The 64,793-nt window shown below is 44.7% G+C and overlaps 3 protein-coding genes across 6 annotated transcripts in view; 2 read left to right on the forward strand and 1 right to left on the reverse strand.

The window, feature by feature from the left end:
- Nucleotides 1-495: 495 nt before the first annotated feature.
- On the forward strand, nt 496-27,902 carry LOC117966296 (one cut domain family member 2-like). Of its 4 annotated transcripts, XR_009319846.1 has the most exons (3): nt 11,024-11,536; nt 23,622-23,708; nt 26,617-26,707. XR_009319846.1 is itself a non-coding variant. In XM_059014213.1 (2 exons), exons 1-2 carry the CDS (start codon nt 869-871, stop codon nt 26,907-26,909), a joined length of 1,332 nt encoding a protein of 443 aa, XP_058870196.1. In that variant the 5' UTR covers nt 496-868; the 3' UTR covers nt 26,910-27,902. The 4 variants fall into 4 exon arrangements, 2 of the variants coding, with proteins under 2 accessions (XP_058870196.1, XP_058870197.1); XM_059014213.1 differs by lacking the exons at nt 11,024-11,536; nt 23,622-23,708 and adding an exon at nt 496-1,907 and having other exon boundaries at nt 26,617-27,902; XM_059014214.1 differs by lacking the exons at nt 11,024-11,536; nt 23,622-23,708; nt 26,617-26,707 and adding exons at nt 496-1,907; nt 7,862-9,280.
- Nucleotides 27,903-33,066: 5,164 nt separating this feature from the next.
- LOC117968484 (phospholipid-transporting ATPase IC-like) lies at nt 33,067-46,776 on the reverse strand. Its single transcript, XM_059013936.1, has 28 exons — nt 46,671-46,776; nt 45,302-45,553; nt 44,773-44,864; nt 44,446-44,559; nt 43,988-44,086; nt 43,508-43,569; nt 43,191-43,263; nt 42,706-42,776; nt 42,520-42,602; nt 41,890-42,048; nt 41,419-41,507; nt 40,957-41,150; nt 40,281-40,489; nt 39,965-39,996; nt 39,576-39,705; nt 39,160-39,348; nt 38,922-39,034; nt 38,385-38,549; nt 37,787-37,898; nt 37,438-37,513; nt 36,755-36,908; nt 36,332-36,551; nt 35,610-35,833; nt 35,077-35,160; nt 34,656-34,880; nt 33,662-33,800; nt 33,417-33,547; nt 33,067-33,270 (listed from the first exon to the last, which is right to left on the reverse strand). Exons 2-28 carry the CDS (start codon nt 45,363-45,365, stop codon nt 33,067-33,069), a joined length of 3,507 nt encoding a protein of 1,168 aa, XP_058869919.1. The 5' UTR covers nt 45,366-45,553; nt 46,671-46,776.
- Nucleotides 46,777-61,402: 14,626 nt separating this feature from the next.
- Nucleotides 61,403-64,793, forward strand: part of LOC117401524 (uncharacterized) — a 5,107-nt gene continuing 1,716 nt past the window's right edge. The window contains exons 1-2 of the mRNA XM_034002296.3: nt 61,403-61,501; nt 64,598-64,793. The exon at nt 64,598-64,793 is cut by the window's right edge and continues 1,716 nt beyond it. Of these exons, the coding sequence (XP_033858187.3) occupies nt 64,634-64,793 (160 nt within the window). The 5' untranslated portion in view covers nt 61,403-61,501; nt 64,598-64,633. The remainder of the gene's footprint in view (nt 61,502-64,597) is intronic.

The raw sequence follows: 64,793 nt of genomic DNA on the forward strand, positions 1-64,793 counted from the left end.
AGAATAGTTCAGATAAAGAGAATCACAACCCGGCTACCATGTTTGCATTCAATACAGATAGCAAAGCGCCGAGATACATAGAGACACTAAGACAGGCATGTATACACACACACACACCCACCCACCCACCCACACACACGCACACACCCACACACACACCCACACACACTCACACACAGACACACACTCACCCCCCCCCCCCCCCCACACACACACGGGTTCAGTTTAACCAATCTTAAGGCGGTGTTCTAGTGTGTGCGCGTGTGAGGAACATTAAAAAAACGTGCCTTTGTTCTGCTCCTTATTGCTCCTTACAATTCGGGCTGCACGAGTCGGCCGAACGTGTGAGAAGTGCATTGATGAGCTACCGAGTGGTGACGTCAGGAGCCGAGACTCTCTCTCTCTCTCTCTCTCTCTCTCTCTCTCTCTCTCTCTCTCTCTCTCTCTCTCTCAGCCTTTCGACACCAGAACATATAGCCGACACACACACACACGCACACACACGCACACACACAGGGCTACAGCACACTAGAGAGAGAGAGGCGCGATCTGGTAGCACTCATACACACCCGCACACAGGCACGCTCTCTCACAGCGCTGGCTCCACTGCTGCTCCCCGGCTGTTTGCAGACAGGACGACACAGACACCGGCACCGATATCCACTCGGAGAGACAGAGAGAGAGAGAGAGAGAGAGAGAGAGAGAGAGAGAACCTCATCACATCATGCTGGATTGACTGAGGAGCTGGAATAGAAATCAATGGCTGAGCTTTGAAATCGTTTAAATTTATCTGTTAGTAAAAGAGGGGGAGAGGGGGAGAGTGAGAGAGGGGAAAACAAAACAAATAAATAAATAAATAATTTCAGCTATGGAACTTACAATGGACAATCTTGGGAATCTGCACAGCGTGTCTCACTCGCAGTCTGGGGAGCTCATGAGCGCTTCCCACGGCCGGCAGCCCTCTCACCGGAACCTGGTGTCGCACAGCCGGCCCGCTATGGTCTCCAGCATGGCTTCTATCCTGGAAGGAGCGGGGGATTACCGGTCGGATCACAGCCTGGCAGGGTCCTTGCACCCGGCCATGAGCATGTCTGCCTGCGAATCCCAGTCCGGCATGAGCCTCAGCAACACCTACACCACGCTGACCCCCCTGCAGCACCTGCCGCCCATCTCCACGGTCTCTGACAAGTTTCACCATCATCCCCACCACCACCATCACCACCACCACGCACACCAGCGGCTCGCCGCCAGCAACGTCAGCGGCAGCTTCACCTTGATGCGGGACGACCGGAGCCTGGCTTCCATGGGCAACCTGTACAGCCATTACCCGAAGGACATGTCCAGCATGGGCCAGTCGCTTTCTCCGCTCTCCAACGGCCTCGGTTCTTTGCACAACTCCCAGCAGACCCTCAGCGCCTACGGCCCAGGGGGTCACCTGTCCAACGAGAAGATGCTTTCGCCCAACGGGTACGAGTCGCACGCTGCCATGCTGTCCCGGAGCGAGGACCACTTGGCTCGGGGGCTCGGGGGGCCGGGAGCCGGCATGATGCCAGCGCTGAACGGCATGCACTCGCACGGGCACCACCATGCCCAGTCCAGTGGCTCCATACTGTCCGAGAGGGACAGACAAGCGGCAGGCGGATCTCAGGGCGTGGGGCCCGGGCAAGTGGAGGAGATCAACACGAAAGAGGTGGCTCAGAGGATCACGGCGGAGCTAAAGCGCTACAGCATCCCGCAGGCGATTTTCGCGCAGCGGATCCTGTGCAGGTCCCAGGGCACACTATCGGACCTGCTGCGGAACCCCAAACCGTGGAGTAAACTCAAGTCGGGCCGGGAGACCTTCAGAAGGATGTGGAAGTGGCTCCAGGAACCGGAGTTCCAGAGGATGTCTGCGCTCAGACTGGCGGGTAAGTGAGGAGGGAGAGGCGGGCTGAACCGGCGAGCTATCCCGGGTCCAGCTTACTCAGTGCGTGCATGGGTAGGGTACACACAAATACAGGACGGGTTTGCTAGGATATGGAAGCACAATCAAACACACTGTGCAGCCCAGAGAAGGAAATGCGTTCTGTATTTAGATACACGAAACAGCATGCAACAGAAACACTGCTGTGCAGAGCAGACCGCACAGCTGTGTCAATACACGCATGGGCTCATGAACCCCATTCCAGGTACGATCCACGTGTGACGGGGTGATCAAGCCGGGTTACTGCGGAGAACTGGATCTACAATAACACTGACTGCGACAGGAAAGATACAAATCACTATAGCTCTCGGTTTATGTTCTGTTAGCCAATAAGAAAGCACTGAATTTGCGAACGCCTTTGTAAACGTATTTTCGGCAGGTATCGTGTGTATATATATATATATATATATATATATATATATATATATATATATATATATATATATAATTACAGGCTATCTCTCCGCTGTGTCGGACACTTGACTAAAGGTCATATTCGTGTATTCCAACATGCCTTCTCTCTCTGCCCCCCCCCCCTAACGAGCTCCAGTGTCACCCGGGAGCAAACACACACACCAAGCCCGCCTATCGCTGCCCCTCAGCGGGTCAGAATGAGATGACCTCTCGGTGATCGATACCGCGCTTCCCAGCGTTCATTTTAAAAAATGTCAAACTGATCAAGGATCGATTCCGTTCTCTAAAAAAAAAAAAACTACAAACAAACACACAGCTATCCACACAATTCTATATTTAATTCTCTGTAGGAGTGAGAGGGTGTAACATTCTATTTAATATTTTACAGTACAAGACAGCGTGCATGTATATAGTGTACACACACACAGGTATAAACTGCTATTAAAAACGCAATGCATTTCTGTTTTCATATCTCTAGTAATCTCCCCAGCATGGCTGCGGACTATTATTATTATTATTATTATTATTATTATTATTATTATTATTATTATTATTATTTATTTCTTAGCTGACGCTCTTATCCAGGGCGACTTACAATTGTTACAAGATATCACATTATTTTGACATACAATTACCCATTTATACAGTTGGGTTTTTTCACTGGAGCAATCTAGGTAAAGTACCTTGCTCAAGGGTACAGCAGCAGTGTCCCCACCTGGGATTGAACCCACGACCCTCTGGTCAAGAGTCCAGAGCCCCTGACCGCTACTCCACACTGCTGCCCCTACTGCTTATTAGTAGTGTGTATATATATGTATATATATATATATCTCTCACTTTATATTCTGTTTATCTCTGATTGTTTTCCATAATTTGCAAATCACACAAGCAGAGAGGATCAGATTTCAGACAGTGGCAGGAATGTTTAAAATATACATAAAAACCCATCGAGAGGAGACACGCAGGACTTCAAACGCTGTACTGAAGAGAGAATCTATTGAGACATGGAGACCGAGAAGCTCCTTCTGCTTCCTGGAGGGAGTTTCTATGACATACAGCTTGCATTGTGCGGAGCGTATCACCTCAATGCACAGATTACCCGCTCTCTTTCTGTTTGTGTATATATATATATATATATATATATATATATATATATATATATATATATATATATATATATATATATATATATATATTCTGTAGCCTTCTCTAGCAGTCTTGAGCTGTGCAACATGCTTTGTGCTTCACGCCCAGCTCCTGTGTGCAAGGTTAGTGTAACGCTATTTTACCTACAATCCCGTATTTCACCGCCTCTTCAATTAGCCGTGCACTTCCAGTCGATTTACGATTGAAAAGCAGTTAATGGGATGCAAATGGTCCCCGTTCTTTTACAGGGTTCTGGTAAATAAAGGTTTAAACACTGGCCCCATCGTCTCTTTAAGTACCTCTGTTGTTAAACCTAATTGAGCAGCAGGTTTTTATATCTTACACCGACACAATAAAATAAACAGGAGCGAGCTCAGCGGCACAGGGGCCGAGTCTGCAGCACGGCGTCTCCTACACCAAGAGAGCCGAACAACCTGGAGAACAACAATAATATTACAGTAGAAATGAACAACAAATATATATATATACCCTTGAAACACACACACAGACACACACACACACGCACACACACGCACACAGACACACACACACACACTCGCACACACACCCCGGAATGTATATTTTATATGTAGGGTTGCATCCTTTATTCGTTATAGAATAACCAGCGGGATTACACAGACCAAAACAGAAGCAGCAAAAAAGCTCTTTATTTCTTTAAGTATTAGGAGAGTCGTATTTTTATTTGCTGTTGTCTGTAAATTGATATTTTATATGTTTTATATAGAGGCGTAATAAAAAATAAAAATTAAAAAATAGTAATGCGAGCAAGTTATATTTTAAAAAATAAAGCAAGTACAGGCTGAACCAACAGCAACGACAAAAACAATAATATATATATATATATATGTGTGTGTGTGTACATATATTTATATTTTTTTTTTACCAAATACATAAATATCTGTAAAAGGAAATCGATAATCGGTTGCATAACGGCGGTAAATGAATGGCACAAAATGAGTCTTTTAAGAGTTTTAAATATTCAAAACATTGAAATGTATTTTCCCCCTAAGTCCTAAATAACACGGTGTTTCGGTGTGTAGTGCTGCATTTGATGGATAATTGTATTGTACAGAAAGAGTAGCTTGTGAGGTTACAATACACGAAGCCCCTAATGATAAACTCTCGACAGCTTCTCGGTCCACACGTTAAACACAATTACAAAGAGCAGATTCGACCCCCCACGCATGACTGTCACCCTTTACAGGCATTCTGTTTCGTGGTTGCGACAGTAATCTGCTCCAGTGCAAGTCCGGTCATTTCCGACACGATGACAAATGGCTGGCATACAGACAGTCGGAATACATTGTAATTATTGCATTTAAATGCGCAATTATGCGGAATGCGCGTGTGTGCTTGAGGGGGTAGAGGGGCTCTCCTCCAGCCACTGAAATCAATACATTCAAATTACTATTCTGAATTCATCAGTCACGGCAATCGATTTCAAACACCACGTACATATACATACATACATACATACATACATACATACATACATACATACATTATATATATATAAAGACATGGAAAACAAGTGAGTGAGAGAGAGAGAGAGAGAGAGAGAGAGAGAGAGAGAGAGAGAGAGAGAGAGAGAGAGAGAGAGAGAGAGAATGGCTGGGATCTGCTGTATGTTAGTGACCCCGGTTCGCTGTTATATACAAACAGATGTATTTCTCCAAATATCCCAAATACTGGCGGAGGAGAGCGCGAAAAGACATATGAGCGTTTGTTAATGCACTTATCAGTGTAATGCTGTTGAGCGCCGTCAATATGATGGATTGGTAACTGTTCAGTCTGAAAACGCGTGTGGAGGAAACTCTTCCGAGAACACGCGGGTGCAGTTTTAGATTCCCGCAGTGGCTTACGCGGGGGTCGGGGTATATCATTCTGTACCCATTTGCATTGTACCCACATATGACAGAGAGGCCACTCCGCTTCTCTGAACGCTGCGGTGCACTGTCTGCTCCTGCCCGTTCGGCACAGTTAATACAAACCCTGCGCTCGCATGAGATCTACACCGTGGTGTGTGCTGCAGCCAGAGTGAATGTACACTGGGATCCCACGGGCTTTTCAAACAGCCGACCCCAGATCATACACCCTGCTAGTGTTCCTCTGACTTGTATTGAGGATACGAGGCTACCAGGAGAAATACGCGTGATCTGAAAAACACCAACACAGCTCTCACCATTCAAAATACTCAGATGTGTTTATAAGACGCGCCTTTCCTGCTCAAGTTGCTATTTAAGATCCGGTTTCTGTTTGTATCTCGAGTCACACAATATGAATCTTGAGGTTTCCGAAACCCAATTGTAACAGAACGCGGATTCTCGGGACACCAGGAAGCACAAATGAAATGAAAATATATCAATGACATCGCGTATGAGAACCCCCTCCCCGTGTGGCTGCGGTGCGAGGGAGGAGGACACGGCTGCGCTGCGAGGGAGGAGGACACGGCTGCGATGCGAGGGAGGGGTGACACGGCTGCGCTGCGAGGGAGGAGGACACGGCTGCGCTGCGAGGGAGGAGGACACGGCTGCGGTGCGAGGGAGGAGGACACGGCTGCGCTGCGAGGGAGGAGGACACGGCTGCGGTGCGAGGGAGGAGGACACGGCTGCGCTGCGAGGGAGGAGGACACGGCTGCGCTGCGAGGGAGGGGGACACGGCTGCGCTGCGAGGGAGGGGGACACGGCTGCGGTGCGAGGGAGGAGGACACGGCTGCGCTGCGAGGGAGGAGGACACGGCTGCGCTGCGAGGGAGGGGGACACGGCTGCGGTGCGAGGGAGGAGGACACGGCTGCGGTGTGAGGGAGGAGGACACGGCTGCGATGTCGCTCTCAGGCTCTGTCTGGGACACGCTTTGGTGGACTAATCCCAGTTAAAGATTGCATTAAATGTGGAAAATCATTCGTCTCTGCATTCGTGCTGAATTCAACACTCCATCTCAATGTATTTGGTCGGGTCAGTAAAGAACTGATCGATACGGATAGCCACTGCATCGATCAATTCTTTCGACTCAATTCACTCCCGCAGGGCAGCCGGCTCTCTGCGTGCTGGGGTGAAGAGAGGGAGGGAGAGAGAGAGTGAAGAGAGACAGACAGACAGAGTGAGTGAGAGGGAGAGAGAGACAGAGTGAGTGTGAGAGAATGGTGTGTGTGTGTGTGAGTGTGTGTGTGTGCTCTGTGGTGTCTGTGTGTGAGTGTGTGTGTTCTGTGGTGTGTGTGTGAGTGTGTGTGTGTGTGTGTGTGTGTGTGTGTGTGTGTGTGTGTGAGTGTGTGTGTGTGAGTGTGTGTGTGTTCTGTAGTGTGTGTGTGTGTGTACAGCCTAGCTCTCTGTGAAGTCTTTTGCCTGTGTTGGTGGCAGGGAATGTAGGTTTGTCAAGGCTGTCAAATAATAATTGCATTATTTTTTCTACAGTACCAGAGACAGCTATATAAAGAGAAATACGACTACTAATACATTTCACGCCCAAGTATATAAACCGGCAGCATAAAATTACATGGATATTGCAGTACATTTATTTCATCATATTAAATATCACTTACAGCAATTATACTTTATACAAAAATAAAAAGACTCTTGGGCTCCCTCCCTTATTTGCATCGCGGGGCCATAATGTGCCCGTGAAGCGCTACAGACTCAATGTGAAACAGGTGCGATTTTCATTTGGTTTAGCACGGAGAGGGGCAGAGGGGGTGGACTGGGCAGCTCCCCCATCCCGCTCCCTTCCATTCCCCGCAGCCCGCTGTAGCGGTGCTGCTGCTGCTGCTGCTGCTGCTGCACTCAATCGTGATGTATTAGTTTGGCTCAGTAAATAGGAGATCGATAAACAAGCCGGACCTCTGAAATTGCCCTCGCAGCTTTCCTCTTCACCACACTCCTATAGCCAGCCAGCCGACCGGACAGACGCTTCTCTGCAATGCATTATTCATGGAGGGGTTCTAACGTGGCTTTGTGGCCAGCTCGGAGGCGGCCGTGGCGGGCTCGGTTATAAGCTGGCTACCCATACCCCCTCTCCATTCACAAGAAACAGGCCACTATGGACATTATATAACAGAGAGAGAGAGAGAGAGAGAGAGAGAGAGAGAGAGAGAGAGAGAGAGAGAGAGAGAGAGAGAGAGAGAGAGAGAGAGAGAGAGAGAGAGAGAGAGAGACACACACACACACACACACACACAGAGTCCATTGCGGTGTGTTGTTTTCTTTTGGGAATACAATGGCACCAAGCAGGAGTAGTTTGTACTGTAATATATAATATAATATCATATAATATCATATAATATACATGTAGCCTCAATTTCTAATCGATTGTTTCGTTTTCCAGAAAAAAACAAGCAAAAAAAGAGAGAAGGTAGAAAAACAGAATCAGAAAAGAGAGACAACAAACACACGCGCGGTCGCGGAGGGGCTGCCAGGCGGAGGGACGGGTCTGACAGCGCAGCGATATTACAATCCCCGTGAACCTGTCAAACCGAACACGACCGCGGGCTCCACGGCCTCGGCACACTCTGGCATTCGTACTGTGAGCGAGACACCTTCATGTGCTTCAGTTTCCATCATCAGTCTGAGGAAAAGACACCCGGATGTACTCGGGCCCAGTTTCAAACCCAGCTGGGACCCCTTTCCACCGGATCGGGAGATTCCAACCGAACAGGAACTCGCGAAGGTTGCAAAGCAAAAGGAACTGACTTTGTGCGTTTTTTTTTGTTTGATTTTGATTGTAGCTTTTGGAATCTTCTTTGTAACTGGAATGGCGTCGATTGTGAATTCAACAGCCACACACACACACACGCACACATTTCCCACAGTGCTTCTGACATTTAAAGTTCCGATTGATTTTCACCTTTGAACACGAGTAAGAGCCCCGGGTTCTTGTATCGAAGCCTTTTAGTTTTAACACGGGAAAGCCAGAAACCTCACTGAAGCCTTAAAATAAAATCAATCAGTTTGCAAACTAAATCTATAGCGATGCATAGAGATTCATGTCAGGACACTTGAATTGCACAGTATTGCGCTATATATACAGCCACCTGACACACAGCTATAGTATATTGTAGGAGCTGCACTGAGAATTCGTTGTTGGGTTCTGCAGCCGTGTAACCCATTATAGAAACGTGTATTTTTTAGCCAGAGAAAGTCCGACCACACATTATTTGGCATGTGCTGTATTATCTAACGAGTCTGGGGGCGGGGGGAGTTGCAATCAACGTGCAATGCCAATTCTATCTTGAAGCAAACTTCTACACTGAAGAACAGAAACGAGAAGGCACGGGTATTGTGTGTATTGTGCAAGAAACCTTCTCTTGTTCTGACTGTGCACAGAAGCTTGTGCGATGCTGGCTGTATTGCTGTTGTGCTTCAGTTCCATTAAAGGTATTTCAATACAATGGATTGTGGATTGCTGTGATTACCACACTGTGACGCGAAGCTCCCCCACAGAACACATCCGAGACGAAGCGTTCTTCACCCGTGTGGAGTCCATTATGGGTATAGCACCTATGTAATAGCAGCGCATTTCCTTAGACATCGCCGGTGCGTCATCAGTACACACTCCAGACAGTGCGATCCGCGGAGGGCTGGGATCATGGGGCGGTAGAGAGGGAGGCAGGCATGCAGACAGGTACTACTGCGAGCAGATCGATGGACACTTTAATAATTGATAGGCGAGTCGGTGAGGAGTGCGCTATAGCCGGGGTAATTGGATATACAGCGAGCCAGGCAGGTGTATGAACGATATAGTGACAGTGTAACTCAGCGGTGTTATCAGGGTTATTGGTTATCCGGAAGATGCTGTCGTTGTGCACAGATCACATGGAGATCTGCTTGAGAGCGCGCTCAGTACAGATCCACACTGTACTGGATGCGCTCCAGAGACGCTGCAGGCTAGATCATTGCAAGCCAGTCCCGGTCAAGGTGAAATATTCAGCGCTGAGAGTTTCGAGTGCACAGCGGCTACAGCTGGAGGTGACATATCTCTGCGATTAGGGTACTGTCTATGGAGGGAGGGAGGCAGGCAGGGAGAGCGCTGTGTGTGTGTGTGTGTGTGTGTGTGTGCGTGTGCGTGTGTGTGTGTGCGTGTGTGTGTGCGAGAGAGAGAGAGAGAGAGAGAGAGAGAGAGAGAGAGAGAGAGAGAGAGCAGTGTGCGGAGGGTATAGAGGGGGGCTGTGCTGTACATTGTAAAGGCTGATCCAGCGCCAACTGAATCTGTATTGATTTCCATCCAAGCGCTCCTTTCCATTTATACAGCAGCCCCCATCCCCCAAAACACACGCACATGCATTCGCACCCCTCCTCTCTCTCTCTCTCTCTCTCACACACACACACGCACACACACAAATACATTATGCATAACACACACACAAACAGTGGAAGAAACACAGCAGTAAGATTGCTGGATCAGAATCACAGAGAGCTGTATAGAGCTGGATCAGAATCACAGAGAGCTGTATAGGACTGGATCAGAATCACAGAGAGCAGTATAGAGCTGGATCAGAATCACAGAGAGCTGTATAGAGCTGGATCAGAATCACAGAGAGCGGTATAGAGCTGGATCAGAATCACAGAGAGCGGTATAGAGCTGGATCAGAATCACAGAGAGCTGTATAGAGCTGGATCAGAATCACAGAGAGCGGTATAGAGCTGGATCAGAATCACAGAGAGCTGTATAGAGATGGATCAGAATCACAGAGAGCGGTATAGGACTGGATCAGAATCACAGAGAGCTGTATAGAGCTGGATCAGAATCACAGAGAGCTGTATAGAGCTGGATCAGAATCACAGAGAGCTGTATAGAGCTGGATCAGAATCACAGAGAGCTGTATAGAGCTGGATCAGAATCACAGAGAGCGGTATAGAGCTGGATCAGAATCACAGAGAGCGGTATAGAGCTGGATCAGAATCACAGAGAGCTGTATAGAGCTGGATCAGAATCACAGAGAGCGGTATAGGACTGGATCAGAATCACAGAGAGCTGTATAGAGCTGGATCAGAATCACAGGGAGCTGTATAGAGCTGGATCAGAATCACAGAGAGCTGTATAGGACTGGATCAGAATCACAGAGAGCTGTATAGAGCTGGATCAGAATCACAGAGAGCTGTATAGAGCTGGATCAGAATCACAGAGAGCTGTATAGGACTGGATCAGAATCACAGAGAGCTGTATAGAGCTGGATCAGAATCACAGAGAGCGGTATAGAGCTGGATCAGAATCACAGAGAGCTGTATAGGACTGGATCAGAATCACAGAGAGCTGTATAGAGCTGGATCAGAATCACAGAGAGCGGTATAGAGCTGGATCAGAATCACAGAGAGCAGTATAGAGCTGGATCAGAATCACAGAGAGCTGTATAGAGCTGGATCAGAATCACAGAGAGCTGTATAGAGCTGGATCAGAATCACAGAGAGCTGTATAGAGCTGGATCAGAATCACAGAGAGCTGTATAGGACTGGATCAGAATCACAGAGAGCGGTATAGAGCTGGATCAGAATCACAGAGAGCTGTATAGAGCTGGATCAGAATCACAGAGAGCTGTATAGAGCTGGATCAGAATCACAGAGAGCGGTATAGAGCTGGATCAGAATCACAGAGAGCGGTATAGGGCTGGATCAGCGCTCAGAACGGGTGGGTTCATTTCGAGTCTTTCTTCACCAGATTTAAAAACAAGAAAGAATGCAGTTATAAATAAAACTAAAAATGTATTTCACAAAGCACCCCTGAAACATCACAATTCGTGCGAGTGGGTGTCATATTCTCGGCGCGGTCTGTATCATATTCATATCTCGGTGCCATGTTGCCACAGCTGTACCAAACCACCTTCTTGTATTGTTTAATTGTGCTATTGTTTAATTTAATTGTTTTATTGTGTAATTATCCCATGCACCTGGGTGGTAATTGGGAACTGGGACCAGGTGCAGGGTATAAAAGAAAAGCAGTTAGTTTGCTCAAGGCTGCGGAGGAGAAGGAGGCAGAAGAGGGGCTCTGCATCCTGGCAGTCGTGAGGTAAAAACGTGTGCCGTGTTAAACCTGTGTGGGTTTTGTTTATTGTTTGGTGGGGAAACGGCCTCGCTGTCCCTCTTGTAGTCAGGGTGTTCCTGTGTGTTAGCTGGCGCTCGTACAGAGCCAGGTGTTTATTTGGTTTATTGTGTTATTTTTGTTTTGTGAATTAAATATACAGCGCAACCGCGCTTGGAAAAACCGAAGTTCCTGTGTTGGGTCGTATTTTTAAAGGGGCAACGAACCCGTGTGGGTGCAATCTTTTACAATTATATAAATAGCATAGCTGTGCATTAATTCATGTTACAGTGTAAATCAACCCAGAGTCAGTACTGACACACGTTCCTCCCCCTGGTGCGACTATAAAGAGAGCCACATTTCAGTGCGTTGTAACAGGTTGCATTGTAGCGCTCAGGTTTTCGATGTGGATTCGTGGCTCTGCCCCACCTCGCCCGAACTGGTCTCTAATCCCGCTGGTCTCTTTGCACTATGCGGATCACACCTAACGGGACAGCGTGTTCATTGCGTCACGGACAGCGTGTTCATTGGGTCACGGACAGCGTGTTCATTGGGTCACGGACAGCGTGTTCATTGGGTCACGGACAGCGTGTTCATTGGGTCACGGTTTGAAAAGCATTCAGCTCTGTACAGCCGGAGTCACGTGACACAAAGCGTGCAGTTTGGAAGCACCTTTTTAATACGACTTTTTCAATCCCCGTGGCCTATATATTAAAATCGATTTGAAATGACATAAAAACAGTGCGAGGGCCCGTTACATTGAATTAAAAATAATAAGCATGTTATATATTTGTATTGGCCCTACCTATATTATATTTCAAATATAGAAACCATTGGTAAAACACCTTTTTAAGAACTAAATATGCCTTAAAAAAAAAAAAAAAAAAAAAAAAAGATTGTTGTCGACTTTCACCCTGTGTGGAGTTTTGTCTGACTCGAGATAGAAATAGTAAATGCAATAAAATGAGAGTCAATGGCAAGTCCCCACAAACACAGAAACGCAAAAGTGTGTGCGTGTGTGTGTGCGTGTGTGTCTGTGTGTGTGTGTGTGTGTGTGTGTGTGTGTCTGTGTGTGTGCGTGTGTCTCTCTGTGTGTGTGTCTCTGTGTGTGTGTGTCTGTGTGTGTATCTCTCTGTGTGTGTCTGTGTGTGTGTGTGTCTGTGTGTGTATCTCTCTGTGTGTGTGCGTGTTTTAACAGACACGTGAGGGTGCAATACGTCTTCGTTTGTTCATCAATGATGCATGGGAATAGAAGATCGATGATATATTTGAATTGATAATAGAATCGCTTTTATATTTAGACACACTGAGAAAACAAAAACTGCTTCTGTCTTTAGGACTCTATAAAACCGGGAAATATTTTCAAAAGACCAGTCTACCTCTGCAATGAGCTCCCCAAGTCGACTGGTCGCGGTTTCATCATAGATAGATAGATAGATAGACAGACAGACATGAAATACAATCTATAAGCGAGAATTTTAAAGAATGCAAACACATAGGCCTGTCCGGACAGTGCATTGATTCCAGATAGATCGACAGCCAGTGGAGACTGTAAGAACTAGCCGACAGAAATCTAGTTGCAATATTGACTCTGAAAATATCCGCTAACCCTTTTAAAGCACAGCCTTCTGAAGTGCAACAGAACGGTGTTGAAAGTACGGGCAGAGTTTCGATCCGGCTGCGAGAGATTGCGTTTCCTCACCTGACGAGTAAACCTGAGAGGGTTAGCCGTGAAACAGGCACTGTGTCCGGACGCGGCTTATCTCCGCCGCGCCGACAGCCCATCGCTCCACACACACAACAGCAGCAACAGTGAGTCCTCTATAAACAAAAGGCAATTCGTAATAATAATAATAATAATAATAGTATATATGTTTTCAGCATTAAGCCATATATACATTACTAATATACATGTGTGTAATGCAGGATACAAGGGCTGTGCGTGCTATTATAGCGAAACATTGTGTAATGTTAAAATAGACTAATACAGTACTGCATTTTAATAATAATAATAATCATAATAATAATAATAATAATAATAATAATAAAGCCCACGGCTTGGATTGTGTTTATTTATGTATGTATTTATTTAACTAGAACGCATGTGTCGTTTTTAACACTAACTTGTGTTGTATTTTTTTTACGAGATATTTAATGCGTCCTATCAAGGGATATGCGAACACTTAATACATTTACTGAAGCATTTACAATCCTACACACCGTTTACATGCGCAAGACTATACAATATACGACACTCTGTCAATGCATTTATAACGCAATGTTAATAGGACACCCTGTCAGTGCATTTATAACGCAATGTTAATAGGACCTGAAGCAATGAAGTATCGAGTTGCATACTGGGAAATCATAAACCGACTCGAGCGGCGCTATTACCGCCGTGCTTGGTCTGCATGGATCAGATTAATCCGAGGTTAATGACGGGAAAGGGTTAACAGACCGCCACAGACACCACAGAACAAGTGAATACCTGGAGAGAAAACAACGCTAGTGGAGATGGAGAGTGTGGTTTAAATGTGCGTGCGATGGAAATGACCGGAGTGGCGGTCTGGCATGAGAGAGACGGTCATACAGGCCGGACACAGCCAGGCGGACTGCTCGCCCTGCTGAGAATGAACATCACCTGCATCAGGCGTGGTTTAATACCGCATATTAATATTACCCGGGCATTCTCTAACACAGGGAGACGCCGCGCGCGTTCGCAGTATTGCACGATATCGATCCTTGGATATGTCATCGATTCTGTATCTGCTGCACCGACACACACGAAACGGACATTCCATTCACAGCCATAAAAAGAACTTACTTATAGAAAGCGGGTATAGATTTCTTAAAGGCGCCACACAGCCATTCAAACCGGTAAAAATCAGACAAAAAACATTCGAGTTAGAATTGTGTTGAGAGGAACTGTATATTTAGAATCTGTATTTCCTTCCTTCGCAATTCATCAACCCTCTAAAACGGGTCTGTGTGAAACAATAATTGTGTTGTCCTTAACAATTATCCAAAACATTGTTTTAAATTATATTTTCAAAATAATAATAATAATAATAATAATAATAATAATAATAATAATGTGGAGTAGTGGTTAGGGCTCTGGACTCTTGACCGGAGGGTCGTGGGTTCAATCCCTGATGGGGACACTGCTGCTGTACCCTTGAGCAAGGTACTTTACCTAGATTGCTCCAGTAAAAACCCAGCAGTATAAATGGGTAATTGTATGTAAAAATAATGTGATATCTTGTAACAATTGTAAGTCGCCCTGGATAAGGGCGTCAGCTAAGAAATAAATAAATAAATAAATAAATAAATAAATAATAATAATAATAATAATAATAATACAGGGATAGTGATTGTATTGAATATTGAATGGCATGTCTTCTACTAGGGGAAATGTCCCCGCGTTTCATTTTAAAATCATTTGTATAATTGCACAAACGCCGTTTTAAAAGTACAGTAGATTAGCTATCGATACACCAAATTAAAAAAGAAAAGAGAAACAGATTCTCCCTTGTTCAGATCATTTGCAATTCTGAACCTCCAGAATCAGTTCAGACACACTGCACATATTTAAACTCGAGTCCCTAGTCTGAGCAGAAGCGCGCCGCTTGATATCGGACTGTCCTAATCAATAATAGCCAGCCGTTTCTTACAATGCGCACTCCATCGTGTAACAGGACAGGGGCTGTATGTATCCCGAACCACAGATTACTGCGATTAAAAGAGGCTTCAGGTATTATTTCACCATTCATCCTGCAATGTTGTGTATATATGTGTGTATATCGCATAACTGAAATTGTACAGCCTATTCACAATACATTTAATATGGGACAGTGATGTGAAAACACATTTGTATTATATAGCCTATTATAATACAATTAGAGATGAATCCAATATTGCATATATAAAATAGTGGGCATAATACAAATATTATTATTATTATTATTATTATTATTATTATTGTTATTATTATTATTATTATTATTATTATTATAATAATAATAGGTATGTCATCAAGATGTGACGCAATAATACGTTTGCTGTCCATTTTAAGTATTGTGGAGTTTCACATTTTACATTTTAAAATACAATTCTTTTTTTTTTTTGGATGAATGCGCGGTGTTTTCTCCTCCGCGTGTAAACCTCGCTATGCGTGTTCACTGTCAGCGACATTACATTCTGTGCAGGAGAACAGAGCACGCACACCGAATTGTTTTAGTACCGGAACCACGCTTGCACGAGTATCAGCGGGTTTTGCAGATGTATGGCACGCGTGATTCCCTTCATAGTTAGTAATCGACCGATCAATAAGAAATCGATAATCCTGGATTCATGTTATGAGCCAAATCAAATAATTGTGTAAAAGAGAGAACGAAAAAAAAAACAGAAAAAAGCCCATTGGATTTCAAAGAGCTTACATGTGTTGAGTGGCTTAATATACACTTTTAATGAAAGGGACGCTGCTCAGTATTATTATTATTATTATTATTATTATTATTATTATTATTATTATTATTTATTTCTTAGCAGACGCCCTTATCCAGGGCGACTTACAATCGTAAGCAAATACATTTCAAGTGTTACAATACAAGTAATACAATAAGAGCAAGAAATACAGTAAATGCAAGGACATTAAAACAAATATAATATTTCTTCAAAAATTATAACAAATAAAAACACTTTATTAATATATCCTTATTCTGTATATTGATCTATTGAAAATGGTATACAATAATTAAGATCACATTCTGAGCAGGTGCTTCAATTCTGCCGCGTCTACAATATAGGTATAGGGTTCAGCAAACCAGTCAAAAGTGGCTGTTTTCATTGTTACTATTACTATGTGAAGTAATTACATTTCGAGAAGCTGGAGCCCGATTGTGATGGAGGCATGTTTATTTACGCCTACGCGTTTTCTTTTTTTCCCGGATCTCCTGGTATTGGTACCGAGTCGGCGCGTTCGGGCTGCGGGCCCCGGGTGTCTGCTCTCCGGCTCAATACTCCAGCCTCTGCCCTTTGCCCCTTGGTAATCACAAGCCCGAGTTGTGTCCTTAATGGTGGAGGCGCCAGACAGATTCCAGGATCGGCCGTTTTCTGTTAATATTAAATCTGTTTTGTCTCGATTTCTAATAATACGAGTAGGAAGTATCTTCTAAGCCGCGGCACCCCTCCTCCTCCAAAAAATTAATAAAATAAAATCGAATTAAAAAACAAAAGAGATGCAAACTGCAGAAAACCGCTGCCATTTCACAGAGTAACGAACAGCACTCGCCAGTGTTTATTTCAATGCGTGTTTTTAGATGGCACAAAACCAAATAATGAAATAGATAGACAACGCCCTTGATGATTCAGAGCTATTTCCACTCCAAGTGAATACGCAGAAGTGCACAGAACCACTGGTAGGTATAATAATAATAATAATAATAATAATAATAATAATCCATATGTTTTTCTATTGTATGCGCAGTGTCAGTGTTATGCTGCGCCAGCCTCGTGTTTTTCAATACAGCTCAGCTGAACCCGGCCGCTTGACCTTTGAAACGATTAGCAAAACTCGTCCGGCTGATAAAACTTTTGTTCAACTCATAAATCTCATCGAATAATAAACCATTCGACATTTATTAGCAAAGGATATAGGCCGTATGTCACAGCGGCGGGAGGGGCAAAAACTTACCAAATGTATAGGCCGGTGTAATAATAATAATAATAATAATAATAATAATTAACGCGTCTGCAGTGTGAAAAGGCCGCCTGTACTGCAGTAAGAAACACACCCATGTTAAAATGAATGAAGCGACGCGTTTAAGGCTACAGCACAGTTTGTTACATTAAAATTAATTTGATGTTATCCTTCAGCACACACGTGTGTGAATAATCGATTGGAACAAGCTATTAATATAGTTATTATTTAGTAGCAGTCGTAGCAGTTGTTGAATCTAGTTCAGCTACACCCACTCGCCCTGTACTGTAGGCATCTATAATGTAATCCTATACAACGCATATGTAACGCAACGGCACGAACGCAATGCACTGCTAAATAAGACTCCCGCTGCTGAGCACTTTGAACCGAGTTTCATTACGAGTTTAACAAGACACTCCTGAGCTTGTTACCAGTACACTAGGTGACTAACTCCTACAGTAAAACCTGGAACGGGTGACTCTGCTATGCAATACGAATCTTATTTTCACCCCTGCTGAAGGCTACAGAGACGCATTCAATCCTCGACTAGAACCTCAAAGCGATGTTTTGCAGAGCGCTTGTGTTCTGGGTAATGCTTGCGGTTGGAGACGCGATGTCTGCTTGCATGGAATTTAAACTTTTTGCTTCTTTAAAAAGTAAAAGTGGAACATTTGCACACGATCCCTTAGCTCCCCTCTCCCTGCCCAGCCCGTATCGATGAAGCTGGCTGACACAAGCAGCATTGATCCGCTGCACCGCTCTGCAGTCCGCGCGCCGCGGTAACCAGGGCTGCGCGAGGGAGAGGGGGACACTGCGAGCCTGTTGCTAAGGCTAAGGTTGCGGGGTTTCTGTGTGTGTAATTATATATCTCCAGCCTACAATATTCATTTATATGGGACTCCCTCCCCCCTTTCTTTCATGCATGCTTTATCCTATAGATATTTTATATCAGGTTTAAATGCAACATACAGCGGTCTCCTCCAGTACGCCATGCACTGCAACGCATCCTCCAGTTCCTTATTAGACACACAGGCCGCACGGTTGCAATAGCCGTGCAGAAGTTTCTAGGGGCTGTTGTTTTTTCAGGGAGAGTTAGGGTTAGTGCTAGGGTTAGGGTTAGGGTTGTCATTGTTACCTCGCTGCTGCGTGTCGTTCTGTGTGCAGCCAGCAGGCGCCTCTTCTCTACCTCGTCGGCTGCCTGTTTGTTTTTAAGCGAGTCATACACGGCGTCTGCTTAATGATTTCCTGCATTGGCGAGTTACAGCCCCTTAATATCTGCGAATAAACAAAGACTATTTATTCTGCATTAAACCAACGCCCCGGTGCGGCGTGTATAGCGGGAACCCTCTCAGCGGTGTTATCACACAGTAAATGTGTAAACTGATTGGCTTTCTTCAGAATAATTAGCCCGCACGGGCAGGTCTCGGGTCGGGAGGTTACACTGAGTACACATCACCGCGCTGCGGGTCACAGCCGAGCAGAGCACCGCGGACTGTGTTAATACACACTGAGCCTCCGCACTGCTCCCAGGTACAGCTTAGCTGCTGTCTGTAGCCAATCGCCTCCTGACATTTATTGAATTGATTTGTTTAAAGGTGGATAAGCAGGACTGATCTAAAAGAAGCGCTGCTTTTATGGGAATGCAGGTCATGCGCGCTCCTATCCTGTCTCTCCAAAATATTCCAAAGGAATCCACTTATTTAACCCACAGGCTGATAGAGCGCCCTGCTTGACTCTACAGATACCTTCTTATCAGCACAATAACAGTCCTTCATAGAACGGAAAACAACAACATGACATCCCAGATAAGCCACGCTGCGGGTAATCATGCCCTCCAATAGCGTACAAGGCAACTCGAATAGGGTTACCCGCCTAGCCCACTCGTTCCACGCGTGGAGAGCCTTCTTTAATAGATTGATTTCCATTGTTTCTGTAGATTCGTGTTCCATTGCGATGCCAATAATTTATTTAGTACTGTTTATATAATGCACGATTTCAGTGACTCGATTACTATCAGACTTCATATTAATGTGATATCGTGTAACAATTGTGTAAGTCGCCCTGGATAAGGGCGTTTGCTAATAAATAAATAAATAAATAAATAAATAAATAAATAAATAAATAATAATAACAACCCCGGTGCATTGCATATAGAACAGTGTACCTTTAAATCACGTGGTTCAAGATAGTTATTCCTTTTTAAATGAATGAATGATTGTGTGTTTTTGCAGACCCTGTATATCGCCGCGCTGGTTGTTATTCCTTTCTTTTTGTAAATGAATGAATGATTGTGTGTTTTTGCAGACCCTGTATATCGCCGCGCTGGTTGTTATTCCTTTTTAAATGAATGAATGATTGTGTGTTTTTGCAGACCCTGTATATCGCCGCGCTGGTTGTTATTCCTTTGTAAATGAATGAATGATTGTGTGTTTTTGCAGACCCTGTATATCGCCGCGCTGGTTGTTATTCCTTTCTTTTTGTAAATGAATGAGTGATTGTGTGTTTTTGCAGACCCTGTATATCGCCGCGCTGGTTGTTATTCCTTTCCTTTTTAAATGAATGAGTGATTGTGTGTTTTTGCAGACCCTGTATATCGCCGCGCTGGTTGTTATTCCTTTCTTTTTGTAAATGAATGAGTGATTGTGTGTTTTTGCAGACCCTGTATATCGCCGCGCTGGTTGTCTCCTGGTTTTTAGTTTGCTGTTTGTTTTATGCGACGTGGGGACAGTACTGCGCATTCTGAAAAGGTACAGATGCTAGATATCTCTGTTCAAAGACTCGGTGTATTCGCAGGCTGGAAATAATACAATTATTTCTGTATATTTTGCAGATGTTCCTGAATACAGGACCTCTGTTTTGCATCTGATAAGCTGTGAGTGCAGTTCAGTCAGCGCTTAAATAATGTTACTAAAGCATTAGTAAAACATGTAAACAGCGTTATAAACAAATGTGCTGAGAGTCTCCATACTCGAGACAGTTAGCACTTATCCATGTCGTATCTGTTTGAAATCTAGCAGCCTCGCTTTGCACTAGTCTTGCTCTTATATAATGTGGGATTGATGCGTTTATATTTCATAACAAACAAGTGTCGTGTGCAAAAAAACTAAGAAATAAAGAAACAGAAAATTCAGAAAGGTGACCTTTGTCCCCCACCTGTCCCTCCCCAGCTTGTTTCCGTGATTTTTGTTTTAGATGTGTATGCACTTGCTTTTGATATCCGATAATCCCTTGAGCTCCCTGCAAACTCCGTCTCGATATCTTGCACTCTATCTCCACCTCAGAAGTTACAAGCAGACAAACGGAACCGCAGCGGCTGCTGTGGAAACGCGAGCCCGGGCATCTGGGGGGGGGGGGGCAGAGGAGGCTCTGGGGGGGCAATCCACATGAAGCCCGTTTTACTGCTTCTGGAAAACCGGATGCATGTGAAACACGGATTAGGACCCTTCATTTTTAATTTTAAAAGCAAAGTTTTAAGTTTAAAAGCAAAAACAGTCCGGGTCTTTCACATTCACACAACGCAGATGCTAAATAAGGAAACATTAGGAATCTCATTTCCCAGAGGCACTGTTCATCCAGTTTATAAATACAGCGCCGCGTCAGTGTGTTTGAAATCACTCTGCTGTACAGTTTATTATGTGTTCTGTTTTAAAACCGAATACAAAACAAAAACAAAAATCATATTTATGAATAGATCCATTTTACAATACATTCCCATTCTATGTAGACATATTGTACTTTACACAGTGAATATCAATACAGCTTATATCGTATATTCGGTCTGCACTGGCGACGAAACTATTGAAGCCAGAAGAGATTCTCAAATGCCCCTTTTCAATAAAAAAAGTGACTGCGAATCAAACGCAACACAAAACGTATTCTGGCGACTGCAAAAAACCCAAACAAACAAACACAACTTGCTGCCACTTCTGACTTAAAACAAATAATCGTAAATTGTATAATATTGTATAGCTTTTACACAATTACACGCGCATTACCGAGACTAGCGGTGAAGCAGCTAAACAAACTAAACAACCTGGTTAATAATCAAATCAAATAACCCGGGCTAGGCACACGGATCTGTAATACTGTGCGTGCGATATAAAGATGTGCTGCCTGGTTAATAATCAAATCAAATAACCCGGGCTAGGCACACAGATCTGTAATACTGTACGTGCGATATAAAGATGTGCTGCCTGGTTAATAATCAAATCAAATAAACCGGGCTAGGCACACGGATCTGTAATACTGTACGTGCGATATAAAGATGTGCTGCCTGGTTAATAATCAAATCAAATAAACCGGGCTAGGCACACGGATCTGTAATACTGTGCGTGCGATATAAAGCACTCGCGGAATACAGTCTACCCTTTTACAAGCCGCTCAGTTTCTAGCGTTGCTTACCTGTACGCTGCAGGTAGAAGGGGTCGCTTCCAGATTCCACGTGTCGTTCAATAATATACACAGATGTTTTACAATCAGTGCTCTGCGGTCGAAGAGAAGCTGCGAGCCGGTTTAACCACAGGCTCGTGTTACTTGTTCATTGACAGCCATGGTGTGAAATAACCCACCACTGGACTCGGACCCTGGCGCGTTATTGGAAGAGCTGTACACCCCGAGGCGGGCAGGCAGGGGGACCTGGGAAAGCCACCGGCATTATGTACTAAATTAGCAGTTTATTAGCACCAATTTCCCCCTCATTACATTGAGTAACATTGACTGGGGGAAGAGTACTTTACAGCGGCGCGCTGGCACGGCACGACACTACCACCGCTACATAATAAATGCTCCACGGAATGGGTTTTAAACGCGGGTCAGTCGGTATCGCGATGATCAATCTATAAACAAATGAAAAGAAAACAAAACAGAGTGAAACCGGTAAACCTACCAGAGGATACACCGGGCTGGACTGCCGAACAGTGTGAGTCCCATGCCCGCCTGACCAGTCCCTCGGGTGCCCTACCTGTACGCACCCCTCTCGGAGCAAGGCGCTGTACTAAACTACAGGTGCGCAGAGACACCGGCGAGATTCAGGCGCCCTATTCTTCTTATATATATATATATATATATATATATATATATATATATATATATATATATATATATATATATATATATATATATATATATATATGCAAATTAGAACCACATAGAAACTAAACTGTTCAGTAACCAAACGCACAGATGTAATTATAAGAAACGTGTTTAACGATGGGTAGTTATGCATTTATTTATTTTTGCTTTTAAATCTTTATAACATTGACTTTGCAGCAGTCATCTTCAAGGCGTATATAAAAGAATTCTGAAAACATTAACATATATTATTCATGGAGCGGGTAACAATAGCATTCGCTCTCTCCCTCCCCCTGTGAGTTTAATAAGCGTCACCTGAGCATGTTACCGATGCACTGGGGCTAACCGACAGGAGTAAAACCTGGAATGGGGAGACTGCTTTGCAATAGGAGTCTTATTTCCATCCTTGAAACGACTGCGTTACAGTAGGTTTTTTATTCTCTAAATGTACAGAATGGATGTCTGTTATTGGTAGAGTGTGCCGGACGCGGCAGACTGAGAAGTGATCAAATCAACTCAACACATTCTCATCACACTACTGCCCTGCACTGTCCCTGTAGACCAGCGCCAGCACCAGGATGCTTGCAAGGAAACTGTGCGGCCGTACTGTTACTCTGCTTCGTGTGGCAAATGGTATATTCCACACAAACAAATAAGCCATCGACCCATTTGTATTTTACAAAAAAACAAAAAACAAAAAAAAACAACAAACAGTGTAAACATGGTCCCGTCAACAGCGCCTGTTACAAACACGGTTATAACGGGACCAGGCACAACAGTAAACAAGGCGTTGCAATGGAAAAGTTCAGACTCATCATTATTATAATAATAATTATTATTATCACAGCTAGGCTCGTGTGCGTGTTAACAGCTGAGTAGCCGCGGCATCCAGCCTTGTTGTCATGGGAACAACAGCCCAAACCTTTGACCCGAATCAGTCCTCTCTCCTGACGCCCCTCAGAGAGAGTGTGTGTGCGCGTTGCTTTTTGCCGTAGGACTAAAAGCTGCAATGATCGATTTTCCTTTCTTTCCGCAGCGCAGTTGGTTCAGTAATCATCCCCAGTAATCGATTGCCATAGTATCGATCAATAAGCACAGGCCCGTTAGCGGTGGAGGGTTGGAGAGGTTCTTCATGCCGTGGTTATTAGTGGAGCGCTCATCTAGGGCGCCACCCAGCGGCGGGCTCGGGGATTGTGTGATGCGTGCGGAGCGCTGGCGGAGCCGAGTCCAGCTGTAACGCGGTCGTGTTCCGCCGCCTGCTGGCAGTATTGACTCACACCGCGGGGGTTGTGTTCCCTTTTATAGAGAAAAGACAGGACGGCAGTGCTTTCAGGACTAGAGACCCACCCGGAGCGCTCCCTCCTCCCGACTTCATAGGAACGTACCAAAGAGGTACAGTAAATAATAATAATAATAATAATAATAATAATAATAATAATAATAATAATAGTTCATTTAATGGAGGATACAAAAATCATTGGTGGCATACATAGTTATACTCTTCCATAGAAACATACACACATACACACACACACACACACACACATCTTAAGGTCACACAGTAGAATCTGTCTGCAGCTTGTGCATTGGATGGTTTGTACTGAGTGCATGACAACCAGTCACAAGAAAGGAAGGAGAAAGTGAGAGGGGTGAGGGAGGGGGGAGAGCGGTGTTGGATGGGGAGAGGGTGTGGGGTTGGGGTTGGGTGTGGGGTTGGGGTGTGGGGTGTGGTGTGGGGTGGGGGAGGGGGGAGAGCGGTATGGGATGGGGGTGTGGGGTGTGGTGTGGGGTGGGGGAGAGGGGTGTGGGGAGGGGGGAGAGGGGGGAGAGCGGTATGGGATGGGGAGAGGGGTGTGGGGAGGGGAGAGGGGGGAGAGCGGTATGGGATGGGGAGAGGGGTGTGGGGAGGGGAGAGGGGGGGAGAGCGGTATGGGATGGGGAGAGGGGTGTGGGGTTGGGGAGAGGGGTGTGGGGTTGGGGAGAGCGGTATGGGATGGGGAGAGGGGTGTGGGGTGGGGGAGAGGGGTGTGGGATGGAGGGGGGTGTGGGAGAGGGGAGAGCTGTGTGGGCTAAGGGAGGGTGGGAAAGGGGAGAGAAAGGGGAGACTGGGGGTGGACAGTATGCAGGCACACACTGTCACTCTTCCTCTCCCTCACTCTCACTCTCTCGCTGCTGAAAGGTGGATTTAGGAGAGGATTGACAGGGATCAGTCAATAACCAGGACCCGCTGAGAGTTTAGTCAAATGATACAAAGAGAGGCGGCTAAATACTCAATGCAGCCTTTAATTAAGGGAAGTAGCCTGTTCACAGGAGCGGAACCTTCTCCAGCACTAGCCCAGCACTGACAGTGAGCATGGCTAGCTGTATGGCCTGCTTCAGGAATGAATGGAGGCATTTTACTGTATAACTGTTACTCTCGTTCCCTGTTTTTGTGCCGTTTGATACATAGATTGCATTGCAAATTCCTTTTACATTTTAGAATAAGCAGTAGATCGAATTTGTCATGCATTCCAACTTCAAAGGAATCAGTGGCCAAATCTGAGGATCGAAGCATCTGAGAGAGCTGAGATTCCAGCACTGGAAATACTGCAGGAGCCCTTTAACAAACCCACCACCTCCCCCCTGTAACACAGGGGCTCTGTGTCTGAGCATGGCCATTGATCGGAGCTGGGAGGGGTGGCTGCAGTGTCCAGGCAGCGCTGCAGGCTGAAGCCAGGTGATGTAAAATATGAAAATGATGGATCTGAGCTGAGGGCTTAGACAGCACTAGTAAATAGATTGGACTCAGTCTCCTATCGATTGCTCCCTCGAAGCTGTAATTAGACTGAGCAGAGAGGAGAGGGGCACGTTAAGCTGTTTCAGCAAAATTAGAGAAAAAAAACTAAGAAAGGAAAAGAAACAGGTTTACGATGCAATCGGAGGCTTATCTTTATCTCAGCTGCTCCTCCCGTTGAGTGCCTCGTTTACAAGGAGGCTCCGGCTTTAACCCCTTCTCTTCCAGGCATCTTCTCTGACACGCAGGGTCTGCTACACTGATCTTCTGACACGCAGGGTCTAATGTATCAGCGTCCTGCTCTTCACTAGAACCCTTTGATTCCGTGATGAAACAGCGAGCTTTGAAACCCAGTAACACACACACACACACACACACACATACTCACACACACACACACACACACACTCACACACACACTCATAACGCTCTGCCTCTCCAGCAGTCTGCAATAGCAGCATGCAGGGGATCACTCCTGAGCTGAACAGGCAGGCTGGCCTCTCCAAACCCTGGGAATATTCCTGCCCTTGCATCGTCCTTCAGGCAGTGAAATCAGCTTCAATAAACATGCAGTGGCCCCCTCCCCTCTCCCACGGGCCCCCCCAGTGCCAGGGGCTCACAGCATGTAGATCCACCCCCTGCTACAGGCTCCCGTACAGCTGGGACTATCCTGTTTACAAGCTGCATGTCCTCCCGGGCGCTCGATACACACTGCCCAGTCTAAACAGCATTAATATTGAATCAAACAGCAACGCCGGCTGCTGTGTGAGTTCAGCACAGCAACGCTGTCTCCACACTGCGGTAAAAAGGATAACAAAAAAGAAAAGTGCTGACTTCACTGCAATGCAAGTGCTGTAGCAGTGCTCTACCAGCATTGTGAAACAACAACAACAGCAACAATAATAATTATTATAATAAACAAACACGTCAAATCATTATTGCATGCAAAGTGTATTTTACAGAACTTGTATATGTAATATTGCATCGCTGGGTCTATCTGGCTCTGGTGGTACGATATGGTATGCAATAATATACCTGTTTGGACACAATTTTTTGTTTTGATTTTTTAGAAATTTGTTATGTTTCTGTGAACTCTATGGGGTAGAAGAAGTTGCCCTGGCAACAAAAAACCCGTATGCGTTATCCACCACGAGGAAAGTGCATGTGGCACAATTCCACACACACAGACACGCAAGGGTAAATGACAGCACCTGTGTTGTATGGCAGTCATTATAAAGTGATTACTGTTACTCTCGTTAACTGCGTACATGCATCAGCTTTCACAGTCCAACTGATTGAGCAATAGAACTCCTATTAGAGGGCTTTACTAGTGCTTCACTGTGTCAGCAAGGTGATTTGCAGACAATGTCAGCCACCAAGTTATTTGCCTTGTCCATGTCTTGCTCTCCTTGCGTTCCTGTGCTGTGTCTACGGCCTGCAGTGCAGCTTCCTGACGGGTGAATGATGGAAATTCTTCTGATCTCCGCTCTCTTGTTTTGTGTTTTATTTATTTGTTCTCCTCGGCAGCCTGCAAGCGCAAGGAGCAGGAGCAGCACAAGGACCGCAACCTGGTGCCCAAGAAGCAGCGGCTGGTGTTCACAGATCTGCAGCGACGGACCCTCATTGCCATCTTCAAGGAAAACAAGCGGCCCTCCAAGGAGATGCAGATGACCATCTCCCAGCAGCTGGGCCTGGAGCTCAACACCGTCAGCAACTTCTTCATGAACGCCCGGCGCCGCTGCGTGGACCGCTGGCACGAGGAGCACAGCGGGAGCCCGGGGCAGCCAGGGACCTCCACCAGCACCTTCTCCAAGGCATGAGGAGGGACCCCCTCCCTCCCTCCCTCCCACCCCCGACCCGACCCGACCCGACCCAAACCAAACCAACCGCCAAGGGGCCGCAGTGCAGCCAGACACACACCCTTCCGCGCGGTGCCTCACAGACATGAAACATGCACAAGGAACACTCCAGCACCTTCGATCAGCATTGAAGCCTGCATGGGAACATGCACACACAACTCAATCAGCACGGGGAGAGCGACGAGAAACTCAATCAGCAAGGGTAGAGCGATGAGAGGTCAAGGGGACTGACGTTCTTCAGCTACATCAGTGTATGGAAAGAAGATGCAGGAATTCTCCGGGGGTGTGTGCTCCGGTGATGCATCTTCTGAGTTTCCATGGAAGTTTATAAGGATCGACAGCCGTTGCGCTGGGTAAAAGGAAATGCACACCAGCGCCACCTGCTGCTGTAAAGCGGAACTGCACAGGGGTTCCCATAAATTCGTTTTATTGTTTTCGAAAGACAAGGACTGTACATGTTACAAGTCTGGGAGAACACCACTAGCCAGTAGGAATAAAATAAATAAATAAAATAAGGGACTACTGCACAAAACACAAAACTTACTTAAAAAAAAATACAGAAACCAGGATAAAAAAAATAACAATCAAAAATAATAATAATATGAGAAATGTGAAGAGGCCTCCCTCAGCAGGGTCTGGGTGCTGTGTGCAAGGAGACCAGGCTGCACTGCGTCCTGAACAAGATATCTGCAGGTCTGCCGGAAGCACACTCACTTAACACATGGGAAAAAAACAAAAAAACAAATACTGGATTTTTATTTTTAACCAAACCTTTCTTTCGCACTATACAAGGTCAATGTAGAATAACCCTATAGTAGTGGTTGACCTGAAGTTGTTTATTAATATATTGTTAACTATGGTAAATGTTATGTATTGTATATGCTCGAATGGAAAACGGTTCAATGCATCGTCTCTGTTACCAAAGAAAAAAGAAAAGACTCGGGGGGGGGGGGGGGGGGGGAAACATGGAGCGAGAAAAATGAAATGCAGACCTCTCCCCCGAGCAGGGGCGCTGCATTCAAATGGCTACTCTCAGAAAGAGACTTAATAATAGTGCCAATGACAACTGCCTTAATGATAATCATTGAAGATGGTACTGCTTTAACACAGAGACAGCGCTTACTAGTGGGGGACCTGTGCCATAACACACCAAAAACAGCAACAACAAGCAAGTACAAAACGTCTCCTTTTAAATGATAGAAACCTCACAACAGAGCATCACCCGAGCTCCACCACGACCAAACAGCCTGGAAATAACTTTACCTTTCTCTGTCTCTTTCTATCTCTCTACTATATTGATGCGGGTATATAGTACCATCTAACACAAAGAACCTTCTTATTCACTTTACTACATGCCCTGTTGTGCAGATATGTAAGGCACCTTGCTGACAATACAAAAAAAAAAAAAAAAAAATACAAATATTTCCATGTGGAAGAAGTGCACAGACTTTTGGATTACTTGTGAATACTGTGATGAATATAACAATTATTAAAAAAAAAGGATTAAATGAAAGAAGAATATTAAGAGGAGGAACGAGACCCAACGACCCAACGGAGATCTGGAGCTGAACACTAATCACACAGGACTACTGTGTTGCCAAAAAAACGTTCCTCCGAAGTTCTCTCCTTGTCTTGCGGTGATGTAGTGATGCTTGATTCTTCAAATCTGCCTACACCTCGTGTTGGGGGGGGGGGGGGGGGGGGGGGGATTGTTGCACTCCGTTCCTGGGGTGGTACAGTTTTAGACGAGGGCAAAAAAAAAAAAAGAAAAGGAAAAAAACCCTTTTCCAGTGAGAACCACAGTGGCTACCTCACTTGAGCTTTCAATCTGTGGTTTTTTAAAAGCCACGTCTGATACCAAAGATTTTTCAACCTTGCCTGGTCTGTGTTTGTTACCCCGGGGGTCCTCTTCTTACCTGCCCCCTCCCCCTTTTCCTCTCTCCTATCCCTTGGCAGGATACGGAGAAGTCCCTGTCGATTCTAGATAACGATACAAACCACGAGACGATAGAATTATCCCAGTCCCACCTCGCAGGAGATACCGAGTGGAGAATGATGAGAGTGAAGAGATGAGTGCCTTTTTCCTTCATCCAAAGGTGTGACTGCTTTTACAAAACACACACACACACAGGACACAGCTAGCTGTGCAGCAAATACCTCAATCCTTTTAGAAGCCTTCCTTTCCTCCGGGTGTTACGACACAATGAGTATGGAACAGCCCCCCCCCCCCCCCCCCCCCCCCCCCGTGCTGAGAGCCCAGACCCCCCTGTTATTTTACACCAGCGAGTCTCTATTCACAAGGTATCCAAGTGGTTTTGCTGCTTTTTTTTATTTTATAAATTGCTATGTATTTTGCGGGAAGTGACTGCAAAATCTTAATATAACTTGTTTAAACTAAAACACACAGAAGCACTTTATCGTGTTTAAAAAACCTGCATGCCTTATTTACTAATTTATTTTGCTATTTATTATTTATTAAAACTGTTATTTAATGTGGGGGGAAAAAAAAACGTATTGTAAACCTTTTTCTGTTTTGTTTTGGGTGTACAGTCCGCACTTGCTATATCTGCACACCAGGTGGCACTAGTTCCTTTAGATTTCAGTGAAGTGAGTCTCATTGTAACGTAAATCAGTAGTGGCTGTTACCAAAGAGAATACCAAAGACCCCCCCAGCCCCAACCCCAACCCCAACCCCAGACAGAGAGACGGGACCCCCCTCCCACACACTCTCCAGCACAGACCAGGCAAGCCTTTTGACAATTTTCTCTGAAATACCTCAAATGTTTAATGTAAGTTTATGTGATAAAAAAGTAGTTAGTTTTGGAACTTGTGACTTGAAGCTTTATACTGTTCTCATTATAATTTCGCAGAGTTGGCATGTATTCTTCTGGGACGTGTTCAAACGGAAAGACCTATTGAATGTTACAGTGAGGACGAGACTCACATTGCTCATTGGTTCAGAAGGGAAGACGAAGCCCGGGGTAGTTTACACATTTTCATATTAAAATAAAATAATAAATAAACATCCCTTTTAAAGTCTGAAAAAAAGAAAACTATGAAAATAATAACAATAATAATAATAATAATAATAATAAGACAGCCTTTTTCTAGACGTGTTTTGGTTTTACAGCCATGTCCTAACTGCAGTGTTTCTATGTGTTTTGTGTTCAAGATGTAATTTAAAAAAAAAAAAAAAAAAAAAAAGGGATGATGTTTTTTGCATGGATATGTAACTCTGTAATAATAATGCTGATTAGTATTTTGGGGAAAAAAAACAAACAACAAAAGTAAATCGATATTAATTTAAAAACTACAACAGCAGCAGCAACAACAACAACAGGTTTGGAATGGTATGCATGGGGGTTATAGGAAACTCTTATGGTTTTTTTTCCTGTTGTATATAAATGTGTTGAAACAACACTCAGTCTAAACCAAACCGCTGCTGTGAGCCAGCTCATACCTAGGGGCGGGGTCACAGACAGAACCCCTGCCCAATCACAACGAGACAGGACTGACCCCACTGCCCAATCACAATGCGACAGGACTGGGGGGTGGGGGCAGTGACAGTGATTTAAAAAAGTCTGCCGATATCGATTTATATTAACATGGCCTGACCAGCCGGACCCAAAACAAAACGCGTCATTGTTTCTCTTTTATATTACTGTGTATTTCAATCATAGCAAAGTGTCTTTGTTTTAGAAAAAAGACAATCAGTTACTGAGACGGCTCGGGCAACGCTTCTCCAAGACCGGCTGCTGACTGCCTAGAGTGAGCTGCCCTCCAACCTGCCACTGCAACCCAACCCTCCCCTCCCCGGGGCTGCCTTCCCACTGCTCACACCCAGGCATGGAGAGGCAGGCAGAGAGAGCGCTGTGTGTGCTGAGCCCTCCTTCACAGGCCAGTGTGTGCAGGCACAGCCCTCGTGAGAATGCGTTACTTGAACACGCCTCTTGCAGAGGGAGACAATCATTGGAACAGCGCAGCACAGCGCTCGTTGATACCGCTCTCCAGACTTGAGACAGCAGAGCAAACGCAGCTTAACTGTATCCAAACCAGAACCCCGACCCCAGCCCTGAAACTCAGCATGTGAATCAAAGTCTAAAAGCTCTTTATTACCTCACTCCCGAAGCCACACAGATAACTGCTGCTTTATATCGCTACCGTGACGGACGGCTCCACCTGGTGTTTCGACAGGGGAGCTCCGACAGCCCCACGCCTGTAGTTTAGTCTAGCTGAGTCGAGCTGGCTGCTGGCTGGCTGTATATTTTTGCACAGAAAGCTATGCAAACACCTGCCCCCACTCCCGAGCCTGGCTGTGGGGGCTAGAGTGTACAATCCGCCCTCCCAGGCACGGCAACACCGCCCGGCACAAAAGGGTACAATATTGAGTGTCTAGGAGAGGACTGCTATCTGGGAGGCTGCAGTTATATATGGTTTATATATTATTTATATAAGAAAACAACAGTTAGACCTGTAAGTTAATGTAAGGCAACTGTTCTGAATTCCCCAGCAATGTTAGACAGTTAACACACATCCGCAGCACCCTCTAGTGGTTTGCTACTGCACTGCTGGATGTCTTTTATGGCTGCTCTCACTCACAATGCTGTGAGGTCATAATGCTGTGAGGATAACTGAAGAGAACCAACCCGCAGTGATTGTATTGGATTGTCTAGCTGGTAGATGCAGACTGCTTTTCATAGATGCTAACCTTGTTTGACGTGCAAGGTTTGAGAATCCCTGGAGCCTTGCACACACACGCACATGCACGCACACACACACACATTCACAGGCTGAGCACCCCCCCCCCAACTCCTCTATGCATTCCACTCAATCGATGCTGAAATGGCCCCCAGAGTATCCCTGCTAAAAACCAAAGACTATAATGTAAGTGTGACAATCTGTTGTTTGTTAACAGACAATTCTTAAATAAAAGGTACTCTGGAGAGCCGTCTCTAAACCTCAACCAGCCAAGAAAAACTACCCCATTGGAAACGCTCTACCATCCCTCAGCAATCACATGCGCTCAGCATACAAGAGCGATGGAAGTGCGCAGAGGGGCAGGCTCCTTCAGTCCAGGGCAGGCTTGTCTTGGGGAACCACTTGCGAGGGGAAATGGAGGAACTTTGCTGAGTGCTTTTATGTAGCGCTAGCAGATAAATAAATCAAATCCATAATGAAAATAAGACACGAAACGGAAAAGAAAACCCACACCCCGTTTCTTTTCTTTCTTTAAAAAAGACATCCTAAAGCGAGTGAAAAAAACTAAACCAAACGACGGGTATTTACTGCAGAGACTTTTTGAGAAATAACAATAAAAAGTGTGTTTGTTTTTAATGTGTAGTACTAGGTAACTCATCATGGAGCATGATCTCTGAACCTTGGCTCCACGTCTCCACTGAGCGACATTATAAGCAATACGTCACGACAGGGTGTCCGTCGTCGAGGGATACCGCCGCGCCTCGGGTGCGCTGTGAGACACGAGCCCATATCCCATAATGATACACACACGGAGTGCCACATTGCGATTATACAATGGCAGTCTGAAATGAAAAACAACATACAAAATGAGCTTTAAAGAGAACCGCGGCCATGTCCCACAGCCCATTGAGGCGAACGGGCGGGCGATCCCTGCCATTGTATCATTGTTATCAGAGCACCCTTCTTTCTGCAACCTCTCAACAACAGTAACGTTACACAAAAAAAACTAAGAAAAAGAAAAACAAAGCTTGAAAAAAAAGATACATGGTCATCTTTTTCTTTCTGTTCATTACTGTGCTGTAACTTATGTTAATAAATTATTTTCTAATCATTCAGAATTTGTGGTCTGTGTCGTTTTAATTGTGAATTAATTCTTTGTTTTTAATGTGTGTTTCCATTCATTCTGGGAGTGTGGGAACCCCAGCAAAAAGAGGCTAGCAGTGTTGATCAGATAACAAGGCTGGTTTTCGTTTTATTACAGAAACATTAAAAAAATATATAAACTTTAGAAAACTCTATATTATTTCTAAAAACAAAAACGTTTCAACTAGAAGTCTTTTTTGAAACGTTTGTCATTGCATTTATTTAGTTTGCATAGGACAGTACCTGGATGCATTCGTTCTCTGTTAGCAGTCCACTGTCACTGCTGTTCCCCCAGCCCCTGCCTCCTAGCCCCCCTGGCCCCCTTGCCTTTGCCTAGACTGGTCCCTGAGGCAATGCGCTCTCCAAAACCACGCTCCTGGGAGAAGGCGTAAGAGGAGCGCCGCTGAGGCTGGTCCCTCCGGAAACCAGTGCGCAGCTCCACAGCGCTGACTGACATTCCCTGGCCCTCCGAACTGTGCACCTGGAGAGAGGAAGAGTGAGGGAGAGGCACAGTGGTAACTACACTGACACCAACACACGCTGTCACCCCCACACTGACACACACACAAACACACGCTGTCACCCCCACACTCTATCTCACCCTGTCACACCCCCACACTCACTCACCCTGTGCAGGTCCGGAGGACGCAGTACTGTGTCCAGGGCCCTGGCAGTGAGGGAGGGCAGCAGGCAGACCGTTACAGTCAGCAGCACAATCAGCCACATGTAGGGGTCTCGCAGGGCGTTCAGGGAGGCACCTGGAGGGAGTGAAGACACACAGAGTCAGGAGAGGGAGCCCTACAGCTACAGCATTGCCGGACAGGTCTGTAATGCAAGAGTTATGTTTCAGTGCTGAAGACTGGAATGGTTACCTGGGAACAGGAAGTCTTTGGGCCAGGCTTGGTGTAGCTTGAAGCTGTGCAGCATGAAGGTCAGAGTGAAGTATAAGACGATGCTGAGCAGAATAGCCAGAGCGTTGGGGAGGGACCAGGTCCAGATCTGCAGGGCTATCTGTGTAGAGAGAGAGGGAGAAGGAGAGGAGAGAGAGAGAGAGAGAGAGAGAGAGAGAGAGAGAGAGAGAGAGAGAGAGAGAAGGAGCATGAGAGGGAAGGTAGACTTGGTCAATCAACAAAACCCCATCACTGTTATTGATCAAACTCTCAGAGCGTCCTGAAGCATTTCAGCTGGACTGTCTGATCGCGGGAATTCACAGAACTAGACCCAGGCCTGCATGCCTGTCTGCAGATTCACATCAATTCAAGCCTTTTCAAAACAGTTCAATACACCTCCCCTCCCAGTACCTCTCAAACCAGTCCAATACACCTCCCCTCCCAGTACCTCTCAAACCAGTCCAATACACCTCCCCTCCCAGTACCTCTCAAACCAGTCCAATATACCCCCCCTCCCAGTATCTCTCAAACCAGTCCAATACACCCACCTCCTCTCCCAGTACCTCTCAAACCAGTCCAATACACCTCCCCTCCCAGTACCTCTCAAACCAGTCCAATACACCTCCCCTCCCAGTACCTCTCAAACCAGTCCAATACACCTCCCCTCCCAGTACCTCTCAAACCAGTCCAATACATCTCCCCTCCCAGTACCTCTCAAACCAGTCCAATACACCTCCCCTCCCAGTACCTCTCAAACCAGTCCAATACACCTCCCCTCCCAGTACCTCTCAAACCAGTCCAATACACCTCCCCTCCCAGTACCTCTCAAACCAATCCAATACACCTCCCCTCCCAGTACCTCTCAAACCAGTCCAATATACCCCCCCTCCCAGTATCTCTCAAACCAGTCCAATACACCCACCTCCTCTCCCAGTACCTCTCAAACCAGTCCAATACACCCCCCTCCTCCCAGTACCTCAGCGGTGACGGTGAACACAGCGGCGGTCGCCACGGTGACAGCGAAGGTCTGGTAGTCGTGCGAGGAGGGCAGAAAGGCTCCGAAGGGGATGAAGAACAGGATGAGGGAGGTGAGCAGGGCGTGCAGCATGGTCACACCGAACACACGGTACCCGAAGAGCTCCTGGTACTGCCCGACCCGGTACAGCTCAGGACACTGCAGGCTGGCCCTGTCACTCACATCCTGCACAGACACAACCACAGAGGCAGGGCCTTTACTTTAGGTTATTCACTTTGTGCCTGTCAGGGTCGGCGCGTGTACAACTCAGTCGTGCTTGTGCTAATACAAAGAGAGAATCCAAACGGTCCAACAAGTCGTTTCCCATCCGTGAAGTAACACAGTGGCACACTAAGCAGCCTCCCACCCCACTACCACTTACCCTCTCCAGCAGCCCCATAGTCAGCACTGGGAACGAAGTGTACAGGACCGTGTAAAAGGTGATGAACCAGTTCTCAAACGCTCGCTGGGAGACACAGCATGGAACAGCGGAGGTGGAGAGAAAGTGAGGGGAGATGGGATCAGGGGAGAAAGGAATGGGATGTGGGGAGAGAGGAGAGAAGGGTTAGGATTATTGTTAGGCTGTATGTAAAATCCTTTAATGACTAGTGCAGTGAGCTCATATTAATGCAATCACCTTTCATCTTAATTTTTTCCTTGGTTATAAGAAGACAAGTAGACAAAGCCCTCAAAGTCACGCCCCCCCCAGACCCGAGCGCTGCCAGCTACTCTGTGCTCTCAATCTCGGCTTCACTTGGGAAACCTGTATTGTAACGTCCTTTTGTTTTGTTTCGGAGTAAACAGTTAGTCAAACGAGAGAAAAGTGGTCATGGCCGCTGCCTTTTTGAGCAAAAACAGAAATGTGAGCGAAGCCGAAGCACTCAGAGGACCCCTGGGTTAGAGTGGCTGCCTCACCTGCGCAGTGAAGCCGTTGAAGAAGGAGTACCATATGTGCACGAAGGTGAAGCTCATGGTTTTGAACAGGAAGAAGCGCAGGTACTTGCAGATGCGGATGTAGGACCAGCGGCCGTGCACCAGCAGGAGGCGCTGCAGGAATCTGAACTGAGCGATGGAGTAATCACTGCACTGCACTGCCTGCAGACCCTCCTGCCCACTGATACCCACTCCAATATGGGCCGCTGGGAGAGCGGGAGAGGGGAGGGAGGAGGAAGAGAGAAGTGAAGGGGGCGTTAGCTGGATAAATGCCTTTTGGAACCCTTTCTTCTCTTATTTAGCTGCATGGAGCTTCCTTGCATTACTTTGCCACTAATGATGGGAATGAAGGTGGATGAAGTTCGATAATCAGACCCTGTTATCTGTTCATGTGTTTCTGGATTTTCGGTGTAAGAGTGTTACTGGTTAAATACATTCCGTGCTGCCTCTTGATGTTTGTTTCAGATAATTCATAGTGGTAGTAATACTGACTACCCAGTGGTACTAATAATCACAGCTGGTGCCAACACAACAGAGTCCTCTCTCTGAATCGCACAGTCAGTACTCCCAGATTCCACAAGGGGGCAGGCAGTGTCTGCCAGTGTTCAGTGACAATGAGTGTTAATGCAACTCTTAACAGTGCAATCAAACTCAAACTTCCTCGCTCTCTCCCCTTCTTTCTCCTGCCCCCCTCCCACACTCACTCTTGATCATGTTGACATCGTTGGCTCCGTCCCCGATGGCCAGCGTCACGACCCCCTGGTACTGCCTCACCAGCTCCACCATGCGGGCTTTCTGTAGCGGAGTGACCCGGCAGCAGATCACAGCCGGGCAGCTGCTGGCCAGCTCCACAAAGCGCTTCTGCAGCTCCACCTGCTGGCCATGCGCACCGCCTGCAGAGTCACTTGCCCGCAGGATAAACTCCTGCAGAGAGAGGAGGGGGGAGGGAAAGAGAAGCAGGATGAGAGGGAGAGAGACAGAGAGAGAGAAAAAGGACAGAGTAAGAGGGAGAAGTAAAATTAGAAACAGACAGAGAGAATGTGTTAAGGAGTGTGAAATTAAAGAAAGAAAGAAAGAAAGAGAAGGTGTGAGAATGAGGGGAGGGGGTTTGTAGGCTTGTTTCCTACCAGTTCTGGTCCAGTGATGACCAGGGCTTTCCTCTGAGCTCCCAGCTTGTGCAGATCCAGCAGCTCTTGATTCGTCCAGCCAGTCTCTTTACTGAGCCGGGGAGCGTTATTGCTGTTACTGCTGTTGTTCTCCTGCGCCGGCTCCAGCAATGTCCTGCAGAGAGGGAGAAGGAGAGGGAGAGAGAGGAGGATAGATAGAGATGAACAGAGGGACGAGGAGAGATGGACAGTGAGAGAGAGAGGGCTTCATCCCACACTACCTATCTACCTGCCAACTAACATACTACCCTTTCTATAAATACATGGACAGAAAATATCATTGTTTAAATTAGTGAGGAGAGACACCACTCTGCAGTTCTCACTTAAAACCATCAGGTACCCTATATAGCTCATTATAGTGAGAAATACTACAGTTAATCGTTACTTCACAATTGGATCGCTCACAAACCGGTTAGGCCGTGTTGACAGTATATTGTACACATGCTGTACTTACCTGTATGAGGGCTTTTAACCTTTTTTGTTTTAGAGTGTAAGCCAGACAGAAACACTACAACACCGACACAATATTTCTGAAGTACAAGGATGGAAATAGGCCTCCCATGGCATAGCAGTTTTAGCCCTTTCAGCCCAGGAGTCCTGTCTCCACCCCCGCAGTGACTGGGAATGAGCAGCAGGTTGCCCACCTGAGGTCCTTGCCCTCCAGGATCGTCATGTCGCTGCTCAGCAGTTTACATGAGTAGCCGATGTTCACCGCAGTCTCTGACAAGAACACAGAACAGATTCACAGTCACAGGGAGACTACAGCAATTTCACCTCAGTCTAGAGCGACGCTCCCTGTGCTCTTTATCCGTAACTACAATCCAATTACAGGCCAGATTAACTGCTACCGTAAATCAGCAGTCAAACCTAAGCAGTTCAAGTATGGTTTCCAGCCGCCTTTGAATATTTATGAACACTTGAAAATTCAATGACCATTGGTTTCGGGGTGGAATGTGTTTCCTGCACTGTGGTTTGAGGGTGTCTGTTGTGTACCTTTCTTGTCCCCAGTGAGCACCCAGATCTTGATGCCGGCCCTCTTGAGGGTGCGGATGGTTTCGGGGACCCCCTCCTGCAGCCTGTCCTCGATCGCAGTGGCTCCCAGCAGCTGAGACACAGACAGAGAGAAAACAGTTTAAACACAACCAGTTGGGAGCAATGCAATTCACTGCGCACTGTAAGCAATGCAGTTCTCTGTGCACTGTAAGCAATGCAATTCACTGCACACTGTAAGCAATGCAATTCACTGCACACTGTAAGCAATGCAATTCACTGCGCACTGTAAGCAATGCAATTCACTGCGCACTGTAAGCAATGCAATTCTCTGTGCTCTGTACACTGGCTCATCCTAGTGCTACTTTTCAGCTTTACCCAATAATGGACTTTGCATGACTCTTGCTGAAAGTCAGATCTCGCTAAAAAGAGCCTCTGGCATAGAAGTCTTGGGCTTTTGTGAGTCTACAGCTGCGTTCCTTTGCCTGGAAGTGCAGAAGAGATGAGGGTTTTCTTTCAATGTGTTGTACAGCACAGCCCCCTCTGCTCGCTCTGCTGTAGCAAGCCCCTGTTACAGAGCAGCTGTGTTCTGTGCACGTACAGTGAGGTTGTTCTCGATGCGTTCGTATGCTGCCGCCAGCTCTTGCTCACGGCCCTGCGTCGCCATGTTTGCACGGTGATGCTCGCCGATCCACTCTCGGTAGAACCCCTCCTCCACGCTCCGGCCGGCCAGGCACAGTGTACGCAGTGTCTCTTCAGCGAAGCCCTGCAGGGAGAGGAGGGAGAGAGGGATCATCGCAGGGTACAACTTAGGGCAACCTGGAAAACTTGCATTACCAGGATTAGAAACTCACACTAGCCCTGCACCCAGTCCTGTTTCTTTTTTGGTCTATTAATTATTGAATCTGATGCCAGGACTTTGAGAAATCAGGCCCCTGGTAAATTTGCCCTGAACTGATCGCACTTTTCATATCATGAAGTCACACCTATCTCTAGATTTGTAATAATAGGGGTTGTTCATGCAGCTATAAGGGAGGAACAATTTGTTTAAGGCCCTGTTTGGGACCCCCTGAGCTCGCTCGCTGCAGTCAGGTTAAAGGGGCCGTGGACAGGCTGAGAGAGGAGAGGCCACACTCACGTCCAGTGCTTTCTCTGTAGCGTCTCTGTGGGGGCTGTCGGGGGCCAGCCTCTCGAAGATCACAATGTCAGCGCCTTTACAGTACAGCTTCAACCCTCCCTCCGGCTCACGCACTGACAACACAAGACAAGGATATCAGTGTTGACAACTGTTTGCAAAAAAGAGTTCCTATCCATTATTTTGCTAGCGGCCTTGATTCTAATGCTGCAGTTGTTATTTCACAGTCAGGGTGACTCACCCAGCACAGACATCCTGCGTCTCTGACTGCTGAAGTCCAGCATGGCCAGCACATGGTAGTGCCGCTCCACCCCCAACTCGCTGACCGTCACCGAGTCCTGGGTTCGAGACAGGAACACAAACCCCAGGTTCCGCGCAGCCGTCACCAGGGCTTCTTCATCAGGAGAGGCAGCCTGGTAAAGAAGGACTCCTGAGGGGGAGAGATGGAGAGAGGTTTGGGGAGAGAGGTGGATGGGAGATGGTGGGGAGAGGTGGACAGGAGAGATTGGGGAATACAGTGTGAGAGTCAGGCACGGTCAGGCACAGCTAGCTATGGCTTTTCACGACGGGATAGAAAGAGCTCCACTGTAAATACTATTGCATGAACTGTTTGTTTAATAAACAATAAAGGAGGGAATGGAAGTGAACTGAATGTACCGTCTTTCTCCTCCACCATCACGGTGTGACACACAGACAGTGCTCTGAAGAACTCTCTGAGGTCCTGGTCCTCTCGGCTCCTCAGCCTCTCCAGCAGGAGCTCGTCATGAAACTGCAGCTTCCCTACTGGCTGGGGAGGGAAACCGGTCAGGGGGCGAGCAGCACCACTCCCATCACACAGCAGTCTCACTGTGACTCCAATTACAAAACAGCTCAGCTTCCATAGGCTGGAACTACAGCTGGTATATATATATATATATATATATATATATATATATATATATATATATATATATATATATATATATATATTGTACAACAATTTGGCACACCAGAACTACAGTTTACACACAAGTTGAGTTTAAAGGTAAGGGATGGACATACTGCACCTTCAGTTTTTTGGAAGTAGCTGGTAGATTTCCTGAAATAATAAAATAAAATAAATAAAAAACAACAGCAGATGAACACATAAACTTACACTCACACACTCAAGCCCATGAAACACTCTGGCAACTTTACTGTTCTGAACAATCAATATATCAATATATCACAGTCTCCCCCCCCCCGCCCCCCCCCCCCCCACACACACACACTCACACCCCCATTCCTGCTCTCACAGTCTCCCACACACACACTCACACTCACACACATGCACTCGCAGTCTCTCACACACACATGCTCCTCCTCACACTCACACTCACTCACCATACACTGTGCCGGCCACGCAGCACTTCTTGTAGGTCATCATGTTCTGTGTGAGAGTGCCGGTCTTGTCTGAGAAGATGACCTCGATCTGCCCCAGCTGCTCGTTCAGGGAGGTGCTGCGCGCATTGGCGTACGTGTCCTTCTCAGGGAAGTGCATCTGCAGGTCCCAGTTGATGAACCGGCTGTGCACCACGTGGATCACCTCAAACCTGACAGCAACACAGAGGTGCGCTCAACTACAGGACCTGGCCCAGAGCATTCAAGATCAAGGACTTGTGACTCAGGCTTTGACTGACATTCACATTTTTCTATTATTATTGGTAGTATTATTCTTAGTTGTCATTATAAATCATGTATGACAAATCAACCACCAATCACCGTCTGTAAAAATCCAGTTCATCTTATCTTGTGCTCAGATGCTTAGAACACATGACAGAATTCTTTATATTTAACAGTAGTTCCTGAGTCTTTGTGATTGGTAACAAGTTAATGTGCAGTGTGTCTCTTGTTAGAACAGAAATCATTTTGCAGTTTGAGCAGTCAGAGCCGCTCAGCTTCACAATCCTCTCACCCAAACTGAAACAACACACCTTATAAAGATAAGAGACACCCTACACAAACGTATTCATTTAGATGAGAAAAGCAAGCTCAACCGCACAGACTGACAGGTACTCACGTGATGTAGAGAGCCATGGGCATGGCCGGGCTCAGGATGATGATGTACCCCCAGAAGGTGACAAAGCCCCAGTACGCTGGGCTGAACCCCTCAGACAAGGCAGCGATTGCCTGTATCGAACCCGAGACCTGCGCCTCCCACACCCCAGCACCCACTGCCAGTAGCAGAGACGTCACAAGCAGAAACAGGAGGATCTGCAAACACAGCACCGCAAAGATCAGCACACACACACACAGCACACACACAGCACACACGCACACACTGACACACCACCTACACACACACACACACACACACACAGCACACACGCACACACACAGCACACACACAACACACACTGTGATCCGTTCACTGAAAACTTATTATCAGACTCGTAATAGTGAGTCACTGGGCAAAACCTGTTGTACTTCCACCAGTGAGTGGAGCCCCCGGCTGGGGCTCTGGGGGGGTGGGGGTGCTCACCATGAGAACGACGTGGTTCATGAGCAGCTCGATCCGGGTTCTCTTCACCACGGTGCGGCCGCAGTTTCGCAGGATCTTGGAGTCCAGGCCTGCAGACAGGGAGGAGGCGAGTGGATCTCTGAGAACGGCATCAGTGCTGCAAACTCTTTCTAACTTAAACTAAAAACCCTCAACCCTGCGCATAGCAGATGTTTTTGAAAAGAAAACCATTAACCAACAAATTGATCTAACTCAATGACTTTTTTTTGTCACATTGGAAAGCCACGTGTGCTGCCTTTTACTAAAGTGGAACCACCGTCATACTGACAAAAAAAATAAAAAACGAGGTTAGGAGAAGTATGAAGAAAAAAGATCCTGTTTGCTCCAGGAGAAGGTCACTGTGGAGGGATTATTTCATGCATGCATGTCAGTGACAGCAGTGCCCCTGCATCGTGGTAGCTGGGTGGTGAAGCTATAGCACGCTGGCTGTACCTGTGAAGATGACCAGTCCATAGCAGGTGTGCGTGTTTCTCAGGCGGAAGCCTCTCAGCAGGATGCGCTCGTTGTCTATAGGGTGCTGCCCCCCCCTCCAGTGCAGGGCCCCCGAGAAGGAGTGCAGCTGGCTATTGGGCTCCTCACACAGCACCCGGCCTGGGGAGGCAAACACACAGCCCTGGGTTTCATTACTACTCTCATTTAGAAATACTAACAACGTAATGTTGATGTAGGAGTACGTTTGCAACTCACGCTGAGTAAATCTCTGCTCAGGAACTAAAACCAGCAAATCACATTTTGTTAATTTTTACTTAAACATCATAACTTAACTGGGCAACACAGAATACAACATTACTTAAAATACCAAATGTAAGAATATTAATACTTAATATAAAAAGGATAAAAGTGAGTTTACTGAAAATCCTGTTACAAAGTTTGCCCTCCTAAGTATTATTATTATTTTATTTATATATAATCACTTGCATTTTCCTTTTAGAAAAAACAAAAAAAGTTGTCAGTTTACTTGTCTCAATGTCAGCTGGCAGAGGCTACAGCAACTGAGCATTAAACACAAACACATTCCAAGCTGCAGTAATTAGCGGCTGCTTCAATGAAAGCCGATCCCACCATCGAAAGCTGCCAGCTTGTCCTCTGTGTGGAGCTCTTCATGGGTGACGCTCAGCGCCTGGCGATACTTCAGGTTAGTCTCCCTGAAGACAAGGCAGAGAAGCAGTTATCCTGCTCTGCTCTTCAATTACAATGTTACTCTAAACAAGCAAACACAAACCAAACAAACCCACGTCTCGTCCTCACCCATCTATGTCTGCTGTCTCCACGTAGCACAGGCTGTGCGGCTCGGAGCTGTTCAGCAGCAACATGTCGGCCTGCACAACAGGAAAGGGGATGTGACTGCTGTGGTACATTTGATCCATGGGGTGAATTCAATTGATCTAAAAGGTGTCAGTTCGAGATGTCACTATAATCACTATCCTATAATCACTAAAGTGAACCTCTCATGCAATATACAGATGTTTACAGCCAGAAAAACACATGAGAGGCTCACGTGCACGGTTGGTAGATATTTTGGTTTTGGTGCACAAATTCTGATGATCTCAGTGGCGATATTTAGATCTAGAATTGTTCAGATCAATTGAACAGACCCACATAATCTTTTTTTTTTTTCAGTTTACACTGTTTTATGTACACTACCACTCAGTGTGTTTCTTTTCTTTGCTATGCTTCTGTGTGCATTTCCAGGCTTGTGCAGCAAGCATTTCTGAAAAGGGAGTGGGACTCACTGGAATAAACTGGTCCTTCCTGAGCCGCACCACATCCCCTACGTGAACATCCCTCCACCTTGCCGCCCTGAAACTGAGAGAGACAGCAGCCAGGAAAAAGGAAGTCCTTTTTAAATTACAGATTTTAAAATAAAACTACTCCATAACTTCAAAAAACGCCCAATCAGAATCTATGAAGACAAAACCTGTCAGAAACGAAGTCAAGTATAGACAAACATTTGCTTCAGCAGTGTGTTCTACAGCAGAACGTTTGTCTACTTGACGAGTCTGTAATGGGCTGAGAGGACAAGGTGAGTGTAGTGCACAATCCCACTCACCTTCCACTGTGGAGGATGTCACAAGGGCGGTTGTTGATTTCGTTGTCACTTCTATAGCGTGCCTTAGAAAAGACGAAACATTTACAAACGGTACCTCTGGGGATAACAGGAGGGAAAACAACTTAACTAGAACAGTCAAGCAGACAAATCTGGAGAGGGTGCTATGAGAAGAATGAAGGATTAAAAAAAAACAACTTAGGGATGGGGCTGGGGTGACAAAATGAATGAATGGGCCTATTTTTAAATCATTAATAAAATGCAATTAATAAAATACATTTTCCAGTTCAAGAAAGTGGTTTAACTTAAGACTGAGAATGATTATAAAAACTCTTCAAAAAACACTACCCCTTGAAACTACATTTTATAAACAGGGCCCCACCATGACTTGGGAACTGGCCAGACATACTTGAACAGATTTTACACAGGTAGCCCCAGCCGACCCCTACAGCCCTTGACCACTTAGTTGCTCACTATACTCACCATGTCGTCCATAATGTCTTTGACGCCGCGAGTGGCCAGCACCATTATTAGCGGTATCATGGTGGTGTGCCAGGGTAGGGTGGAGATGGCGGGCACGCCCTGAAACACACACACACAGCCTCAGATGAAGGAGGAGTACGCTATGCGTACCCATTTCCATTATAACACAAAAATATAAAAATTAACTTTAATATCGGAGTCGAAGAGGTCGATGACATGGCCGCAGTCCGTTAGGTTTCAAATTGTCCATTCGAATTCGAATGTCGTTGGCTTTGCCCCGTGCAGGTCCGCGCTGTGGCGGGAGAGTCGCGAGCCCGTGCCATTTCTCTCTCAAGAAAGACGCCCTGGCTCGAGCTAGGTTGAATCTCAGTCAAATGTGATTAAAAGCCGTGAAAAAAATATATATTATTAAGGGCTGTAAATGTGAATACCTTTGATGAAAAGGTCGTGTTTCTCACCTGCAGGATCACCATCAGCAAGAAGTAGACATTGGCCACTCTTTGAAACTGTTCGTACAGGTTAAATGGCAGAAATGTGAGTACATTGTATTTCCTGGTCCTGATTACATTATCCTGTGAAAAATAAAAGAGAAAATGGGGAGATGTATATATTAATAATAATAAACAGTCTCTGAATCACTCGCAAGCTTTGTCGGGCGCCCTGTGTATATCTGGAATGTGTTATCTTAATGAACCTCTCGGTAAAATGCGTCCAGTTTCCCAGCCCGAAACAATACAGTCCCGTCAATTCGTAGCGGTGCCAAGGGGAGGAAGCGTTTTACTTACCGCGTATTTTCTTCGTTTGAAACACAGGAATCCTTTCTTCGTGAACTGGTTGTTAAAATCCCTGTCGTTGGCTTTCACCTGCCAGGTGTACTCTGAAAGACAGAGGCCGCCGTCACTACAGCGGTCTGAGCAGAGCGCAAAACGTGGATAGTTGTGCAGGTAGGAAAGAAATTGGATCATTAATGAATTCCCTTACAATGTTTAAAGCAAAGTAAAGATGAGTGAAAACATGGACAGTATAAAGCATCATAAAAGCATTAAACAAGACAGCCTTTTCTATTGCATCCATTCTGTGCTAGCCAATGTTTTACTTACCCAAAGCAGCATGGTAAATGCAATGTTATAGTATAGTAAAAGCCATGCACTTTCATAGCCATCAGACACTCGATAGCGGTGAAACTGGAAACTGAAGACACTGAGGACAAGACTTTTAGTTGAAACGTTTCATTTTTTACAAAGCTTATGTTTGGTATTTCTACTAAGCCAAATGCCTTGTTTCAAACTTTCCCCCCCTGGCTCCTCCACTCACCTGTGTTGCTGTGGGTGCAGACGGGGCTGGAAGCAGGGTTGCTTGGAGGCTGCTGGAGGCTCATTCTGTGAGAGGGAGAGGGCTCTGTTTGCTGTTTTCTCCGTCTGCATGAGATTGAAAAGTCTCCCGCTGGCTCTCAATGCAGCCCCAGGTCTCAGTCTGTCCACTGTCTCCTCCTCACACCACACACACGCTTCTCTTGAAGGAGTCTGGGACGTCACCTCGTTAGCTGGTTACTGTGGCTATCTGTGGCTAATTATTTACCACAGAAAGAAAACAGATTTTATACATGCCTGGCATTCTCATTTAGGTAATGCCAGGAAATGCCAGGGTTTTTATTTCCCATTGAAACAAACAAAAAGAGAGAGAGAGAGAGAGAAAAGAAAAACAAGCTTCTCGAAGGGAAGGATTCTTTTATTCATGAAAGCGGCCAACAGGTAATATTATAACCTGGTATTTACACAACTGGTTTAACATGCTCAGGTCATATAGAGGCTGGATCTGCCCAGGGCTTTACCCGAAATATTAGCTTTCAATCGTTCTTTCCTTTCTGTGCACACTAGCAGCACTCACTATATTAAAATACTAATCAAGTAAAAGGGCTGTGTTTCCACAGGGGGACTCGATACACCTTCATAGACCACGCCCTTCAATTCAACCCATCTCTAGTTATTAACAGCAACATCATATTTGGAAATTCAGGGCTTGAAACTCACACTAGCCCTGCTGCACAAATTCCTGGGTTTTAAGTGTATTATTTAAATGACGAGGTGCTGGGAGTTTAACAATCAAGCCCCTGGTAAATCTGCTCTAAACTGATTTTCATATCATGAATAAGTCACACCTGAGTCTGTAGGTTTACTATTACGAGTTGTTCAGTGCAAAGTATCTGCTTGCATTTACAATGCATTTACATAGGTCTTATGTAAATACAGCTGCTGACATCTACCTACAGGTACCTCCACAATATCCCAGGAAGTTAAACATGCCCCAAAAGGGTTAATAAATAAAATAAACTCCAGGCAAGACTAGAGGGACATTTCGTCTGAGAAGGTCGGAGCCTGTTTTTAAAGGCTAAAGGCTTTAATTGTGATCAGCAGCCAGTCATGCCTTATTAGCTTGGGAGAATCAGAGCTAATTAAGCTGGCTAATTGGCAAGGGAAGTACAGTGACACGTTGTTCTGAACCGGATGCTTTACTGGTGAGAGGAGACTAATGAAACCATCTCGATTCTATTTGCCTGGTTCAATTGAGCTACTGTCTCCAGCTCTCTTGAGCTGTCTTGAGCTCTCATCAATCAGTCTCCAGCACAGCACCTCCCCCCCTCACTCTCTCACTCTCGCCGGGACACACACACATTGTTACTCACCTGAAATCTGTCCCAGGAAACAGTCTCGGTCATCCCCACTCCTCTGACCTGATCACCTGGCTCAGTCTGAGAGAGGGAATGAAAGGATGAGAGGAGAGGAGAGGAGAGAGAGAGAGAGAGAGAGAGAGAGGGAGAGAGGCCCCTCCCTGACTCAGCCGTCACAAAACAAACAAGGCATCCGACACACCTGCTCTGCCTACCAGGAACAGCTCTTACTTCATTCAGACAGACCAAGAGGTGAAACAATACAACTAAACGAGGGGAACACATTACACACGTGAATGCAGGACGCTGCTGAAAAGATAACACTGGTGACTGCAGCAGCCTGGCTACATTCACAATCTTTTATTTTGATTTATTCAATCTAATCAATAACACTCCCATTACAGGGCACTTTAGATGATGTTGTGTCTTACTATGGGCTTGGTTTGTGGCATTCGACTAGGGGCCATAACAAAGGCTTTGTAATGCAGCAGGTATTAGGACCCCATCAGGCACATCTAACTCTCAGTTTGCTGCACATAGGACTTTTGCAGTCAAAGTGTTGTAAATGTTGCTGTCTAAATGGGCTATTTGAACTTTTTAATATTAAAGACAGACAATGACACAAGAAACCGCCAGTGTTTGTGTGGACAGTTGCGTAACATAAAAACAAAAACATTGCCAGCTTCTTTGATAGTTTAGTTTTTTCGTTATGCAGCTGTCCACACAAACTCATGCTGTTGTTATCAAAGAGCAGGCTGCTGTTTCTTCCAGGTACTGTAGTGGCAGGGGAAAGAGAGATGAGAGAGAGCGGGGAATGGTGTTTCAGGATCACAGGAGAATCTCTCTCTGCACCTCATCAGTCTCTTGGGTTCCTCGCTAATTAATCTGTCGCCAGGCATTTTGCAATCGAGCCCGCTTAGCGTGGAATACCTTCCATTATGACTTCATTTAAACAGAGTGCAGTGCTTTTAACACAGCCTGTCTGCTGCACACAGCTGCTAATGAGCCCTGTTTCATCTTGTTTCTCCCTGGTGGTTTTATTGATACAGATGGGATGCTATCTCTGAATGATCAGGAATCCTCATTCCTGTCCCCATCGTTAGGGGCCCCACTGTTTCCCATGCTGCACCCCACTGCACTGCACCACTCCTGGTGACCAGGGGTACCCTGTTAAAGATGAACACACTTAGAAATGAATCCCTTTCAAATATGAAAACCCTGCCTTTTCAATTCTATCGAGATCTCTGATAAGGGCGTCTGCTAAGAAATAAATAATAATAATAATAATAATAATGAAGTAAAGTTTGATTTTCATGTAACTGCTCTAGACACTTGAGGTCGTCTTTATCAATATTATAAAACCGTTTCACAAATGTGAAGCTGATTGCTGTTGCTGTTTCTGTCAGTGTTGCACAGTACTGTATATACTGTACTATGTGTGAATGGATGATTGTTGTAACCTATCGTTTGGTTTATGAGGACTGTTGGAAAAGGGTTTATCCTGGCATTCATTTTTAAATAAATTTAAGAAAAAAACATGAAATAAAACTTTTATTAATATATATTTTTTAAACAGAAAAATAAAATCATTTAAATAACCAATTTAAAGTTAAGGCTTTGTAAATAGCTATTTATCCCTGTACAATGGTAAAAACACTGCAAAGTGTAGACAAGCATTGACTAGAACAATGAACACCACTGTCTAGGTAAGAATACACAAGGCTGTTGTATTGTACAGTAGTTACTTGGTTGGGTGTTAAGGGGTTAATTATGGTTGTGCTTGATTTTATTAACATTTTCAGACATGTTTTTTTTTTTTTTTTTACCATCTGTTTCCGTCAGTGTTGATACATGATGTTGTCATCTTTCAAATAAGATGCAAATCCTAATGAGTTTCTTCCTCGATAAATTCAAATGATTTGGTAAATAAATAAGGACATAAATAATTCTAGAACGAGAAAAGGCCATTTGGCCCGCCTCGCTCTGATGCAAGCGTGGTCCACTAGCACTGAGGAGAGGAAAAACAAACCAATAAAAAACCAGATTTGAAGGAGGAATTAAACCTCTGGGAATCCGTGGCTAAACGGACTGGCCTCCCTCCAGGCGGCTAGCTAAAGGTTTTATTATGGTCACAGAGAGGGTCATACAGTATTGTTCATGACAGCATCCAGTCTCACAGATGGAAGTAAGACTCCCATTGCATTGCAGTTTGGTCCAATCCTGGTTTTACTATGAGTTTAATAAGACACACCTGAGCTTGTTACCTGTACGCTGTGACTAATCAAGCTTGCATTAAAACCTGGAACGGGTGAAACTGCTATGCAATAGGAGTCTTATTTCTATCCCCGCAGTCTATTCATGGCACCACGTGATACAAAGGTATTTTTTTTTTGTACAGAGCTTTCCTTCTGTCATTGTGCAGCGCGCCAATATTGTTTAAGTAACGTAATGACCACATGTTTTTAACTTTTTAAAATTAGAATGAGGGCATCTTTACATAGATCATCTTTAACATAAGTCTTCCTTTGTTGTTCATTTCTGACATGAAACTGAAACAGGGTTTATTTTTTGTATTGAAAGCGAAGTGTATCAGGCACATTTATACACAGTGCTTTGCCATGCTTGCCTGCTCATCATCAGGCTTTCCTATGCTTTTACTATGCTGTACTACAGTTAGTTGGGCTTGCTTGTGCCATGGTACACCACAGTGAACTTGTATAAGTGTTAGAACTAAGCATGCTAAGTTGGGGGGGTCGAGGGGTGAAGAAGTCTCGCAATAAAAACACACTGAAAGCACCTAGCGCTGCCTGCTTTACAAGCCACAATGCTGCCAGTTATGAACAAAAACAAAGTAAAGTTAAAACGTTCCTCAACAGTTTTCCGGGCTGTTAATAAACCTGATGTGGTGGAAACAGGTCCTAAGGGTGCTGAGGCACACAGGCTCCTTCCCATGGTGCTCTCCTGCAGACCTGAAACCATAGCAACGCCCCAAGCCAGCTGCCAAGAGCAGAACCAGGCACCTAAGGATCCTCAAATGAATCTTAAGATTTTTTTGCCACATCTTCTGGAGTGAAAAGCTTAGAATATCTGGCCCATGAATGTGTTCCCAACAACAGAAAGAAAAATCGGTTTCTTCATGCGTTCCCTTACAAAAGCTTGCCATAGTACATTTTTTTGTCACGCTCTACCAAACCTGCCTGTGATTTACCATACCTTCATATGCTTTTGCTACGCTTCACTACAGTTAGTGAATTTACAGAAGTGTTAGAACGAAGCATGCTGAGTTGGGGGGGTGGGGTGGGGGCTGTAAGTCTTGCAATTTGAAAAAACAAAATGCCATCAAGTACAAAGAAGAAATGCTGTGCAGTTGAGAGACACTGGAAATTTCAGTTGGTTCTGCTAAGGGACTCTGCTTTCTGCAACCAAAGCAACGCCCTGCCTCTAGTTTAAAAAAATAAATAAAATATATATATATATATATATATATATATATATATATATATATATATATATATATATATATATATATATGTATATATATATAAACAGCAGTCTATTACTGCTGGTTCGAAGGAAGCTACGCTTTTGATTTCACTGTCTGCGTCTGATCTTTATCTCTGCAGGGTGCGAGACTCAGAGACTCAGAGAGGTCTTTTGGAGATTTCAAAGCCGTCTTCAGCGCTCGGAGCTAAAAGAAAGAGAGAAAGAGGCATGTGCAGGTTACAAGCAGCAGCAGCAGCAGCAGCAGCAGCCACTCAAAACTCAGCACTGACCTACACTCACTCTGTGTGCAAAATACACGTGTGACCTCTTTAACGCTCTCTATAAACAGGCGTGTCTGTGTGTGTTTGTGTTCGGGTGGACACACGCCGACAACCTTACCCCAATGAAAATAAACTAGTAATACATTTTCTATTTCAATCTCACTAACGCAATACAATACGTACTGCTACTGGTAGAATGGTTCACAGTGGGAACTGGTACATAGTGTTGATCAATTGCAATGCCACGGTACTGTGTCAGTGCCCAGTGTGCCGGGCCAGATTCTCAAAGGTATTTACTATAAATCGTTATTATTTTAAAACGAGCAATCTCTTAAATGAAATTCAAATGAAATGAGTTGCTTATTCATGTATTGGGTACAAGTAAGGAATCTCTGTGAGGGCTGGAGATGTAATTTGTACCACTGTACTGCTCGCTGTCACTTTTTGAGAGGATTTTTGCAAATGCTGCTGTTCTGGATTTTTGCAAATGCAGGCCAATGTTGCGTTGCTGCACTTTATCAGGATAGGTTGCCATCTAGTGGTGATCAGGGCTTACTCCAGGAGAAATCCCAATCACCATTGGATTTTCTATTAGCAACAACTTTACAACTGCAGTCTGAGCTGATGTTCATAAAACACTAAACTATGCTAAACATTTCTTTTAAATCACATCAAATTACGTTGTACCATTCACCTTTTTAAAAGATTAGCAGGACTACAAATACCAGAATGCTTTGCAGTTTGAGTAACTGAACTGAACTGACCCAATCTGTCTCTCTGGACCTGGAGTGAATGGTACCGAATGTGTACAAATATTTGCAATTTCCCATGCCGTGTTCACACTATGCTTTTCCGTTCTTTACCATGCTTACCTGTGAGGTACTATGCTTTTCTGTGTTTTACAAGGTTTTACAACTGGGGTTTACTACACTTAGTTATACTTATGTACTTTTAATGAAGATAAGAACTAGGGATGCACATTTTTTTTTAGAGGGGGAGGGGGGGGGGGTAATAGAGAAATAAATTGGCGTGTAACACTGAGGCTGCTTCACTGTGTGTGTGTCTCAGAAGTGTGTGTGGGGTGTGAGAATTGGCAGGGTTTGAGGTTCTCACTGCAGACGCTCTGGGATCTGGGACAGACGTTAGCCTCAGTAACACTGCACTTCCCATAGAGACTGTTCTCGCTTTTCACATTGTAGTTAACATTCATGAAACTTCATGAAACCTTGTGCAGCTCTGAACAGATTGCAAACGACTCCCCTGTGACAGGATTGGCCTTTTATAATGTGAAATGGTTGTGAGCATGATTGCAATGTTGTTAGTTTCATGTAATCCATTATACATTGTACACCTAGTAAACTTACAATATACTCTGTCAGTTTGCTGCATGCTTACACTGTGCATTTTCATTGCTTTAGTTCATATTACAGCAGCCTCTCACTAATCCCAATTGATCCATAGTCCAAACCACACCATCACAGCTGATAACATCTGTAGAAAACAGACTTCAGTATCATAACTCTAGTTTTTGTAATCAGTGTAGCACCATTTGGTCCGAGATGGTTTGGATTAGCGAGAGTCCACTATACAGTCTATCCTTTCTCTAGCATGCCTTTATTAACAGTTTTGTTTTTTTGCACAAAATGGAAGCTTGAGTGGTTGGGAGTCTAGAGGCTCTACATGTAAATTTTGAAGCCAGTGCAATGTCTAATGCCATTTTATACTGAAAGGAATATCACAGTTTTAACGTCATCATCCATAACTTTAAACACTACATCACCAGCTATACAGCATTGTCTGTGTATCTGTGTTTGTGTCTCTTTGTGTTTGAATATGAGTGCATATGTGTGCATGTATGATTGGGCCTATCATGTGAAGAAGTCTGTGTGTGTGTGTGTGTGTGTGTGTGTGTGTGTGATGTTTCTGTTTGTGTGTGCCTGTTTAAATACACTGACATGTTCCATATAACTCTCTCTCTCTCTCTCTCTCTCTCTCTCTCTCTCTCTCTCGCTCTCTCTCTCTCTCTGTCTCTGTCTATTTCTGTATGCGAGGCTCAGGGCAAAGTGGTTTCAGCAGTTAGGGCCTTTGCTTCACTCGGAAGTGTTTGTGGCAGGAGCTCAAAGCCCTGGTCAGCATCTACAAAACACATTGCACTTTTAGTTCTACTTATTACACCAGCTATGAGAGCTGCTTTTTCCACTGCTGTTAAACCACTCTCAGCACTGCTCTGCAGGGGAGGGGGGTAAGGTGGGCATCTGGTCGACCGGTCATCTTTAACCCCCTCCCCAAGGGGTCAGGGGTCACTGGGCACAATCAGAACATGTCACCAGGTCACAGGTTCTTCATTACCCTGTTTAATTCAAACCTTTTAGCCCTGGCCTTTAGCCTTGGTGTATCCAGCACTTACTGTATACAGCTGCAGAAATCTAAACTGTGTAATGTTCTGCAGCGTTTACCAAAGGGACTGGCATTGTGCTTAAGACAGGTAGCTGCTTATTCAAAGATCCTCTCCCTGTCATTCACTTGCATTTTAAAGTAAATCTCCTGTGGGGTTCACTGGCTGGTAAGAACAGGGGAACCTCAGTTCAGGTGGATGTTAAGGCAGGTTTTATTGTATCATTGATCATTCCACTGTAAACCAATTAGGCTGCCATGCAAATAATGTTTTTACCACCATTAACCATATTTTTGGTACTTTTTTTACCAGTTGTCTTACTGTACTTTTCCCATGGTGTACTGCATCACATCTTTGTATGGTGCACCTTGCTCTGGCATTCTCATTCTCTGGAAAGTGCTTGAGGGGCTTCAGTGCAGCTCAAAAAGTTTGGCGAGCCACATAGGCTGGCCTAACAAGCGACGCAGCTCTGCAGAGGCAGTGCTGTGCACACAGTGCGCACACGCGCAGACAGACAGACCAAGGGAAGCCCACAGATACATCATCAATACATCACAGTGCTTGAACTAAGAAACACCTGCATACCATAGCTGACAATGGAGTGGTTAGGCTAGTGGTTACTGTTATTACAGGGCTGAGAACAACGGAGGGTGTAGACTAGCGCTCTTTAATAAGATGAGTGCATATGTGCGCATGTGTAAGGTGGACAGTGCTGGAGAGCCGGGAATGGAGTGTTTAGACTGGAGCTCATTATTCAGGTGCAGGGTAATGACAGCGCTGGAGAGCTGAGAATGGAGTGCTTTGCAATGCCAGCTCCCCTGAAAGTCTTTTCCCTCTGTGCGTCTTGCAGGCTGGCATCTGGGTGGTTTGGCCCAGCTCTCGTAGAGTAGAACAGGCCCCTGTAGTGGTTAGGTTCTAATTTGGGCCCTGGAACGGTTTCTATAGCAACTCCAGTGAGAAGGTAGCAGTTGGTGCAGCTTAAAAATAGAAGCCTCTTTTATCCATCTCTCAGGCTGTCACAGCAAGGGGAAGTCAGATATCACAGAAAAGGGGAACTCGCCTCTTCACACCTTGTAAACAAACATTTGAGCTAGCATTGAAAGATAGTCTTGTGGTCTGACACCAGCAAGCCTCCTATATTTGTTTTTATTTTTTTTTGCTTGAGAATTAAGGTCTGTACGTCCCTCACTTAGTCACTCACAGTAATAGTCATTACATTTCTTATTAGCTCTTATAAGCTTTTAACATTTTTACAAGCCCCATTTTCATTGTGCTGAGAATCATTTTTGGTTGTTAGTTTGTTTTAGGTTTTCTTTTTTTTTTCTTTTTTATGTCAGTTCAAGATATGCACATATTTAAATTATAACACAATGAATAAATCGCTGCATCCTGGCACCTTTGCTGTAGCCCACGTGGTCCAAGACCATCGCAGGGAGACCATTGGAGTGAGCCTGAACTAAAACACCATGAAGGGGTTTGGAACTAGAAATCAGCAGCAACTTCACATCTATAGCGGCGCCTTCAGAATTGCTATAGCCTGTTCCAGCTTTCAGGGCCAAAGGGTGTTCAACAAAAGAAAAGGGGACCAGTGATAATCTTACTGTTAAGAAGCATGAAACCAGCTTTGAGAACCATGGTTTGATGATTAAAGGGCTGACACTGTATTGAGACTGTGGCACTTTGCATCCAAACTGGGTCTATCCCGTACGGCGCCCCTGTGAATGCTGTGTGCGGCACAAGATTGGGCAGGCCACCTTTGACCCCCTGGAACTTGGTGAAAGCTACTCTTCCAGTGTCTCTGTGTTATTATAGTTTTTTCAGTAACTCACTTTTCAAAATTATGTGAAACAAACAAGATGTATGTGTGAATTCTTTCAGTAATTCAGATACAGGAAGTGGTTGTTTTTTTATTGAGAAGAATCTCGCCACATATTTCACTTTTTTAATGAAAAGAGGGTCACTGATACCACCTTTACTGTAAACCAAACCAAACTGCATTGACAGGAAGAGGGAAGTACATTTCACATGTAGATCAGATAGACATACTACTATTTTGTGGTATAATCTTTAGTTTAGTTTATTCACTTTGTGCCCGCAGGGCCAGCACAGGTACATCTCAATAGTGCAAGCACTAATACAAAGAGAGACCTAAGAGACCACACAACAATAAAATAACAATACAGCAATAAAATGGAGGGAGAGAGTTTGGCCTAATACAAGGGTTAGCTGAAGGACTGGGAGTGAGGCAGTGTGGCCCAGCGTTAGCAGTAATTACAGAGGGGAGAGTGACTCACGTGGGGTAGGAGGGGGGGCACACAGGAATAGAGATGAGCTGTCTTCTTACATTATTAGACAGCGGTAACCATCTGAAGCTTGTGAGCACCCCCTTTATCGCAAGTCTGTCTGATGACAGCGGAAGTCTTCGTCCCACTCTCGTGAAAGCCCTTTGAACTGTGAGTCACACACCACCAAGGATTCATATGTATTTGTAAAAAGTTGTTTATCTCTGGGGGCTGAGCTACCCTTTTGTTGTTTGGAGACAGATAAGTCACCACATCACCGTCCCAATCTAGCTTCTGAAATGACTTCGTCAACACTGTATTGTTTTAAGTCGTAACCCTGTTTTACTGAGATTGGGGTTTTGTTGATTTAGACATGCCATATTTATATTGACTTGCACATTTGTTTGAATTTGTCTGTGACATCCTCGCTCTTCTTCAAAATATGTGAATAGGATCTTCACAAGGGTTAACTGCCTATCATTGAGCTGGTGCAATGGGATAACTGACATGTAGAGAACAGACAGCAGGCAAGCCCCCTGTCCTCAGTCTCATCTGAAGGACGATGCCCCATGTACTGGACAGATTTCATGTTTTGGTACTGCTTGAGTCCCAGAGGGGAGCTAAAGGGCCCATACTGACCAGGCTTGACTCTGCTGTTGCTTAGCTTTCTGAGATCAGAGGGGATCCTCCCAGCCCAAGACAATGTAATAGTGACCAGGCTGGCACCTGCTGAGCTTCTGTGCTCACAACGTTGCTTTTCTGTCTGTTTTCATCAGCTGCTTGATGGAAATCAGTGATTCCATGGCACTTGTTGAGGGAGAGCACGGTGCTGACCCACTGACCCGGTCAAGCTGTCCTGTGGGAAATTACATAGCCTTTAACAATAGCAGCCATGTGCTGCTGGCACGGAATATTTCAGCATGCCTCTTTTATTGAAGTGTCGACAACAAGCAACAGCAATGACAACAAAACAGCATGACTGTTACTCTGTAACTGTTACAGGTGCCTTCAGTATACATTTCTGAAGCTGTGTTTGTTTCCTTTGTTATCTTGTTTTGTATTAGGCAAATCGACACCATGATTAGAAGTCAATCCCAGCCATGATCCTTGCTGTCCTTCATCAGACATTTACAAGAGAGGCTGCATGCGTTCTTGACTCGGACACATTTGCAGTGTTGAAAGTGCTGTGGGTGTTGCCCTATGGATATGGGTGAGTGTGCAGGATATATAGGGTCCTATGTTGAAGTTAATGTAAATTAATGACATGATTTCCATTACACGAGAGTAGATGTTAAAACTTCATGCTGATTTGAACTCGGCTCTCGCCAAGATAAGCACCAACTAAGACGTAGCTTTACAGTAAACTAATGTGATCCATATGTGTCTCCATCCATTTACGTTTCCTTCCATATGATGATGTAGATATCCTTCTGTCTGGTGTTAATGGCTGAAGTGTAATGCTGGCTCCAGGGATCAGCTTATTTTGCCTCCCTGGCGCATCAGCACACACGACGGCTGCGATGCTGGCTCCGGGGATCAACCAAAGTGCGGCCTCCCCAGCGCATCAGCATGACAACCGTCTGGATTGAGCTAAGTAGGGTACATCTCTGGGGTTTTCAAGTGGGCACCTTCCATCCTCAGTGTTTCGTCGACTAGCCCACGACACCTCAAGAGGGCTCGACGGTGATTCTGGCGTCCCAGCATCACCCCCCTCCGTCCCCCACTCAACTCAGCCCAGCTTACTTACCTGTCCCCAGCCAGAATCTTTCCGTCTCAACCACAGCCAGTTGCTGCTCCTCTCTGCTGCTTCAGATAAGTTCTTCACTGTGCGACGCAACTCTTGGCCACTGAATCCGACGTCTCTGAGAAACCGGGTTGTAGAGTGTGCCACAAATCCTCGACAACCCACTTCCACTGGGTAAACCCGAACTCTCCATCCTCGCTGTTCCGCTTCAGTGGCTAGTTGAGCATACCGCAGTTTCTTCCTCTCATATGCCTCATCTACAGCGTCCTCCCATGGCACTGTTAACTCTACCAGGTGAACAAGGCGTGCTGATCCAGACCACAAGACAATATCTGGTCGAAGGTTAGTGGTGGCAATCTCAGGTGGAAAAATAAGCCGTTGACCAACATCTGCCAGCATATTCCAGTCTCTAGCAGCTTCCAGTTGTCCTGGGCGAGGATTGGTTTTAACACCTTTTCTTGGTGGTTGCTCTCCTGGGCGGAGGAATGTTGTCTTTTGTGTGTAATGTTTTGATGGAACAGGTGGCAACTTATTGGTCATGTTACGCTTGTCTTCCAATGCTAAGGCCAAACATCGCAGCACCTGGTCATGGCGCCAAGTAAACCGTCCTTGGCTAAGAGCCACCTTACATCCTGTCAAAATGTGCCTTAATGTTGCAGGTGATGAACACAAAGGACATGAGGGATCCTCTCCTACCCAGAGGTTTAGGTTCTGTGGTGATGGGAGAACATCATATGTTGACCTGATGAGGAAACTGATCCTGCTCTGTTCCATTGACCATAGGTCTTGCCAGCCAATCTTGCGTTGTTCCACACTCTCCCATCTCATCCATTCTCCCTGTTTGGCCTGGGAAATGGCCTTTATACACCTCATCCTCTCCTCCTGCTTCTGCACCTCGTTGACTACCAGCTTCCTTCTTTGAGCTGGGGCCGCCTTGTGCCATGTAGGAGGAGTTGAACTGAAACCAAGACCCCCTCTTCCATGCTGAACTTGCCCCATGATATCACCAATTCGAAGGGCAGCCTTTGCATCTTCCACAGCTTTCTTTGCCGCCCACTTTCTTCCAGTTTTCAACACAGGTGCTGCCTCGCTTACGCATTTATCGCGTGACTCTACTAATGTCATTTCCAGTCTGACCTTGGCGCACTTAAACTCCTCGGTTAGAGCAGAGACTGGTAGCTGCAGTATTCCTTTACCATAAAGTCCCACTCTGCTGAGGCAGCGTGGAACTCCCAACCATTTCCTGATGTATGAACTGATTAAAGCTTCCAGCTTCTCTACTGTTGTCAAAGAAACCTCGTACACAGTCAGTGGCCACAGCAACCTCGGCAGTAGACCAAACTGAAAGCACCAGAGTTTTAGTTTACCTGGTAGTGCGCAGCTGTCTATGCTCTTCAACCCTTCCACTGCTTGTTGTCTAACTTCTCCCACACGAACTGTGTCCTTTAGATCCCCGTCGTACCATCTCCCAAGACTCTTCACTGGCTTCTCAGACACTGTTGGTATTGCCTCACCATTAATGAAGAATGTTTTATCTACTACTTTGCCTTTAATTATAGAGATGCTCCTTGATTTAGTGGGCTTGAATTGCATTCGTGCCCATTCAATGTTATTGGTTAATTTGCCCAATAATCGATTAGTGCAGGCTACTGTTGTAGTCATGGTTGTCATGTCATCCATGTATGCTCGAATTGGTGGTAGTCGCATTCCAGAAGCCAAGCGCTCTCCTCCTACTACCCATTTTGATGCCCTAATGATTACTTCCATTGCCATGGTAAAAGCCAGTGGAGAAATGGTGCATCCTGCCATTATTCCAACCTCTAGGCATTGCCATGTAGTGCTGAATTCTGAAGTTGAAAAACTGAATTGCAAATCTCCAAAATAGGCTTTCACTAAATTTGTTATTGTCATCGGTACACTGAAAAAATCAAATGCTGCCCAAAGTAGTTCATGTGGCACTGAACCATATGCATTAGCCAAATCCAGGAATGTCACATGGAGCTCCTTCCTCTCCTTTTTAGCTGATTGAATTTGTTGCCAGATCACATTGATGTGTTCTAAGCAACCTGGGAAACCTGGAATGCCCGCTTTTTGTATTGAAGTGTCAATGAAGCAGTTCTTTAATAGGTAAGCTGACAATCTCTGAGCAATAATGCTGAAGAAAATCTTGCCTTCTACGTTTAATAGGGAAATGGGACGAAACTGACTGATGCTTGTAGAATCTTTTTCTTTAGGTATAAAGACTCCACCTGCTCGGCGCCATGCTCTTGGTACAACCTGTTTTTCCCATGCCACTTTCATCAATTTCCACAGAATTCGTAGAACTCCTGAAGCACTCTTGTACACTCTGTACGGAACTCCATTAGGCCCTGGAGATGATGAAGCCCTTGCTTTTTTCACAGCTTGCTCTATTTCTTTCCACTTAGGTGCACAGTCCTCCATTTGGTATTCTGGTGGATTGATAGGTGGGATGTCTGACGGAATTGACATAGGCTCCTGCCTTTTTGAATCTGTATGTGTTTCCTCCAAATATCTCTCCAGCTCAACCTTAGATGCTTTTAGTGTGCCATTCTTCTCACTGGTGAATAACTTCTTTACAAATTTGAATGGGTCTTTATAAAAGTTAGCTCTCGCACGCTCCTTCTTTTTGTAGCGTTTCCGTAGGCGCTCAGCTCTGCGCAATGTTGCAAGCTTATCTTTTATGACCCTTTGTAAGAGATTGAGTCCCTCCTTCTGACTTTGTTCTGCTCTTCTCCATTGGTTCCTCAGCTGTCTCCTTTCTCTAACTAAGCGTTCAATCTCCTGCTGCCGTCTAGACTTTCCAGGAATAGTTTGTACTTTTTCCTTCCTTTTTTCAACTCCAAACCTCTCACTTCCATATGCGTAGATGATGTCCCCAAATTTATCCAGCTTCTTTTCAACTGTTCCACTTAATCTTTCCAATGCAACGCAGAGATCTGTGTTTACTGTGTCCCATGCAGTTTTCTCACAAGCTCTTGGCCATTTAACTCCAGGCTTGTGCCCGTTGAGGTTCTTTTCTCTCTTATGCTGGTTTGTCTGACCGGGTTCACAAGGATCATTAGGTTCATCACTAACTGTGTCCATGCAAGTCCTCCTCACATCTATGACAGGGGTGCTGATATCCTGCGAACTGTGGTTTGCTTCCTGTCGCTGGATTTCATTCGATATCAAACTTGCAAGAAACAACTCAGATCAATAACTGAACTGTTCCTCCCAGAAACAGTTCATTTTGTACACTGGTTTTATTCCTCTCAGAAAATGTGCTTTTGTACTTTATTTATTTATTTATTTATTTATTTATTTATTTATTTATTTAACCAGGAGATTTACCTATTGAGGCTGAGGCTTTGTTTACAGAGGGTCCTTTGTAAATACATACAGAAATAAATAAACAGACAGGTTGGTTCTCAAAAAGAAATACAAAAGCACAAATTGGGGTGTCTCAGAATGTGCTTGTGATTGAAACGACTGCTACGAGAGGCAAATGTGTTTGTTACCCGCCTTGTAACATTGGCGGGCTTCCCTTTCCTTTCAATAGAAACTGGTGCAAAGTTTGCTCTGATAGAGAGAGCTCAGGCAGTGCGGCTCAGTGTGTGGGACCCTGCATCATGCACAGCATTCAATGGCGCAGAGATTTCCTCAATCCGCAGCAATCTCATTGCAAAACATTTCATCAGAGGGGGTTTCGAGTTCTAAGAATGGACACTTCACAGCTCTGGCTGATGGTGCAAACTGAAGTTATGCTGTATGAGAAATGGTTAGTATCTGTTGCAGCCCACAGTCCTTGCCAGCTTCTCTACACACAAGCAGCACCATGCAGAATTAGCATTGCTCAGGAACATAAAATTGGCATGCTGAAAAATTAGAACAACAGGCTTACTTTGTTAAATGTTTATATTAAGAAACGTTTTATAATTAACATAGCTTATTATATACATATATACAGAGAGGGTTTCAGCTGACCTGTTGTTATTCCACGGAAAGAGACCGGGTTCAGTATTGTGGTTCAGTTACTGGCACTGCTCAGTAAAAAAAATATTAATACAAGAAGATGTGTTATATTGCTACAAAATAAAGAGATTAGGGAAAACACAAAGTGTGTTGTACTTACCCACAAAGTGTGTGGGCTAACTACTCCTACTACTACTGCTTATTGAAACAGTAAAAGTATCTGGAGTCGATAACACTGATATGTTAAACAATCAACATAGTCATTGTGGTGACTCACCAAGATAAGGTTTGTGTGTTATTGTTTGTGTGTGTATGTGTGTTTTTACAACAGTGCCACAAAAACTAAAGTAATGTATCCCTGGCATGCACACTCTGTATAAAATTGAACCCAATATAGTCATTTTTGTGCTGTGTGCACATTAAAGCAGGTAGGTGTTTTTGATTCTTGACTCATACTCATCACCCACAAGTGATCTGTAGCAATATGCATTACCTAAACCACTGTGAAAAAAAAAAAAAAAACAAAGAAAAAAAATCTTAAACTTTCCACCGCTGCTCTGATAGGCTGCAGCTAGCTCCCTGTGATGTGTGCGCTTCTTAGTGTGACACAAACCCGCACTCATCTGTCAACTGAGCAACCTCAACAACTTTACCAACCTGAGGGAAAGCGCTCTCTGCACCGTCTACAGGTAAGAGAAACGGCTAATGCTTACAGCGTGCGGTGAACGAGAAGAGAGTGCCAGAGAGTAGCGGGGTGAGCTGAGCTGTCTGGCTCTGTCTCGGTGCTGTTTAAAGGGTGATTACTGATGCTCTGATATAATTAAATATCTGTTTTAAATGAAACGTGGGATGGAGAAAATGTAGTGTAACTTTCACGTATAGATTTTGAAAATTGATTTCGATTCCCCCTTTTTTTAATTCAGTGTGATTAAAGAAATCTAATTAAAATATGTATATTTAGTGTGTAATTTCAGCTTGTGTTCATTTCTAATGATATTAAGCATAATTTCTAAAACCCGTGACGTGTTTAGCCAGGCTGCAGTAACTGCATTACGAAACAAGCAAACAAGTTAATTAGAAATGATTATTCGATGCTGTAATAATGTCTTCCTCATAATGCAGATGTAATCGCCGGTCACTTCAAATTTAGTTACATGGACTCATCTGTCTGGGTTACAAACTGCTGCGCTTTTAGAAAACGATTACATGCTATTAAAAATAAAAAATATGTTCAGCATACATACGAATCATAAATGCATTTGAGAGTACGAGAATTTGACCATAAAATTATTTAACAACTATGCAAATATATTGTTGTTAATATAGCCTAATATATTGTTATCGCTGCTTTATCAAGTTCTGTACAGGTTGCTAAAAAAAATATTGTTTTAGTGTTTGTAGCAAAATGATATAATTATGGCAAATAGTTTTTGTTTATGTGCAGAAAATGTTACAATTTGGAACTAAACAGCATAGATATCCTTCAAACTTTTTAAATTATATACTGTAATCATTATTATTTATAATATCGTATCCCCTTTTTAGTTTTGGCAGCAAGAAAAATAATGTTTTATGTTTTAAAAAAAGTTATGTGTCACTTTGTTATCTAAACAAAATATTATGCATATATTAATAATACTATTGTGATATTGTTCAACAAACCCTGACTAGCAAAGGCGATAGCAAGCGTAGGCCCATATTGCGCTTAAATAAAGGTTTGAGAGACATCAAAACGTTTCAAAAGTGAGAGGGAAACCGAAATGTACCTCATTTTGTTGAAATTGAATCGCGTTTTTTTCTTTGTTCTGTTTGTGGAGCACAGGCAAACAAACAAAAACAAATCTAGAAATCTGTCTAGTTTGATAAAACGGAGTTGAGTAATTTGAGTAAAAACCTGGGCTTATTTATTATTACTAATATTTATTTTAAAGACTACGGTTTCCAGTGTCTTTCTTTTTTTACCATTTCTTTCTTTCTTTCTTTCTTTCTTTCTTTCTTTCTTTCTTTCTTTCTTTCCTTCATTTTTCCAATATTTTATAGATTATTATTATTTTTTTTTTTAAGAAATAGGTTAGCGATTTTGAAACAATCAACGCTTGGTTTTATATTTCAAAGGTCTGAATGGACAATCCACGGGCAGGTTATACAGCAGGGGACGGAATTCAAATTTCACAATCCAAATCCAAAGACGTAGACTGAGATTCTTGTATAATATCAAAACTTTTTTTCCCCGAAGAAGTCAGCCGCCCACTGGAAAGTAACTTAGAAAACCAGAGAGAATGAAAACTAGTGCATCAAATCCTTAACCTTTCGCTGCAAGGTGCGGGGTCACAAAGGCACACGGAAGAGTAGGCTGTTTGTGTCCACAACAGCAGTGTTCACGGTTAATAAGATTAATGTAAATAGATTTGTTGTATCACTGTAATAAACAATACGTTTTCAATAGGATACGGTGCCTCCTATAAATATGTTAAGGTTCTAGATTATATAAAGAACCGTTCTGTTTTATAATGAAGAAAACAGACGCTTCCAAATTCGATGCTATGCGAAAAAAACATACATTTCTAGACCCTGTAAAATATGAAAGAACAAACCCTTTCAACGGGTCTCGTTCGCATATTAATAAATATTAACTTAATATTAAGCAAAATTAAAGAATATAATGAAGTACTTTTTAATTACCATAATCATAATATTTGGAAAATATAGCACTGAATGTACTGTTGTTTGGAGGGAGGGGGTATTGTGTATGGCAAGCCAAACTATCATTTAGAGATATCGCAAATTAATATACAGTTATCTCTAACTCATTTTAAGATGTCTACAATACAATTAGAGATGTCTCAACATGATTTCAGGGGCAGGATCTCAGGTCTGTTTTAATAAAGTTTCAGTGGGGCAGCTATTAAAATTTCACCTGCAAAAGCTCTCCCATGCACGTTTATACTCTGCGATTAAAACATGTGCTTCCTGTCTACCTTCTGTTCACGTGTTCATTTTACTGTTTCCGTTTTGTCCTATAAACTGTCCCTTACTCCTTGTGCTATGCTTGGAATCAGGACTTTGCATAACTTTGTCTAATCGTCTGGATTTTATAAATTAACTTTTAAATTAGATACCTTGTGATACCTTTTATTTTTTTCTGATGAGATTGAATTGTTATCCTTTTTGGTATCAGGGTTTGATTATATATATATATATATATATATATATATATATATATATATATATATATATATATATATATTTACTGAACAGTAAGTTACAGTAAATGGCAGTAATTTGTGGCTAGTGTTATTGTAGCTGTTGACATTGAAATGCCTCCCTGGGGTTGACCTTTGAGGCACAGGCACACTTTCTTTGTCTAGTTGGAAATTATCACCATGCTAATGGTGAACTTTTCTTGTGTTGCCCAGGAAGTTGCGTTTAGAAAATTAAATAGTACTGATTAACATCTCTCTCAATATGGTGAAATATATTTCAGTGCAAAGCGTCTAGTACTCTACCCTCTGTGATAATGTGACACAATGAGAAACAAACAGCTTGACCAGACCGTAGTGGAACTTTAAATACATTTCAATGCAGTGCCCACAGTTCTCTCTGTGATAATGTGACACAATGAGAAACAGCTTAAGGGACATTAAAACAATGTTATTTTGGTTTTTTTTGGTTTCTATTTTGTGGCTGAATATTTTCAGGGTAATAAAGCTATGTTTATTTTTGTTTTTGAACCCCCACCCGCCTTCTAAAGTCTTTTTGTCTCTACATCTTTTCCCGTCGTCTAGCCTCGTCTGCACCCACATTTTCCATTCAAGAGCACGATGTGCGAGTCCAAGGACAGCATGCGTGGGCTGTGCGTCCCTTCCTCCTCTGTGCCAGAGAGCATTGACTGTGGGGAGGGGCAGCCCCTCTCCCAGGCAGCGTTGCTGTGCCTGCCCCCCTCCCCTCTGCTCACACACAGCCTGCTGGGCATCAGAGGCC

The sequence above is a fragment of the Acipenser ruthenus genome, chromosome 47, assembly GCF_902713425.1.
Source record: "Acipenser ruthenus chromosome 47, fAciRut3.2 maternal haplotype, whole genome shotgun sequence".
NCBI lineage: Eukaryota > Metazoa > Chordata > Actinopteri > Acipenseriformes > Acipenseridae > Acipenser > Acipenser ruthenus.

What these genes read in the sequence shown, in the direction of transcription:
- LOC117968484 (XM_059013936.1), bottom strand. Translation starts at nt 45,365, where the DNA reads ATGAGCCTCCAGCAGCCTCCAAGCAACCCTGCTTCCAGCCCCGTCTGC. An exon ending in TGAACCACGTCGTTCTCATG is followed by an intron (nt 41,151 to 41,418) that starts GTGAGCACCCCC and finishes CTGTGTTTGCAG; the next exon opens with ATCCTCCTGTTTCTGCTTGT. An exon ending in GCTCACTGGGGACAAGAAAG is followed by an intron (nt 37,514 to 37,786) that starts GTACACAACAGA and finishes TGTTCTTGTCAG; the next exon opens with AGACTGCGGTGAACATCGGC.
- LOC117966296 (XM_059014213.1), top strand. Translation starts at nt 869, where the DNA reads ATGGAACTTACAATGGACAATCTTGGGAATCTGCACAGCGTGTCTCAC. An exon ending in GTCTGCGCTCAGACTGGCGG is followed by an intron (nt 1,908 to 26,616) that starts GTAAGTGAGGAG and finishes TCTCCTCGGCAG; the next exon opens with CCTGCAAGCGCAAGGAGCAG.